This window comes from Phaseolus vulgaris, chromosome 7, assembly GCF_051622355.1.
Source record: "Phaseolus vulgaris cultivar YP4 chromosome 7, ASM5162235v1, whole genome shotgun sequence".
NCBI classification, from domain to species: domain Eukaryota; kingdom Viridiplantae; phylum Streptophyta; class Magnoliopsida; order Fabales; family Fabaceae; genus Phaseolus; species Phaseolus vulgaris.
Genome location: NC_143504.1, coordinates 11,679,085 through 11,751,173, shown reverse-complemented (window position 1 = coordinate 11,751,173; position 72,089 = coordinate 11,679,085). Strand labels below are relative to the sequence as shown.

At 36.1% G+C, this 72,089-nt stretch overlaps 3 protein-coding genes across 3 annotated transcripts; 2 read left to right on the top strand and 1 right to left on the bottom strand.

Annotated features, from left to right (window-relative positions):
* Window positions 1–26,534: 26,534 nt before the first annotated feature.
* LOC150025782 (protein IDA-like) lies at window positions 26,535–27,245 on the top strand. The gene has a single exon (XM_090305000.1). It carries the CDS (start codon window positions 26,721–26,723, stop codon window positions 27,000–27,002), a length of 282 nt encoding a protein of 93 aa, XP_090161126.1. The 5' UTR covers window positions 26,535–26,720; the 3' UTR covers window positions 27,003–27,245.
* A 24,713-nt stretch (window positions 27,246–51,958) lies between these two features.
* LOC150025781 (secreted RxLR effector protein 161-like) lies at window positions 51,959–52,750 on the bottom strand. Its single transcript, XM_090304732.1, has 2 exons — window positions 52,072–52,750; window positions 51,959–51,972 (listed from the first exon to the last, which is right to left on the bottom strand). Exons 1-2 carry the CDS (start codon window positions 52,748–52,750, stop codon window positions 51,959–51,961), a joined length of 693 nt encoding a protein of 230 aa, XP_090160858.1.
* Window positions 52,751–60,914: 8,164 nt separating this feature from the next.
* LOC137828994 (phosphoenolpyruvate carboxylase 4) lies at window positions 60,915–70,500 on the top strand. The gene is made up of 20 exons (XM_068635792.1): window positions 60,915–61,501; window positions 61,950–62,113; window positions 62,216–62,330; window positions 62,658–62,735; window positions 62,850–62,918; window positions 63,780–63,858; window positions 63,969–64,045; window positions 64,122–64,217; window positions 64,800–64,935; window positions 65,412–65,516; window positions 65,737–65,804; window positions 65,881–66,126; window positions 66,426–66,551; window positions 66,623–66,724; window positions 66,795–66,941; window positions 67,919–68,017; window positions 68,345–68,433; window positions 68,618–68,744; window positions 68,833–69,039; window positions 69,499–70,500. Exons 1-20 carry the CDS (start codon window positions 61,100–61,102, stop codon window positions 70,321–70,323), a joined length of 3,357 nt encoding a protein of 1,118 aa, XP_068491893.1. The 5' UTR covers window positions 60,915–61,099; the 3' UTR covers window positions 70,324–70,500.
* The last annotated feature ends 1,589 nt before the right edge of the window (window positions 70,501–72,089 follow it).

Below are 72,089 nucleotides of genomic sequence, written 5' to 3'. Positions count from 1 at the left end.
TTCTTTACAGTGCTCTTTCACCTTCAAGTAAGTTTTTAATTTTTTTTTCTAAATATATTTACAGTTTTTTTTATTATGTGTGGTTACTGTTTTACTTTTTAAAAATATATTGACATTTATTTTCTATATATTTACTGTTATTATTTTTAATAAATATATTTATATTTTTTTATGTGTTTATTGTTTAGTTTATTTTCTTGTTTACCGTTTTTTATTAATATAGTTATTTTTCATTATTATGTAGTTATGGTTTTTTATTTTTATGAATGTATTTATTTTTCTTTATTATTATGTGTTTATTGATTTTACAGTTTTTATTATTATGTTTACTGTGTAGTTTTTTATTTTATGATTTTACTGTTTTTATTTTTTTATATTCTTGGGTGTTTAATTTTTTAAAATTTTTTATTATTACGTTTTTTTTATGTGTTTATTATTTATAATTTTAATAATTTTTTTACAGATTTTTTTTAGCTATTTACTGTTTTGTTTATTTTTTATGTATTTATCATTTTTAATTTTTACAAATGTATTTAATTTTTTTATGTGTTTATTTTTTTTAAATTTTAAAAATTTATTTATATTTTCTTCTTCTTATTTTTTTTACTGTTTTTATATTTTTTATTATTTTGTGTTCACTCTTTAGTTTTTTATTTTTATTGTCTTTAATTTTAAAATATATATATATATATATATATATTATTGTGTCTTTATTGTTTTTATTTATTTTTATTAAAAAGATACTGTTTAATTTTTTTTATATGTTGACGGTTTTTAATCTTAATAATTGTATTTGCATTTTTTTAGATTTTTACTATGTTGTTTATTTTTTTACGTATGTACTGTTTTCAATTTTTATAAATATATTTAGACTTTTATTTGTTTTTTTATTATGTGTTTACTCTATTTAATTTTTTTAAATGGATCTACACTTTCTTTTGTTTTATTTTATGTATTTACTATTTCTTTTTTATAAATATATATATATATATTTTGTTATTATGTGTTTATTGTTTTTAATTTTTTAAAAACAAGAAATTGTTTAGTTTTTTTTTATGTGTTTACTGTTTTTAATTTTAGTAATTGTATTTAAATTTTTTTTCTTAGGTTTTTAGTGTTTTGTTTACTTTTTTATGTGATAGTTGTTTCTAATTTTTATTTACGTTTTTTTTAATTTTTAATTATGTGTTTAGTGTTTTTAATTTTTATAAATGTATTTTCATTTTTTTATTATGTGTTTATAATTTTTTTATTTTTATAAATGTATTTATATTTTTTTATATTATGTGTTTACTGCTTTTATATTTTTTATTATTTGTTTAATGTTTTTATGTTTTTTATTATTATATCTTTACTGTTTAATTTTTTATTTTATGTATTTACTGTTTTTAATTTTTACAATTATATTTATATGTTTTTGTTATTATTCGTTTGTTGTGTTTACTGTTTTTATATTTTTTATTATTATATGTTTACTTTTTTACATTTTTTATTATTATGTATTTACTCCTTTTTATTATTAGTAGTGATATTAGTTATATATATTATTAGTAGTGGTATTAGTTATGTATAGATTTAATTATAAGGATTAAAATACATCTTATTCCTATTGGTACCTAATCATAATCTTAATCTTAACCCTATTACAGTAACTCTAACTTAAAGTGGTTAGAGTTATTATTCGTAACATAAACTATTTCACGTGTATCCATAAACTATTTTATGGTTGTCAATGACAAGGTCAAGATTCCACGGATAACGAGAACAATTGGAAACCACTTTGGGACGACGAAGACATGCATGAATTTGAGGATACAATTGCAATTTATAATGATCTTACTCGTGCGAACATGAATCTAATTTAAAAAATACAAGAACAATTGAAAAGAAATACTCAACTTGCATCAGTGATGATCCTTCTCATCATTGCTTTTGGTTTGGAATTGTTGCGTATGTTAAGTGATACAACGAACTCTATTATTGAGTTTGAACCAAGAAAAGAGCGTGGCAGACAAGAATTGATGGAGTATTTGGTGCACACCGAACGTTCTCGTGACATTATTCGCATGGGACCAAAAGCATTGATTCAATTATGTGAACGGATTAGGGTAACCGAAGTTGTTAATGATGCATATCGTTCAACAGCTGAAGAACAAGTTGCTAAATTTCTTCATATTATTGGACATAACAACAAGAATCGAAGTGAATCGTGAATTGTTGCAACAAGATATACAAGTTTCAGCTTCTCAAGTTCGTGACGATGATCATAGACTAGGTCCACACATTAGGGACACTATAGCAAATGAAATGTGGCAGGATTATGTAAACAATTGATTATGTAATAAATGTTTTTTTTATATTACGCTTACTCTATTTGGTCCTAACTTTCATAATGCTTGTTTAAATGGATCACAACAAAAGTGTTCAGCTAAATTCATCCACTGGGTTCACACAGAAATCAAACGACATAATGAATATTACGGTGAACACGTACAAAATGATCTTCGTAAGAGTTCGTATCAATACTCGCCTTCGGATATTTGGTCCATGAAAATTGATCTAAATATTCAGGATGAAGCAGTCATGGACCAATGCTATGACTTTCTCTGTGAAAATCCAGCTATTGTGATGCGAGTATTTGGTATGCCAAAAGAGCGAAGAATGGCAAAATTGTTTAACATCATGACTCGGCGTCAATAAATTATGTTTAATTATATTGTTATGTTCTTCAATTTGTAATTTAATTGCATCTAGTTTTAATTTAAGACAAACATTGTACTTCTTATTTGACTTCTAATATTATTATTGTTGAACTGTTTTTCATTTGAAATTTATGTGTGAGGATATTTCTAATATACTATTATTTTGTCATTGTTTCGTAACATTTTCATCATAGGTTTTAATTTCTTTATCGATGGCATCTTCATCCACAAAGAGGCAAAAAATACCTAAGGGTAAAAGTAAAAGCGGACGAAATGATGAAAAAGTTCCTATGATCCCATTATAAAGGAGGGAGGGTGTTTTAGATTATTCCCGATATTTCCAAACGAAACGTCAGATGGTTGCATTTGAGGAAAATTTTCATGGAAGACCAGTCATACCTCCAAAAGTCTTAGATTTGCCATTTTTTTGCCACATTTGGTTTTCAGTTTCAAGAATATTTGAACTTCCAAGGATTGCAAAACTTTCTTAGTATAAGACTACCATATTATGAGGATATGGTTAGGGTTTTTTTATTCAAATCTCCATCTAACAACATAGGGTTACCTTGCTACTCAGATTGACACCCACAAGATTATAATTAGACATATAGATTGGATGAACGTGGCGAATCTGAAATATGATGGTCTCTTGTTAACCCCTGGTACCATCCCTGAGGACATACGTTTTGATCGTCAACAAGCCCTATTAACCATGACAAAAGAAGAGGTGCACAACCAAAATATAAGAAACGTAGGTAGTTTGATTATGAATGATAGACTACTTCATTACACATGGGTGCACATGTTGTGTCCTCGGGGGAGCAACTTCTCGCAGTTGGTTCATGATGATGTTTTCATGTTATGGTGCCTAAAAAGTAATGTAATGATTAATTGGCCTCATTATATCATGCAACATATGATAAAATGTAGTGACAATGATATGCCTTTTCCATATGGTTGTTTAATCACACACCTCATGTTGTTATATGGCATGAACTTGATGGGAGAGTCATCAATCACGTTAGGGTGGAATAACTTCTTTGGGAAAAAAACCATGAAGAAAATGAATATCTTTGAGGTCAATGGTGTGTGGCAACTTGGAAGGCCTGACGATGATCATGAACAAGAACACGAAGACATTCCACTGCCTCAAGAACATGTTGCAGGCGGTCATCCTCAACCCGAAATCCCCCATGATTCGGTGATGTTAATACAAATTTGGGGGGCAATTCAAAATATGCAGGAAAATATCAACACTGTCCACACACGTTTGGATCGAATTGAAGATACACTTCACCAGCTTAAACTCAATGAAGAACATTAATTTTATTTTTATTGTGTTATTATTATTTTTTATGTTGAACTTATTTTGATTGTTAGTTAAATTTAATGCGTTATTGGAAATTATTATGTTTGTAATTTTTTTAAATTCCCATGACACAACATCATTTAGGATTCTAATTTAATGACTTCATTTATTTATTGTAATTACCGACTATTTCATGTTAATCTAATGTTTATTAATGATAAATGAAAGTTGTTATTTTCTTTATTAGATACAAATTGATAGAAAAAATTATACATAAAAAATAAAATATAATTTTTTTCATGTTGTAGTTAATATTTCATAATATTTATGAAAATATGTGAATTTTATCATGTATATAATTATTCAAAATATTAATAGTATTATTTATTTTAGTACTATTATAATTATTAATATAATTATATACATACAATATACAAATTTAAATATTACATAAATTTATTTAATAATTTCAAATATATTTAATTATACTATTAATAACAACATATAATTATAAATAATAAAAATAATAAATAAAATGATAATATCAACTAATATATATATAATTATATAAAAATAACAAATGTATATAACAATAAATATTACTTTCATAAATTTTAATATATTTAATAAATTTATTTCAATTTAACGCAAAATTATTTTTTATTACAAAATAAGAGTAATTATAAATATTATATATTAGAAAATAATAATTAACTCAAACTTACAGAAAAAATATACCATAACTCATTATTAAAATATTTTTTAATGACAAGGATAAATTTGTAAATTTATATTTTACACAATAATTTTCAAATTATCTCCTAACTATCACATCACTCACAAATTTCAATAAACCATCCTCACAAATTCACTTTATCATCTCTCAATTCAAACAACCTCTCACATCCCCTCTAATCCTCTCTAATTCACTCTCTCTCCTCCCCACAAATCCCCACCTCAACCCAAACAAAGCACAAGAGACTTTAAAGACAAACAATAAAAGTTGAAAGAAAGAAAGTTAAACCAAAAAGGTAGTAAGATGATGACAAAACTTAAACAAGACAAACAAGAAAAACATTTTTGAAGACTCAAAGAAACTTATTTAAACTTTTAACTATGAAGTTATAATTTTCTTAGAAAGTGTAAAAGTAAGAAGGATAAAATTCCACAAATGTGAAAAAAAATTGCCACATAAAAAGAATCCTCTTACCACTTTAAACTTGAAAAATGAATTGCATTCAAATTGTTTTTGTCTTTGTTTTTTCTTTATGGATTTAAAATGTCCATATTCTTGACATGCATATTTTTAATTCACTTTCAATTTTCACAAATAGGTTGGGATTCAATTCATCTGATCACTTGAATTCTTTGTTTGTAACTAAATCAACTACCACTTAAACAAATTCTAATTGCGTTTAACTCTTCATAGTTAAAAGCAAAATAAGCATAATGGATTTAAAAAGTCCTAAAACACTAAGAACATAAGACTCAAGCAAAAGAGGTGAGGTAAAAAAATTGACTCAAAATAATTCAAAAGCATAATTTAAATTGTTTAATGAATAAAAAGGCGAAATTGTAAATGATAATAATTTAAAGGCGGAATTGAAAGGTGCTTAAAGATAAAAGCAATAATTGAATTGTGCTGAAATTTAAAGGAAGAAATCAACTCTGAAAAGATAAACACAATTTAAAACCATGCTCTAAATACCACATGATGTGAGTTGATTTTAAAATTGCACATTTTATAGTTTACTCTTTTGTTGATGATTTTTTAGATTAACAATTATGGTGAGAAACCCAAAGAAGATTCTCACTGGACACGAACTTGCCAAGTGGTTAAGTAAGTGTGAATGTTCACTTCTAGAGGACAAAAAGAAAACACAATTATATGGCGATTTAGATGATGATGGGCAAAAATGAAGAACATAAAAGATGAAAGGAAGCAAGCTAAAAATCGAATAGTAAAGAGCAATACAAGAACATGAAAGGAACAGAAAATGGTGCAAAGGAGAAATTAAAAGATGAAAAGGAAAGAGATGCCATTTTCCAGGTTCGTGTCAAAACTTGCAGAACAGGCCAAACTCATTGTACAACTATTACGAAAGGCTTCCAAATTTCGATGGACGGACAAATGCGAAGGAATATTCCTTCACAGCTTTTTTGGCATCTTCCCTGGTCATTCAAACGCCAAACACCAAGGAACCTATAATTGTTTATCTTGTTGTCTCATAGGATGTAATCAACACAATATTAGTTCAAGAGGTTGAAAAAGAAGAACAACCAATCTACTTCATTAGTCAAGTACTTCACGGTGTCGAGGTCCAGTACCAAATGATTGACAAGGTTGCCTTAGCCTTGGTAATAACCGCACGACGAATGTTATGCCTTTTCATAATCATCGCATTATAGTAAGAACTGACTATCCCATAATGAAGATATTAGCAAAACCAGACCTGGCTGGACAGATGATAGGATGAGTTGTGGAGTTATCAAAATTTCATATTCAATACCAACCTAGGGTGGCGATTAAATCACAAGCTTTAGTCGATTTTATAGCTGAGCTAAGTCCTAAGCCGACTGAGAATGAGGATTCTCAATGGACTCTACATGTTGATGGTTCCTCCAATAGTAGATCATGTGGTGCGGGAGTGGTGCTTGAAGGACCGGGTGATATCCTCCTTGAGCAAGCATTGGAATTTTAATTTAAGACGTCAAATAATCAGACCGAGTATGAAGTCATCATAGCCGATCTTAATCTTGCTCTTGATCTGGACGTGACAAAACTCGTATGTAAAAGTGACTCTCAACTAGTGGTCAGGCACCTTAAAGAGGAATTCGAAGTTAAAGAGATGTTATTGCAACAATATTATCACTTTGTTCAAGGTCTAATTACAAAGTTTACTGAGGTAACTATCTAGCATATCTGTCGGGAACACAATATCCAAGCTGAACGCTAAGAAGAAAGAACTTCATCGGTCGGTCATCTATGTGACCTTGAGCAATCCCAGTGTTAGCTCGGGATAGTGTATGACTATTGATGAATAACCAAATTGGATGAAATCCATCAAACAATTTTTAATAGATGGGAATTGCGAGGCACATTCGAAAAAAGTAATGAAGCAGCAGAGCTCCCGGTTTCTACTGATTGATCAAGATCTTTATCGGCGAGGTTACACTCAACTACTCTTAAAATGCATCACACCCGAGCAAGCCACTTATGTCATGCAAGAGATACACGAAGGGGTATGTGGTACTCATTCGGAAGCTCAGACAATGAGAGGTAAAGTACTGCGGGTTGGCTACTATTGGTCGACCGTATAGGGTGATTGTACGAAATTTGTGCAAAAATGTATTAAGTGTCAGGAATATGGTAGTTTATCTCACCGAAAGCTTGAGAATGTTTACTACATTCTCTCCCCGTGGGCATTTTTGAAGTGGGGGATGAATATCATTGGACCCTTTACTCCAGGTAAATGACAATGTAAATTTCTATTGGTAGGTGATCCTGCCTGTTGACCAGAAGTAGGAGCTTGCCTCGTCACAGGATCGACTTGCGCACCGCTTCCAACGTCCGTCCCTCTCCGAGATCCACTTCAAGAACCTGCAAAAGAACAGAGCGGCGCCGCTGCGGCCGATCGCACTCCAACGCCCAAGTCAGTAGCCAAACCACCAAATACTAAGAGAACAAGAACCGTGCAAATTCTCTCTCACAGTGTGCTCTAGAACTCGCAAGCGTAAAGAGTATAATCTGAACGTGCGTACCTCAGAAAGTTCATTGAGAACTCTTATATACCTGGTTACTTTCTCTCTCCTGGCAGTTACAGACTTAGACACGTGGCTCGCATCCAACTGTACACGTGCCATCATCTGGAGCCTCCTTGACTTGGGCGCTGCTCCTGACTCTCTCTTTGGCTAAGTTATTTATGCATGGTGCTGCCCAGTACATAGCTAACTTGGGAGTGCGATCTCTACTGGAACTGACGAGTTAGGGTGCCTTCATACACCTTCCCTGTGGTCTCGCCGGCCGCCTTCATAATCTGCACCACCTTCATCTCTGGCGATGTGCTTGCTCTGGCGATCTCCAATCACTAGGTCGCTTGAGTCTACATCTGGCGACTTCATCTTTAACCCGGTGATCGCCGATTCTGGTATGCTGGAGATCGGAACACGCCAACTTAATAACTGGCGACTTCACGAGCCCCCCGACTTCCTTCCCTTCTGCCAACCTGGCGCCTTGTCAACACGCCTATACTGTAGCTTGATGCCACGTCATCACTTCCGACTACCAGGGCGGTACACAAGCCCCCCAGTCTTAAGCGAAGACTTGTCCAGCGAAAAGACTAGAGGAGTCACGTCAACACCGGTCTACGTGGCACTGACGCAGAATTCCAAGCGGTTGTACCTGCTGCTTCTCTGACGCTCCACCAAACCCCTCACCCATCGTTCGACACGTGGCTTCATCAACGGTTACCTTCAGCTACCGTTTGCGCTTCCCAAACCCATTTCGAAAAAACTCTTAAACCCATTTTCACTCCACACTGTTCCATCACTTTCCCTCGTATTCACAAACGCTTTAACCTTCTTCTGCAAAAAACTCTCAGCGCTCTCCAACATTCTGAATCACCATCATCCTTCATCGTCTTCCTGATCATCAAAAGGTACCTACTTTCCTTCTTCTGCTGGTTTTTCTTGCATTTTAACCGATTCACATCATCCTGTAACTGTCTGGTGCATACGCTGTGGGTTGCTTTTTCCATTTCTCCCTCTACGTAACTTAGGGCTTCGTCAATCATCGCAACAAACCTACGTTCGTTCGTTTTTCACCTTCCCTCCATGATCGAGTCAGCCTCTGTGACCCCTGACCATTTTTTCCTTTTCTTCTTCCTTTGCAGCTGCAACAATGACTCGCACAAAGATCACCCCGAATCCTCCTCCTTCATCACGAAACCCTTCTTCACAAGCACACGACCCACCACGAGTCCGTGGCGCTTCATCTTCCCAGGCTGAGAGGCCTGCGTCTTCCCGCCCCAACCTGGCCCAGGCGACTCCACCTATCGTCGGAGGAGCCCCCGTTTCCCAGCCAGACATCGAAAAACTCTACCCATGGGCCAACTCGACCCTGTTGAGGGAAACGTCTTCCGTGAACACTGCTGGAGCAGTCTTGCGATTGACTAAGGGGGATGAGCCTCATCAATCATTTCACAAGGAGCACGATGAAAAGATGATAGTGCTACCTTGCCCCCCCGATCTGCCCGTGTGCGCCGACGATAAGGTAAGCGTTGACGGGCCCTTCTGCTTCGTCTACACAACCTTATTCAAGAAGGTGAAGCTCAAGTTCCCTTTCACCCGTTTCGAAAGGGAGCTCCTTACCGAGCTCAACATCGCCGCCGCCCAGCTCCATCCCAACAGCTGGGCGTTTGTGCGAGCGTTCCAAGTGATGTGCGACCATCTGGGGTTGCCCGCATCCGTAGACGTGTTTCTATTCCTCTTTGAGGCCAAGCACCCAGGAGACCGCCTGTGGGTTAGCTTGAATGCGATTGCTGGGAGGTCAATCTTCTCCATCTTCCAGCAATCCTATAAGGACTGGAAAGGGAAGTTCGTCCAAGTGCGCCCTAACGACAAAGACGACTCCCTACTCGACGGCTTCCCCTTGTACTGGGTGGACAAGGGGAAAAAAGAGTCCAAGAGCTGCTTCAGAAAACCCAGAAGTCCTGATAGCATGGGAGCGTTGGACAGAGATCTCTGCCTTTTCTGGAAAAGGGTGGCGGATGCCAACATCACCTTCCTTACCACCACCCTGATCTGCTTCGAATTCTACGAGGACCAACTCGAAATTCGAATAGGTTAGAACATTTAAACTGTTGTTTTAATACTGCTTCTGTTTAACTGTTTCTGGGCGTCTTGTGCGTTATGCACAAAACTTTGGTTTGTTTTTCTGCACCGATCATCTGCTTCGCTGCACACCGCCTTATGCACTTATTTTCTTTCTGAGTTAACCCATGCATTTTCGTTCTATGCAGATAACATGCTGGGCAAGGGTATGCTCGCTGAGTTGAGGGCGCTCGTCCGAACCCACGGGTTGGCGACGGGCTCCCAAACAGTGCCAAATTCTATGGTGGAGATCGCCGCCACTCAGGGCCGATCGCCACCTAAGGGCCCAGCACCCTCCGACGTCCAACCCGCCGCCCAGCGGAAGAAACTTGTCCTCAAGAGGGCTAAGAGGAAAGCTCCCCAGATAGTCCAAGAGGATGAGGAAGAAGATGATGAGGTCACCGAAGATGGCCTCGTTACAAAGAGGAAGAGGGTGGCACCTTCTTCACCACCTGCCCCGCCCCCTCTTCCAACCTCAACACCGCCATCAACACCTGCTCCGCCTCCAACAATGCCATCTCCACCAGCTCCCGCCTCCCCAGTCCAAGCCATTCCATTGGCAACTGCGCCACCTGCGGTCGAGGCCGCCGAAGACAACTTCTTGGAGGACCCCCCAAGCGCCTCCACGCCACATGCATCAGCTAGAGGGGGTCCTCCCTCTAACGCCTCAGCTGCAGATGCCGCTCCAACCGGGGATGAGGTTGCCCATACCTCTCCGATTCTGATCACCGAATCCCCGACGTCGCCACCACGCGCAGAAGCACCCACTGAAGAACCAACCAAAGAGGGTGGCGACGGAAACCAACAACAGGCCCCACCAGCGCCTCTCCAAGCAGCGAACCTCCCTCTCGAGGTCACGAGGATGTGGGAGCCTTTGTCCGCTAAGCTGAAGACGATAGCGGAAGACATTCCCGCCATCATAACTAGGGCGGTGCAGAGCTCCACCAGGAAGCTCCAGGACGACCTCTTCAACCTCAAAACAGAGAACAACACCATGAAGGTTGAGGTGGAGAAGTTGTCCTTCAACTTGACGCTCGCGGAGATTGAACACTCCCGAGTAGAAGACGCAATGAGCACTGAGCTCAGATTGGCGCGCAAGGAGGCCACTGATCTCCGCCATAAGGTGTAGCAACTGGCTCAAGAAAATATTGAACTGGAGAACAAGATTGTGCCTTATCGCGTCAGGGTGGCTGACCTGGAGGCTCTCATAAAAACTGACGCCGCCAAGGTGAAGAAATTGGAGCAAAGGTCAGCCGACCGAGAGACCCTCCTTGGAAAGGTGGAAAAGGCGAGGGATGACGCCATGACTGAGCTTGCTGAAGCCAACAAGAAAAATGGGGAGCTGGCCGCCGAATTGGGACAAGCGCAAGCAGAATCCAAGAAAGTTGCTGAAGACCTTCTCCAGGCTCAAGAAACCAATGAACAACTCAAGAAACAAGTTGAAGAGCTGGAGCAGCAGAATAAGGAGCTGAAAGAGCAAACTGAAGATCTCAAGAAGCGGATTGAGGAACTTCAGAAACAGATTGAAGAACTCAAGCTGAATTCTGCTCAAATTCTAGCTGCTGGATTCGAAGCTGCGCGGGAACAATTTGCCTGCTTGTTCCCCGACTTGGACCTCAACATGGTGTCTCTTGATAACGAGGTAGTGGATGGAAAGGTGGTTCCTGCTGAAGATTAATCGATTCTCTCCATCTACTACCTTCGTGCCTTTCCCTTGCATATACTTCTGTAATAAACTCACATTTTCTTGGACATGTATTTATCAAGTTGGCGCGTATTTTTTTTGAACTGATACTTTGCTTAATGAAGTTACTTTCGCATTTCTTCTTGTAACCCCTTTGTTTACCTTTAACTTTCCTTGCATGATTTACTTTCAACGAAATAACTTAGTAATCTCGTAGGCACGATCTTGTACTTGGCTGTTTCGAACCATCTGAACTTCGAATAATAATCACATTTATCAACTCGTAACTTAAGGCAATAAACCTTAGCGTAAAATGATACCTTAAGCAATGGACTTTAACTCAACCCCTGGCTTTATAACACCGCTACACCCGATCTGCTTCATCAAAGCGGGTTTTTGACTTCTCTCCATTGCTTGATCGTTTCCTGGTCGCCAGAGACTCTTGGCAACACCAGCTTCTTCCTGCCTTCACACCTTGGCCATTGCTCTTTCATCTGGGGGTAGAGGCGCCTTTCGGATCCTTCTCCACCTCCTTGTGCTTCAGAGCAAGAGACCGGGTGGCTAGGCGTTCTCTTCGAACCTGCCTTAGCCACCCTCAGAACTTCTTCCACCCTATACATCATACCTGAACTCGTTCGAGACGAGAAGGATTTTATCTTGCCTGAACTCGCTCATAGGCGAGAAGGTCTTTAACTCGCCTGAACTCGCTCATAGGCGAGAAGGTCTTTAAATCGTGCCTCTACATTGCCCCAGGGGTTACATCTCCTCCCCCCCTAGAAACACTGAGGACTTTTACTGGTGCCTCTACTTTGCCCCAGGGGTTACATCTTCTCGCCCCCAGAAACACTGAGGACTTTCACTCTTTCTCGCCTGCACTCGCTCGACGGCGAGGAGGTCTTTTACTTGCCTCTACATTGCCCCAGGGGTTACATCTTCTCGCCCCCAGAAACACTGAGGACTTTTACTCTTTCTCGCCTGCACTCGCTCGACGGCGAGGAGGTCTTTTACTGGTGCCTCCGATCGCCGAAAGATGATGAGGACTTAAAAACTTTAACTGATGCCTCCTATCGCCGAAAAACGATGAGGACTTAAAAACTTTAACTGATGCCTCCAATCGCCGAAAAACGATGAGGACTTAAAAACTTTAACTGATGCCTCCAATCGCCGAAAAACGATGAGGACTTAAAAACTTTTTAGAAAGCATGCAATATATCTTTAACTCGCCTCGAGTCACGTACAAGTGACAAGGTCTTTCTTCAAAACCTTTTTGGAAAACAGCAAGCATGCAATCTAAAAACGCCTTATACTTCGTAAACTCTTCCTTTATTGGGTGGCCTCATTAAAAACCCTCCTTAGGGAAAAAAAGAGTGCCCCCTTCAAACTGTTTTATCAGAGACATTGTAATGTAACTTTTGTGCTTGTCTTTACTTACAAAGCTCTTAACTATAGTACAACTTCAGGTGCGTGGCGTTCCAAGTGCGAGGAATCGCCCCTCCTTCCAGCGTCTCTAAGCGGTAGGCGCCGTTCCCGAGCGCCTCGGTTATTCTGAACGGTCCCGTCCACTTAGGCGACAGCTTATTCTCCATCTCGTACTGGTGGGCTTTTCTCATCACCAGGTCGCCTTCTCTAAATTGCCTTGGCATCACCTTCGAGTTGTACCTTCGTTCAATCCTTCTCTTCACCGCCTCAGCTTTCAGTCTCGCCTCTTCCCTGACCTCATCCAGTAGGTCCAGGTTCAGCCTTCTCTCTTCATTCGAGTCTTCCTCTACAAAGTTCTGGAACCTCGGCAAGCTCTTCTGGATCTCTACTAGAATCATCGCATCACACCCATAGACCAAACTGAACGGGGTCTCATGGGTTCCTGACTGCTCGGTGGTGTGGTATGCCCAGACTATACGGGGTACCTCCTCAGCCCAACTTCCCTTGGCTTTCTCGAGCCTCCTCTTCAATCCTCTCAGCAACACCCGATTGGCTGACTCCACCTGGCCATTCGTCTGAGGGTGCTCGACGGATGCAAACACTTGTTGAATTCCCACCCCTTCGCAAAGCTTCTTCAACAGGTGACTTGCAAACTGAGTCCCATTGTCCGACACCAGGCGCTTGGGCACACCAAACCGGCACACAATGTTCTTCCACACGAAACCTTCGATTTTGTGTGCGGTGATCTGGGCCACTGGTTCTGCTTCGATCCACTTGGTGAAATACTCGATTGCCACCACCAAGTACTTCATCTGCCTGATCGCCATCGGGAAAGGTCCCAGGATGTCGATTCCCCACGTATGAAACGGCAAGGGCTGTAAATCGACTTCAACTCCTCGGGAGGCGCCTTGTGCCAATCGGCGTGCTGTTGGCACTGTTTGCAACACTGCGCATACTTCTTGCAGTCTTCTCTCATCGATTGCCAGTAGTAGCCTGCACGGAGAGTCCTTGCGGCTAGAGCTCGACCCCCAACGTGGCTTCCGCATATACCTTCGTGGAGCTCTGCCATGATTCTCGTGCACCTCTCGCCATGTATACATTCCAGGAGCGGGTGAGTGAACCCAAACCTGTACATATCGCCATCAATCAGGGTGTACTTGCTAGAATTCTTCTTTACCTTCCTAGCCTCAGTCGGATCCAGTGGGAGAAGGCCATCTGCCAGGCACCGCTTGTACTGGGTTATCCAAGTGTCTGGCTCATGGGTAGCGCAGACCTGCATCACGTTCACCTTCTCTCCCCGACATGCTCTGATTCTCGGCGATCTCAGAGTTTCTTGTGTCAGGGACTTATGGCTTCTCGCTGCTTTCTCCATTGATTTGCTTATCTGAAGGACCAGGTGATCTGCCACAAATGCTCTCGGCGTCTTCAGAGTTTCTTGAATCACCGTCCTCTGCCTACCCCCCTTGCCTGAACTGGCAAGCTTAGCTAGCAAGTCAGCTCGGGCATTCTGCTCTCTGGGCACATGCACTACCTCGAAGGAGGCAAAAGAACTCTTCAACTCCTGCACATATTCCAGATAGGCCGCCATTTGCGGATCTTTAGCCTGGAACTCACCTGTTACTTGCCCTGTGACTAGCAGCGAGTCACTCTTAGCCATCAGCACCCTAGCTCCCATCTCCTTGGCCAGCAAAATTCCGGCGATCAGCGCCTCATACTCTGCTTGATTGTTACTGGCTTTGAAGGCAAACCTCAAAGATTGCTCGATCAGCACGCCATTGGGCCCTTCTAAAATGACCCCAGCACCGCTACCCTGCTGGTTCGACGATCCATCCACCGAGAGTACCCAACGGAATTCGTCCCCCTCAACTCGTGTCGCCTCAGACGAGAGCTTGACCACGAAATCTGCAAAGATTTGCCCATTGATCGGGCCTCGGGGCTCATACTTGATGTTAAACTCTGACAGCTCCACTGCCCATTTCACCATCCTTCCCGCAACATCGGGTTTCTTCAAAACTTTCTGGATGGGCAGGTGAGTCATCACCAGTATGGTGAAGCTATGGAAATAGTGGCGCAACCTCCTCGCCGAAAACACCACAGCCAGCGCAACCTTCTCCAGGGCCTGATATCTCGTTTCGGGGCCCTGCAACACCTTGCTAACAAAATAAATAGGCTTCTGAGCCTGATCTTGATCCTGGGCGAGCACCGCACTCACCGCCCTCTCAGTCACAGCAAAATACAACCTAAGAGGGGTTCCCACCAGCGGTTTGCACAGGACCGGCGGGCTCGCCAGATATTCCTTCAGTTTGACGAAGGCTTCCTCGCACTCCTTCGTCCAGGCAAACTTGTTATTGCGTCTCAAGCATTGAAAATAGGGATGTCCCTTCTCCCCGCTAGCTGACACGAAGCGAGACAGGGCTGCCATCCGTCCTGTTAGCTGTTGAACCTCCTTCACCGTAGCTGGGCTCCTCATCGCCAGGATGGCGGCACACTTATCAGGGTTGGCCTCTATGCCTCTTTCAGTTAAGAGAAAACCCAAAAACTTTCCAGCCTCCACGCCGAAAATGCATTTCTCTGGATTAAGCTTTAACCTGAACTTGACGATCGTCGTGAACAATTCTTCCAAGTCCGCAACGTGCTTGCTTTTTTCCGGTGAGGTCACAACCATGTCATCGACGTACGCTTGCACGTTCCTTCCCAGCATCGGTGCAAGTACTCGATCCATCAACCTCTGGTACATGGCCCCCGCGTTCTTCAGTCCAAACGGCATCACCTTGTAGCAGTAGCACGATCTCTCCGTCATGAAGGCTATCTTCTCTTCATCCATGGGATGCATCTTAATCTGGTTATACCCCGAGAAGGCATCCAGGAAACTCAGCAACTTACACCCTGCGGCACTATCTACCAGGGCGTCTATGCTTGGTAAAGGATACGAATCCTTTGGACAAGCTTTGTTCAGGTCGGTGAAATCGATGCACATGCGCCATTTCCCGTTACTCTTCTTCACCAGCACGACATTCGCCAGCCACTCAGGGTACTGGACTTCCCTGATGTGACCTGCAGCAAGGAGTTTCTGTGTCTCATCTCTAATCGCCTGCCTCCTTTCTTCGTTGAACTTTCTTCTTCTTTGTCGCACTGGTCTCACCAAGCTGTCCATCGCCAGATGATGGCACAAGAAGTCGGGATCAATTCCGGGCATGTCCGAAGCGGACCATGCAAACGCGTCCAGATGCCGCTCAATCACCTTGGCGATCTGGTCCTGGAGCTCGACCTCCAGAGATCTTCCCAGCTTGAAGATTTTTCCCCCGATCTCTTTCTCGAGCCACTGCTCGACAGGTTTGGGCCTGGATTCCCTGGCGATCACCGCCCTGGCGATTCCCTGTTCTCTCGCTTCCTCAGGGCGATTCCGCGCCTCTTCCTCCTCCAGACCAGCGTTCCCCTTTCCCAGCTCAGCGTCCACCATCTCCACATCCCTCCCGGCGGTCTCTTCCGTTACCGTCGATCTGGGCTTCACGCCGGGAGGTGGGGTGGTTGTTACATAACTCACCGATCTCTTGTTTTTCAGGCTATTCTCATAGCACTTTTTTGCTTCTTTCTGATCAGACTTGATCGTGATCACCACCCCCTCCATAGACGGCAACTTCACCTTCATGTGCCGAGTCGACGGTATAGTGCCTATCCTGTTAAGCGTGGGCCTTCCCAACAGGATGTTGTATGCTGAAGGGGCGTTTACAATGAGGTACTTGATTTTCTCCGTCCTCGAACCAGCCTCGTCTGTAAACGTGGTTCTCAACTCAATGTACCCCCTGACCTCCACCTGGTCGCCAGCGAACCCATATAGGCACCCTCCATAGGGCCTTAGCTGGTCAAGGGGCAATTCCAGCTGCGTGAAAGTCGGCCAGAACATCACGTCTGCCGAGCTTCCCTGGTCCACCAGAACTCTGTGGACCTTCCTTCCCGCCGTAATCAACGAAATGACTATGGGATCGTTGTTATGGGGCACAACGTCCCGAAGATCCTGCTTGGTGAACGTAATGTCCACCTCCGGCGAGTGATATTCAAACATATCCACTGTCATCACCGACCGCGCGTACTTCTTCCTCTGCGATGCGGTGCATCCACCACCTGAGAAGCCTCCTGCGATGGTGTGGATTTCCCCGTGGATGGGCATCTCGTGTTGCTGGGCTTCTCCACCTGCTGGCTGGGAACTCGACGCTCCCCCCGTTCTTCTGTCCAGCAGATAGTCATTTAGGAACCCGCTCTTAACCAGATCATCGAGCTGATACCCTAAGGACAAACACGAGTCCAAAGTGTGGCCAAAGCCCTGGTGAAACTCACACCAGGCGTCTGGCTTTGGTCCCAGCACCTTGTCACCCACCTTCTCAGGCGCTTTCAACCTGGCAGATATATTGGGAATGGCGATCAGGTCCGCCAATCCCATAACAAACTTGTGCTTAGGCGGGCGATTGTATTCCCGGCGTGTTGGTTGCTGGCGTCCTTGGCCCCTCCCCTTGTTCCTCCTATCATAAGGATGGCGAGTCCTCTGGTCCTTCCTGGCCGCCGCCGCTGTTTCCAGCACCCTTTGCGGCTGGATCCTGGTCTGGGCGCGTGGCCTAGCGGGAGCCACGCTCCCTCTCTTCTCAGTGACCTCACTTTCGTCGGCGATGTGAGCCACCGCAAGTCGCCTGACCTCAGCAAACGTTGCAGGGTGAGCCCTGATCAAGGCCTCGCAGAATGGTCCTGGCAGCACGCCCTTCTTGAATGCATAGACCAGCATTTCTTCATCTTTGGCCGGCGATCTGACCATCTGCGCTCCAAAGCGATTCAGGTAGTCTTTGAGGGACTCTCCCTGGTACTGCCTTATATCAAACAAATCATAAGACACCCTGGGCGGTGCCTTGTTCACGATGTATTGCTCGACGAAAACCTTCGAGAACTGCTGAAAACTGGTTATGTGACCGTTAGGTAGGCTCACAAACCACTCCAATGCCGTTCCCTGGAGCGTGCTTACGAACATCTTGCAATACACGGCGTATGACCCTCCCGACAGCATCATCTGCGTAAGGAACGTGGTCAGATGGGCCTCTGGATCCTCCACGCCGGTAAAGACAGCCTTGACAGGGACCACGCTCGTAGGAATGGGCGTGTCAGTAATCGCCTGAGCGAAAGGCATAGGAAAAACACGAGGTGGCGACGACGGCGCGACCTCTTCAGCAATAGGACGCCCTTGCTGCTCCTGAAGAGCTTGACGCAGCTCCTCAGTCACCTTGGTAAGCTCATCATTCCTGGCCCGGGAGGCGGCCAGGTCCTCATGCATTCGCGCCTGCTCTATGCGCGAGGCTTCCACAGTTGCCTGCAACGAGCGCATAATGTCTACCATCTGCGCCATGGTCATGGCGGCGTCGCCTTCAGCAGCGACAGGCGCCACGGGGCTCGAACGATTGCTTCTCATTTTTCTCATGAACTTAACGAATCACAGAACGCAGCGAACAACACTTGCTTCAGCTACGATCGATTCAGCGATCAATCGGAAGAAATTGCGCGAAACTTCGCAAGGAAACTCAAGAACACCGCTACCTCCAAAGAAACCTGCAACTCCGCCAGAGACCACTGCTGTTCCCACGGATAACCAAACGAGCGAAAGAACTCAACTCCACCGAACAAATTACGCGTAAACAGCAGGAAAACCTTTCTTCACCGATCGAAAACCCAAACGAACGGTATAAAACGCGAATTTACCGAACAAATCTCAAGCAAAAAGCGAACGATGGTTGCACCAGCACACAACCACGCAGAAAACTTCGAAAACCTTCAAGAACTCACGCTGTGGATGGGAGCAAGTTTTACACGGCCCCACGGTGGGCGCCTGATGATCCTGCCTGTTGACCAGAACGTAGGAGCTTGCCTCGTCACAGGATCGACTTGCGCACCGCTTCCAACGTCCGTCCCTCTCCGACATCCACTTCAAGAACCTGCAAAAGAACAGAGCGGCGCCGCTGCGGCCTCCAACGCCCAAGTCAGTAGCCGAACCACCAAATACTAAGAGAACAAGAACCGTGCAAATTCTCTCTCACAATGTGCTCTAGAACTCGCAAGGGTAAAGAGTATAATCTGAACGTTCGTACCTCAGAAAGTTCATTGAGAACTCTTATATACCTGGTTACTTTCTCTCTCCTGGCAGTTACAGACTTGGACACGTGGCTCGCATCCAACTGTACACGTGCCATCATCTGGAGCCTCCTTGACTTGGGCGCTGCTCCTGACTCTCTCTTTGGCTAAGTTATTTATGCATGGTGCTGCCCAGTACATAGCTAACTTGGGAGTGCGACCTCTACTGGAACTGGCGAGTTAGGGTGCCTTCATACACCTTCCCTGTGGTCTCGCCGGCCGCCTTCATAATCTGCACCACCTTCATCTCTGGCGATGTGCTTGCTCTGGCGATCTCCAATCACTAGGTCGCCTGAGTCTACATCTGGCGACTTCATCTTTAACCCGGTGATCGCCGATTCTGGTATGCTGGAGATCGGAACACGCCAACTTAATAACTGGCGACTTCACGAGCCCCCCGACTTCCTTCCCTTCTGCCAACCTGGCGCCTTGTCAACACGCCTATACTGTAGCTTGATGCCACATCATCACTTCCGACTACCATTGGTCGACCGTATAGGGTGATTGTACGAAATTTGTGCAAAAATGTATTAAGTGTCAGGAATATGGTAGTTTATCTCACCGAAAGCTTGAGAATGTTTACTACATTCTCTCCCCGTGGGCATTTTTGAAGTGGGGGATGAATATCATTGGACCCTTTACTCCAGGTAAATGACAATGTAAATTTCTATTGGTAGGCATAAATTATTTTACTAAGTGGATAGAGGTCGAACCTTTGGTGACCATCACCGCACGAAATGTCCAAAATTTTGTTTGGAAAAACATTGTGTGTCGTTTTGGCATATCACATGTCATTATCATTGACAACGGTTGACAATTCACTGACTGAGGATTGACTGAGTTCTATGAAAAGCTTGATATCAAACATATCACAAGCTCGGTGGAGCACTCGCAGACCAACGGCCAAGCCGAGGCTGCCAAAAAAATTATTCTTAATGAATTGAAACAGAGACTCGGCCCAGCTAAAGGTAAGTGGACTGAGGAGCTTCTCGAAGTCTTATGGTCTTACCGATGTACGCCATAGTCGCTACGCAGGAAATCCCATATAGTTTGACTTATGGAACGAAAGCTATGATTCCGTTGAAGTAGGAGAACCCTCTTTATGACAACAAATGTTGGATTTGGATTTAAATAAAGAAAGTTTGTTGGTTGGCCTTGACCTTATCAACGAACTCAGAGACAAGAGTAGAATAAGGGAAGAAGCATGCAAAGTGCAAGCGGCAAGAAGGTATAATTTGAAAGTGAAGCCAAGAAACTTCCAAAAGGGAGACTTGGTTTGGCAAATGCGCAGTGATGCCCGGAAAGACGATGGTAAGTTGTTAAGTAATTGGGAAAGACTATTTCACATTGTAAACATAGTGGCCGATGATGCTTATTATTTAGAATTTTTATCAGGCTGAAATGTACCAAGAATGTGGAATGCCATACATCTCAAATTTTATTTTAGTTGATGAAAACTCAATAAAATAATCTACTCTTTCCTCGCTCGGTTGTTTTATCCTTAAGGAGGATTTTCGACCGAGAAGATTTTAATGAGGCACTTTAAAATTATTTTGTTATCACATGATTTTCTCGACCGAATGCTTATCGCCTTGACCGATCAGAACTAACAGGAGTTTTAATTCCCACCAAGTTCATTGAGGCTAACCTCTCAACCGACTTAGATAACCACCACCTAAAGTGGTCGGAATAGAATTAAGGAGTCACAACTACAATTGCATTTCTTGAGAGTTCGGCCTTGACTTGTACATTTTATTATTCTCGGCTAAGTTATCAAGAATAACTCAGGATAAGCTATCGCCGTACGCGATTAGTGCCGATCAAATTTAGTAATTATCGTTGAGCGCGATTCGAACAACAAAGTATCGCCTGAAGCGATCAGAATAAAATAAATATGGCTTAGAGAGATCGGACAAAAATACTTTTAACTAACATTTATCAGTTTACTAAGATTAAAACTAAGAATACAATGGAAGTCTCTATTTCATATTCGTTCAAATTATATTTTCTTTAATTAGAACGTAAAAGTGTTCACGTTTTATCACACTCCACCACTCAGTCGGTCAAATTTTATTATTAGCCAGTAAAAATATTCAAGTTTTATCACACTCCACTGCTCATTCGGTCAGATTTTATTCATAGTGATCAAGCGACGTTACTTGGATTATTAAAGTATCGAATTATCTTATTCTATGTACTCGGTTAGCCATTACTGAGTACTATTTAAACCACATTTACATAAGTACTCGGTCATCCAGTTGAATATTAAAATATATCAATGTGTTCAAAATAGAAGAGCAACTAAAATTAAAATGTCTCGATCGGTTGCTAAATAGATAAATAAATAAAAAAGTACATAGTTAAACATTGTTTTATGCCCACATCCCGGGGCCAGGATATTTTCATTGAAAGTGGTTCAAATAATTCTTCAAAGGATGGCTCCGACTCATTTTGGGGTGCGAAGACATTCTCTCCTTCACCGTTGGCGTCCTTCATCACCTCATCAACTCCTCTGTTGATCGTCACTAGCTTCCCTTCCACGACATCTTTTTCGATGTCATATCGAGAGTCTTCGATAGGGATACCGTGGAAGAAGGCCACTTGACGAAGGCCTTGATGGAAGTAGTCATCAGTTATGCGTAACATGAAGGATTGGCACTTCTTCACCTCGGTGGATAATGTTTTCTCCCTCTCTTCAGCCTCGACCTCTTCTTTTTCGCGCTTGACATTTTCCTTTTCGTGTTCGGCCCTTTCCACCTCCATCTTGACCGTTAGTGCCCTTTTAGCTTCCTGACCTTCAAGACTGACTTGGCGCATTTTTTCTTTCAGTGCTCCCATTGTCTCCAAAGTTGTTTTCAACGAGCTTGTCGACTCTTCCAGCTCTGTTTTTAACTTGGTCACCACCACAACTGTGGTCCTTTCCAGCTCTTCCCCAAGAGTGCGGCCCACCAGCAATGACTGACTTTGGAGCTCCATTAACTTTGTGATTAAACTTATGGGGACGACCGCCAGTACACTTTCATCTTCGGGTGATAATGAAATTTGCACACCTGACGCCACTTGCAGATGGAGGTTGAGCATGCACGACTGCCGTGAGGATGAGCATGCTTCTACATTTTGCTGTGACGTCTTGGCAGGCTGACCCCGCTTTCAAACCATAGGGGGAATGGTAACCTATGGAGGCACTATGTCAATTGGAATGACCAAGTTTCATTTCCCGACCGTCTCAAAGTTGCTTATTTTATATTCCCCGTCTAACATCGTAATTGGACCATGTAGTCCCCAAGGATCAGGTCCACTCGAGTCATGATAGCTGCAAAAAATAAACGAATTAAACACCATCAACAAAATGAATACAATAAGGTATATAAGAAGTCCACATACTAGTAAGATTTGTCCACCTCTTGGATGACCCATACAACGCTACCAACTCTTGAGTAGGTAACTTATTTGGGAGTTGGTCGAAAACAACAAGGACTTCTTTATCCTGAGGGGTCATCGACTTCGACAAGGTAACGATTTTCGAGGGATTAGGGGTCCAATGAAAAGGAAACTTGGTCCTCCCTTCAGAATCATAAAAATAATCTCGACCATCCAACTCCACAAAAATCTTGAAATATCTTTCTTTAAAATTTTTGTAAGAGGTGGTGTATGCTGCAAAACCAAATACTATAAATAAAGCCCTTTGTGGAGGAGTAAAGTACGTTTTTCCCATTTAACCAGAGCATACTCTTAAACCAGAACACTTACTTAAGCGTCAAAGTATTTTTTGCAGGTAACTCCCCGACTGACCGAACATCAACATTTTAAGAAGAAAACTTGAAGTAATCAGGAGATAACTGACACGTCAGCAATTTCAAGTACTATCCGGACCCCTCAGTTTATACAGGTACAAAAGGTATTAATAGTTTATATAAATTGATTTTTTTTATTAATATATACGATGAAATGGTAAATTCTTATTGAATATTCGGATGAAAATATTGTATACCAATAATAAATATAAATCGAAGCCTTTATTTAAATGCAAAATATAAATTTGAAATTTACAAACATATAACTGGACAACGGAGCAAATAAACTTCAACTACACAAAAAGTTGGTCATATATATATATATAATAAATGAATTATACTATTTTATAATTAGTGTCATTTTTATTAAATAATTAATATATTCTTTAATAAATTAAAATAACATAATTTATTTTAGTAAAAAGTAATTACAAAAATTCTTAGCTTAACAATAATTACCGTATATTTTAAAACTATTTATATAAAATTTATTATTTTGATATAATAAAAATAGACAGTAGATGTGTTTTTGGTTTATAGTTTTTGTTAGATGGAAATTGTGACGTTGTGATACCATCACAACTTTTGAAGCCAATTTCTAACAAAGACTTCTCTCTCATACAACAATAGAATATTCAACCAAACACCTTTCCATAATCTGCGCTTTTGCCCCATTGGTCTTTGTCGGTAACACTTTCTTCTTTTAATATTTTTGCCAATTTCTTTCCTTCCTTTCTTTAACCCTTTCCCACTTTCAATCCATCCTTCATTTCACAACTTCACGTCATCTACCATGCATTCCACCTTTACCTTTCAAACTACATTATTATATCTTATAGTTTCCATTTATATTTTTTAATTCTAAATATGGAATAAGAATTGTGTTCTGTGCATCAATTTTCATCTCAATATCATTTTTTCGTAATAAATTGGTTTTTTTAAATGTGCAGATTGAGTTTCACGGTAATACGTTTTTTAAGTTTCAAATAGATGATATTCTTTGTTATAAGCCATTGATAATGATTTTTTTTCTCAATTGACGAAAAGAATAAATATAAATAAAAATATTATGACTAATTCAACTCATATAAAAAAAATCCTTATATGCCGATATACAAGTTCATATATATTATAACTTTGATGTAGGATTATATCAACCATTCTAAACTTGTTGTAGAATTATATCAACTACTCATGAACTTTTTGTTTTTGGGTTTGGATTCTCTTATAGATGATGGCCTTTAAGCATCCTTTTGTAATCTTGTAGTTTTGGATGTAAGAGGTTTATGAATAACTTTTTGAAATGTAAGGTTTGGGTAGACTTGAATTTTTTGAACTAGAGACATCTAGTCTCTTTTGTGTAAATGAGTTGGAATGTTTCTCAAATATTCTATTTTATTTAATTTATTTATTTTTTATTAAAAAAAATAAGTGCATGTTGTCTTTGCCCTCCATATTGAGCAACTAATTCCCAACAAAAAATCAAAAATAAAAAATCAAAATTAACAACAAAACTATATTTTGTATTAAATGCAATAATTGGATTATCTTACTACTCCTTACAAAGATATTAGGTTGCACCATTAATAATTTATATTGATCTCATATGTGGTTATCAAAGGTATTTGTCACTTTTTTACATTTATATAATTATCACGATGTTCACCTCATGAGATCCTAACTAACCTGTACAAATAAAGTAGGAGGACTAACGGTATGTATTCCATTGCTAGAAATTACACCAATCCATAATTCTTTATACCACCACACCTTCCACATTGCACAACAATCAAGTTGCATAATGCAAATATATCTATTGAATATAAACAGAATCCAAAAGAAGAACATATATGCATATAAAAACATTTAACCATGTGATGAGTGTTTGTGGAACTACTAAACAATTTTTATATACAATTTTGGACACATACACCAATTGAAAAAAGAGAAAGACTTTTTTTATTTAAATTCGTAATCCATGCCCACATTTTCAATTGGGTTAGGCAAAAAATTTCATCCTCATCACAAATCGCATTTTTAAATATAATTTTATTTCTATCATCCTATATTTCTTTGATGACCGTCACCCAAGTAGTTTGTCATAAGAGATTTTGATTTGTGTTCAAATCTAGAAAGTGGAAATGCTCGGTGAGTGAGTGCGATTGATAATGATAATTCAATTGACGGTTTAATCTATAGTTTTGTTAACAACGTCGACCTTTAAGGCTGATATTAAAGACATAAACAACATTTTCTTATAAAAAAGTAATAATAATTCACGGTATGTGGTTTAAAAAAAAGACTCGTGAATGTGTAATTACTTAGAAATGAAAACCCAATGCACGCATTATTGTTGTGGCAGTAAACAAAGTTTAAAGTATTGTTAAATATTGAGGTTGCTTGCTATTAGTAACCATTGAATAATTTAGATAAGGCTTGAATTAGAATCTGGCTACGAAAAGTAAAATAAAAAAAGAAAAAAGGAAAAATTAATTAACTTTGGTATTAGTGTGGATAAGTTGAAGGTAGAAGAAGGATAAGTGGACCAAAAAAATGGTTGTTGTCTTACAAAATGTTGCACGCAAAAGATACCCACCAAAATAAATGGTTTTCTTTTTCAATGGAAGGAAAAAACCTCAAGCATATTCTCATTTTCCAAATAAACACCCCAATTAATGATGTCATAAGCACTAAAAAATTAGCATCTCATGGACAGCTAGCACTTAGTAAGAATTATTAAATGGCTTCCCTACAAAAATACCAATAATTAATGCTATTCAGTTTTCATTTAAGAGAAGTCTCTTCTTTGTTGCCAAAAATGCAATATTTGCCAAACATAATGTTGATGTTCACGCGCTTTATAAATTAATCTTACATCCCCATCACAATTGTGCCACGTCAAAAATGAAATATTACTAACTTCATTTCAAATTATTTGCAGTGTGGAGTTTTTAAGCACATATATGTACTTTTAATATAATTTTTATTAAAATATTCTCCCTTGTTAATAGATATATTATTACATTACTTCACTCGTTCATAAATTACTTCACTGGTCATTTATTTGAAGACATTAATGTTTTACAATGGCATGTTTACAATACGTGCTTAAATCCGAGACTTCCTGCGCGTGAAACATGATTTAAGATTCCTAACGGAAATTAGAAAGATGGAAGAATTCAAGATCTAGGATTTTCTGTCTGCATTTACATGCCGTATTAGAGTTCTAATTCTAATTCTGATTTTCTGTACGATTATAATTTGCCCAAACTTCATAAAATTGAGAGAAAAATTGACGGTGACAATTAATCGTTTTTTAATTGTTGGGGTTTCAAACATGTGCTCATGTTTTCAGTTTTTCACAATCACACGTTTTGGTATGTTTTCTTGGGAAATCGATCGTTGTTATTGACCAAGAAATAAGACATTTTCATACACTTTAAAGTAATAAACTTGGTGCCCCAAGTCCAAGCATAGCCGGCGCCAAATACTTGTACCAAAATATTCAATATTTTTTAACAAGCGTTGACCTCAAAATTCAATAGTTCTTTTTGCGTGCATCTCACTTTCCTTGTTCATACTTCCCACCCTTCATCACAAACCCACATTTTTCATTGCTCCCCATGCAAGCCACCATATATAAAACCACTACCTTAGTTTCTCCACAGTAAAAACTTTCTCTGCAATAAATTCTACACATTCCTTAAACCTCTCCCTGCATAACTACCTAAAATCCTGCTGAAGCAAAACGCCCTTATTCAAATCCTTCCATTTCCATGGCCACTTCTCATCATTCTAAAACCTTTCATCTTCCATGCAAAGCCTCTTTTCTGGCTATTCTCCTTGTTTACTTGCTTCTTGTTGGTTCTTGCACTGCAATAAGGACAGGGGCAGCTATGAGGCTGAATGAAAACTCAGAACTTCTCCGGCCAAAGCAACAACCGCGTTTTCCATACAGAGGCATTGTTTTCAACTTCTTCCCCAAAGGGGTGCCAATACCACCTTCAGGCCCTTCAAAAAGGCATAACTCAGTGCTGGATTCCACACCTCAGAACTGAGTTCAATAAGGATGTCCTTTTTGCACGAGTTTCTTCATTTTTTGTTTTCTTCTTTAGATTTTGGGTTTTGAATTGATAGGATAGATGCAACGTTTGCAATCAGATATATATCAAGCACAATGATATCATATCAGATCCTTAGAGGGTCTGGTTTTTATTTTTGGCTATGTGATTCTAAATTTTACTGTACATAAGAGATATGTGAAATAGTAATAATGTATTTACTCATTGTTCAGTATGAAAGGACTTTGTTATCTTTTTTATATATATTCATTTTGTCCACCTGTTGATTCCAAGTCTGTGATGACGATGAGAAATCAAACGAAATGGTTTCTCTTGAGTTGAACCCCAGCTGTTGTTTATTGTGGCAAATCAGAATTCAGAAACATGAGATGAGTTGAATTTGATTGAAGTAGGTACATAGTACATGCCCCCACCCACTTGTTTTGTGTGTACGTGTAACATTCAGATGAGGTAAAAGATGATAAATAAAAAAGCCAGGTTTTGGATCTTTTCCTAGAACTGTAGGAGAAAAGGCAATAATAGAAGGCTCAAAGTCTTCCAAGTTGCCCATTGGGAAAACTCAGGCCTAAGAGTGACTTGGCCCACTCACTTGCGAAACTTCCACTCAAATGAAAACTTTGTTTCTTCCTAACTCTGTTCCTTGCCTTAAATGACCTACGCCTTTATGGTGTTATTGAAGAAATTTGGCACCTAGTACCCATTGGCTTGGCACCATTGAATTAGTCCAACGTGACAAGCTATGGCAATGGCTGAGATCTTGATGTTGGGTCCATATTAGGTAAACTCCACTTTCTTCAAGGGCTGCATCTTGTATATTCTTTCATTATAGCTTGGAATTGTGTACGAATTTCAATGACTGCAAATCCCTCAAGGCAAGGGAATTATTAGAATAAAGTTCATAATTCGACGGCTGTACAAAAGCCAGAAATAAATTAATATGTGCAACTGTTTTTCTCCTTAAAACCAATTGAATTTCAATTTTGTCAGTTAATGTGATGTTTGTCACCTTGACCATAAGCTAAAAGGAATTTGGGACCCCTACCTGCATATTCATTAAACAAGAATAAATTGAATTAGGAAAATGATGTATGGATATCACTATATAGTTGACAGCTGGAGAAAGATAGAAAAATTGAGGAGAAAAATGTAAATATGATGTGCAGTTAAATATTATTTTTTATAAATTGAAAAATTAAATATGTTTTATTAAGTAGTTGAAATCATGAACATGTAATAGTTCAGAAAAAATAATCATAAGTATTTGTAATGTGAAAATGTGTGTATATATTTAACTACTGATTGGGTTAAATAGTCTGTGAAATTCTGCTTCTGAAACTTCTCAATACAGTCAGAATTTCGAAGTAGTGTGTTCAGTGTATGTTCTCCATAAATATGACAAAAGATTTTAAGACTGTTTTACATTAAAAACTTTCCCTAAACCCAACCATAATGGGAACAAGATAGTGGAGGTCAATAAAACGATGAACTGATGAAAAAGTTGGGGGTGCTTCTTCATTTATTTTCATCCTTTTGCCGAATAGGTAAAAGAAATTAAAAACTAAAAAGAACACATAGTTGAAGATATCACTTTCAGGTTTCATAATATATATCAAATACAATTGAAAGAATGGTGTAGCAAATCTTTAGTTTGAAGATATGTTTGCAAAGCTTGCGCTGACTTTAAGTGCATATGCAACATGCACAGTGCAAAAGAAGGACACCCGTCAACACATGAGAATAGAATAAGGTTACACGTTTTCAACACAGGATACTCTCAACACCATTTGTACGTTCATCTTGGGGGCTTGGTGCATACCAACATGCCATATACCTAGAATTCCGGATATAGGTTAACCCTTTCAGCAATTTTTGGCGAATTTCAGGCCTATATCATCTCCTATTCAAATGCTGAAATTCAAAGTAACTGAGGCAAATCTCAAACTTCTTGTTCATTTGGTTGAAAAACGAACATGCTCTACTACCCTGTTAAAAGTGGACTAAAAGGTCAATTTTGTTCTTTTCGTTTTAAAAAGGCAAAAGGGTGACTTTACTGGTTTCTAATAGTTTGTTGTGACACTTTGAGGAGTAAAACTTTCTGTTACTAATTCGAAGAAATCCACAAGTTGAGTTCGTAACTCTTCTTCTTTATGAAGTTGGGAAAGTAATGGTGTATTTAGAATTCAGTTCACTTGAACATAATTGGAGGTTCTTCTAGGTTTTTGCATTAATTAATCATAATCATGGTTAATGATGAAGAAGCAAGCATGTGGTTGTGGTTTAGTGATCACTTGCCAATGAATCGCGTGGATGTAAGGACATAGAACATGCAAACTACCTAATTAGAGTTTGATGTTTACTGATAGTATATTATATAGTGTGTTTCTCTCCATCTTCACTTGGTTGGGGGAATCCATGAAAATTGAATACTTTTATGTTTGAGAAAAACATTTTAGCTGGATATGAAAATGACAGTAAATGTATTCAATTAAGTAGATTGAACATGCATCAAGGTAATTGTATATTTTAACATTATCATTAGCTAAGAGATGCAAAGAAACTATAACTTTCAATCACACTCCAAGTTGAAATTAATATGGAATTCAGTTACAAAATTATTTATTTTCCTTTCAGTTATATATCGAGTCAAAATATTGAGCTGTTTAATTGAAACGAAGGTATATGAATGAAATTTTTAATTCAAGAAAAGAAAACCAAACATTCCCATCAATAAAACAATTTTTGAATCAGGATATTTTGGCTTGTTAAAGTTTGTCACACTTATTTTAGATGTCTTTAATTTTTTTTCCAAAATTTAAATGTCTCTCATTAAAAACTTATTCTTAACTTATTTAAATATCTCTCATTATAAAGCTTAATCTTCACTTGCTTTAAAAAAAGTTTGAGTTTATTTTATTTAACTGGTATATAATTTAATTGTTTTTCTCATGATTTTTCTAAATTTACCAATTTAATATTTGATAAATATTTTGGTTCTAGATGATAATTAAGATATATGTGCTTCTAATGCAGTATATGAGATTCAAACATTCTAGACAAATCAATTTTCATAATTCAGTAAAGAATGTCTTAACTATTAAAAAAAAACTATAACATTAATTTTAATATTCTAAACAATTCAAATAAATATACAAAAAATAACAGAAATCAGTAAAATCATATAATCGATTTTGATAAACAAATTACACATAAGTTAATCAATGTCAAGTTTATAAAAGTTAAATTTGAGTTATTTAAAAATAATCGAACTTAATTTCAAATTTAAGTTTATTCATTCAGCCCAACAAACAAATTTAATAAAAAAAAATGTAAGGATCAAACTTAAAATAATTCATACATGTTATACTAATACTTAATTACAGTTTTTAGCATTCTAATTCCTAAAGTCATTATTTTGAGATAACTTTTTTAAAGTATTATCTAACTTGAGAGATTAGACTTTCTTGCCTCACTACTCCTGTGTAACATTAAAAAAAAGTAGTTTTTTCTTTTACTAGAGTTTTGTGATTGGATTAGTGATATAGTTGGTATAATGTGATAACTCAATGATTTTAAATCCTTGTTTCACCAAGTTTATATTTAAAAAATATAATATATATTTAATAAGATTGTCAAAATGAGTTCAATCCAACTCATCATAAATTTGAATTAAGTTAGGGTTATAGTTTTTTTTTTAAAAAAATATGAGGTAAATTGAACACAACTTATTTAATCCACAGGTTAAATAGATGCAAGTCAAGATAGATTCACTCAATTCACTAACATTAGTGATATTTTTAATTTTTTTAATCATAATTATTTCTTACTTTTTTAATTATGTAGGTTGACAACTTTTTAATATTAGAATATTGTTCAATAATATTTAAATATTTTTTATACTTAATTTATTTTTTTCTCATTTATATAAGTAATACTTTATATTTTTTACTTATTATCTCTTACCACATTACTTACTAATTGTAGTTAACTTTTTCTTACTAATTGTAGTTAACTATTTGTGAACATCCTCATTATATTATTATTTATTATAAAAGAGTAAGGTAATCCATTTCTTTTTACCATAGGAAACTAGTTTAAAGAACAAAATATATTTAAATAAATCAACATCAATTCATACTGAGTCAAGTTGGATTACAAATTGTTTGGTTAAAAAAAATAAAGTTGTGTTGTCTTCTTTTTAGTTTAATTTGTGATATGTCTACTACTTGTATAAAAGTTCACTCACTTTGACATTTCTAAGTTAATATAATACGATAAATTTAATTAAAATTAAAAAATTTATGATAATAAAATATTAATATATGAAATAACAAATAAAATATAAAATAAAAAAACTCATTATTCAAATTTGGAAACATTATTATTATACAGTAACTCAAATAAATTTTTAATAATAGCACAAATTCATAAACAAAACTTGAATAAAACAACTTTATATATATTAAAAATAAAAATTAGACCAGATCAGTAATATCTCGAATTTTCATTGATTTGATAAAAAAAAAACTAGTAAAATCTATCGAGATTAAATGCATTTTTAATTTGGACGTAAACGAATTCAATTTATTTACTAGGTTTCAATCGAACCAGCGCTCCAAATTGTATAACTTTGCCAAATACTAATGAAAATATTTCCAATTTTAGAGAATGGTGTTGGTTATTTATATTTTATTATTATTAATTCTGATTTTATTATCCTTAAACTATTTTATCGTTATATTGTATTAATGGTCATTTTATAGGCCGGTTAGTATTCATATTTTATAGTTTTCAGTAATTGTAATTTTATTATATATATGATTGAGTAAATTAATAAGATCAGTTTTGTAATTACGTTCTATTAGTTGCTACAACCTTTTGTCTTCTCTTATTTCCTTCAATTAGTTCCTACAACTGGTATCAAGAGCTAGTCTGTTATCATGAACTCTACCCAATTATCAGTCCCTATCTTTGATGGAAAAAATTACAATAGGTGGTGTGTGCAAATGAGAGTTTTGTTTGATTATTATGAGTTATGGGATGTCGTTGAGAGTGGAGTGTCTACATTAGCTGCTAATGCAACTGAGGCGCAACGAGTAGCGCATCGTGATCACAAGAAGAAGGACAATAATGAATGACGAGACGTTTGAGCAGATAGAAGGAGCAACAACTGCAGTGAGGCTTGGACAATTTTGTCAACCAATTATAAAGGTGATGATAAGATCAAAAGGGTGCGTCTTCAAACCCTAAGACGCCAATATGAATTGTTGCAGATGGAAATCACATAGACTATTGATGTCTATATAAATAAAGTTCTTGCCTTGACAAATAAGATGAAGACAATGGTGAAACACATTCGGAGCAGACAAAGGTGGAAAAGATTTTGAGATCTTTAACTCCCAGATTTGAACATGTTGTTGCCGTAATTAAAGAGGCCAATGACATTTAAAAAAGATAGTAATGTTATTGTCTGGTTCTCTACGAGCGCATGGGCAACGGATGAATGACAATAAGATTGAAAAACCAATTGAACAGGCTTTAGGAGCACAAGCCTCAATTGGTAACTCCTATCATAAACATGGTAGCTATTTCAGCAAAGGCCGTGGTGGCCAGAATAATGGAGGCGCTTGGCGCGGGGAACGTGGTCGTAGAGGAGGAGGAGGAATTTATAATAAATCAAATGTTCGAGTGCTATAATTGCCATAAACGTGACCATTATGCAAATGAGTGCAGATCAAAAGGTGATAATCATGCTTTCAATTGTGCTCAAGAAGATAGTAATCACGAACAAGATGAAGAGGATCATGAAGTATTAATGACAACCACATCAAATGAAACTCCAAACAACCAGGTATTTGGATACAGGTTGCACGAATCATATGTGTGGTTAGAAGGAGTTGTTTGTAGATTTGGATGACTCATTTCGCACAAAAGTAAAATTCGATGATGGCAGGTTCGTTCCTGTGATTGGAAAAGGGCGAATTCTTATTACATTGAAGAATGGTGATCACAGGTACATCTATGATGTTTTCTATGTATCTGACATGAAAAGTAACCTACTGAGTGTGGGACAACTGGCCGAAAAGGTTTACGTGATGCACATAGTTGAAAATAAATTCTCAATTTTTGATAAAAAAGGTAATTTGATTCTTAAAACCTTTTTATCAAAAAACTGCATGTTTCCAGTAGATATTCATATGGGTAATTTCAAGTGCTTGAATGCAATAGTAAATAATGAATCGTGGTTATGGCATTTACGCTTTGGACACTTAAATTTTCAGAGTTTGGAAAATCTTTCTAAAAGAAATTTAGTGAATGATTTACCCCATATTCATCACCCTGATAAATTGTGTGAGGCTTGCATTTTTGGAAAGAATCACAGGATATCATTTGTTAAGGAGCCTTGGCGTACAAAATTTCCTTTGGAGCTTGTTCATACAGATGTTTGTGGCCCGATGAACATATCATCTGTTGGAGGTAATAAGTATTTTTTAACTTTTATTGATGATTTTTCAAGGAAAACCTGGATTTATGTATTGAAAAACAAGGATGAGTTATTCAACTGCTTTAAAATATTTAAAGCATTTGTTGAAAATGAGAGTGGTAAACAAATTAAGATGGTGCGTAGTGATGGAGGAGGTGAATACAAGTCTAATGAGTTCAAGAAGCAATGTGAAGAACTTGGGTTGCAACATAACATAACTTGTCCCTACACACCTCAACATAATGGAGTTGCCGAGAGAAAAAATAGAACAATCATGGACATGGCGAGGAGCATGCTTAAAGCGAAAGGTATGCCAAATTATTTTTGGGCTGAGGTCGTTACATGTGCGGTATATTTGATAAACAGATCACCCACTCGGAGTGTTCCTAACACAACTCTGATTGAAGCATGGAGCGAAATCAAACCCAATGTGCAACACTTGAAAGTATTTGGGTCCATTAATTATGCCCATGTCCCTAAGACAACAAGGTCGAAGTTGGATGATAAGGCAGTGAAGACCATTTTCATTGGTTATAAAAATGGAGGATACAAACTGTACAATCCAATGACAAAGAAGGTGATTATTAGTCGTGATGTTACATTTTCCGAAGATGAGGAATGGCAATGGAATGCAACAACTGAAATGGATTCGAAAAAACGATATATTTACGTTTTGAACGATGATGTGGAAGATGGAGTCACTCTTGAAGCACCTACAGTTCAACCTGAAGTTGTAGTTCAACCTGAAGCTGTAATTCAACCTGAAGTTACAACTGCAATTGCAACTATGATGGAGCGACCAAGAAGGCAGCAACGACAACCTGTACACCTTCAAGATTGCGAAGTAAATCTTGATGATGAAGTTGATGACAATGGAGATTTGGTTCACTTTGTTTTTCTTGCAGAATCAGAACCTGTGAGACTTGCCAATGCCATTCAACACCCCAAATGGAAAAAGGCTATGAATGAAGAATTGATGGCGATTGAGAAAAACAATATCATGACTCAAATTGGAAAGGTTGTTCCAAATCAGAATTAAGGGAGGATGTTGGTTATTCATATTTTATTATTATTAATTCTGATTTTATTACCCTTAAATTATTTTACCGTAATATTGCATTAATGATCATTTTACAGGCATGTTAGTATTCCTATCTTATAGCTTCCAGTAATTGTAATTTTATTATATATATGATTGAGTAAATCAAAATTAATAAGATCAGTTTTGTAATTTTGTGCAATTACGTTCAATCAGTTGCTACAACCTTTTGCCTTCTTTTATTTCCTTCATTTAGTTCCTACAAATGGTGCACAATTTTCAATTTTCACATAATTCTAACAACGCCAATATTGATAGAACACATGCAGTGAAAAGAGACCCATAAAAATATGTTTGATATGATTTTTGGTCCCAATATAACTCATCAAAATGAATTTTGTCCCTCAACTTTTGCTTTATGAAATATGATTTCAATTTTGTTTAAAAGGATTTAATGTAAACACTTTTGTTAATGCCATTAGTGTCACTAAGAAATGCGGAGACTTGGTGTGTATATATATATATATATATGTATATATATATATATGTATATATGTATATATATATGTATATATGTATATATATATATATATATATATATATACATATATACATATATATATATATATACATATATATATGTCCTTTTGAATTGACGTGGGTGATGGGTAAAACGCACGCGGAAGCAACACACATAATCACGAATCAACTGCAAAAAATAAACAACACATGATTTAACGTGGTTCGGTCGCCAACTGCAACCTACATCCACACGAACAACTATTAGGTTTTCATTTCTGTCCTGTTGCACACCAATTACAAGTACAATGATCTCTTTAAATAGAGATTATAAAATGGACACAATGATTAAGCTCACTCACTAAACATGTGTTTAGTCAGCCCAACCCAATTGGTCCTGACTTCATACCCAACAATCTCCCACTTGAAGCCACAAAACAATGTTCACCCGCGCTTCAACTGTGTACAATGATTAAGTCCACTCATTAAACATGGTGTCTAGTCAGCCCAACCCAATTGGTCTTGACTTCATACCCAACAATCTCCCACTTGAAATCACGGAACAATGTTCACTTGCGCTTCAACTGTGTACATGTACTTCTATAATCTATCGACGAAACTCAATGTTCCACCTCTAGTTGCCACCAGCCTTCGTAATCATTTTGAAGACTTCGTTAAAACTCCCCTGAGTTTAAACACGTCAGTCACTGACCCGTTCTCTGTTCCTACCGACTCCCACTTATAGGAATTGCCGGATCCTGGAACAACCTTAGAACAAACACTCTCCATATTCAACAAGAAATTTTCTGGAGAAGTTTCAACTGCTGGAATACTGGTTCTCCTAACCCACTGTCGTCTAGGAATCTCAGCTGAAGCACGACCCGTGCTCCCACTGCCATAAGTACCTCTGACTGGTCTACCTGAACCTTTCCATGCTCGTTCATCCTGAATCTGACTTGTGGCTATGGGTTTCTCTTTTATAAAGACAACCCTCTTCTGCCCACGAGATTCTGTGAACCAGACTTTGTTTATCTTATGAACTGGGATGGTCACTCCCTCAGACGCGGTAATCCGACCATATACAACGAACCTCTCTTTCTTCCGTAGACCATGACAAGATTTCCCTTGACGACCTTTTACTGTTGATTTCCGAACTTCACTTCATGTCCCTGTTCGTCCAACTGCCTAACAGAAATCAAACTTGGAACAACTGTGACATCCTTTAAAGTCCATAAACCAACTGGTGTCTTCAACACTATGTCACCCATGCCCGTAACATCAAGAGTGTTGTCCGCTAGTCTTACCTTTCCAAAGTCCCCAATAACTAGATTCTGCAATGCTTCAGAATCCATGACCCAGGAATCCACATTGCTATCCGCACAACAGACTAAAAGGTCCTCGTCCGCGAAGTCTTCTGCAATGTTGACTTATTTATGATTTGGGCATTGATTCCTGAAATGCCCCACCTCTTTGCAGTTCCAACATGTTACACTTGAGCAATCCCGAGTCTTTGACTGATTCCTTCTTTTGTTCTTGCTCCCACTATCTCTGATATTTTTCTTACCTCTGATGACATATAGCGATTCACTAGATAATTCCCCATAACTTCTTCTTCTGACTTCCTCGCCAAGAAGGAGATCACGAATCTTCTCAAAAGTAAATCCATCGGATCCTGCTGAACTAATAACTACTGCAACCGTTCCGGACCAACTGTCAGGCAAAGATAATAGTAGTAGTAAAGCTTGAACTTCATCATCAAACTTAATGCCCACTTACATAAATCTGGCTAAGATCGAATTCGTTTTATTAATGTGCTCAGTAACTGAACTAGCAAATCCTCAATTTGCATTTTCCACCAACTGAAATTTGTACCATCGAATTTTCAATTCGGAACCTCCCGTCTTCTGCCATCTCAAATGACTAAACGAGATACTTGGTACAACTAATTTCAGATCTAGGCAATCTTTTTTTTTTGCACCACCCAAAATCACTCACCAACAGACCTGGTCACAGTCCCCACTGCACTGGCGCTCCGCACCACCACCATCGCTGGTCACCGCCGTCGTGAAGCAGATCTGGAAGCCTCCTCCTTACACCGCCGTGAAACCCTAAGCCTTGGGACGCTGCTTCAGCCCCTGCGAAACCCTAGCTTTGGGATGTTGTTGTCGCCTCTGTGAAACCCTAGTTTTGGGATGCTACTGCAGCCCCTGCGAAACCTTAGCGTTGGAACGCCGTTGCAGCTGCAATTTTCACGTCTCGTTGATTAATTTTTGCTAATCCGATCTCTAGTGTGTAAACGAACCAAAGCTCTGATACCACTTGATGGGAAAAACGCACACGAAAGCAACACACATAATCACGAATCAACTGCATAAAATAAACAACATAGGATTTAACATGATTCGGTTGCCAACTGCAACCTACATCCACACGGGAAACTATTAGGTTTTCATTTCTGTCCTGTTGCACACCAATTACAAGTACAATGATCTCTTTAAATAGAGATTATAAAAGGGACACAATGATTAAGCCCACTCACTAAACATGTGTCTAGTCAGCCCAACCCAATTGGTCTTGGCTTCACACCCAACAATCTCCCACTTGAAGCTATGGAACAATGTTCATTTGCGCTTCAACTGTGTACAATGATTAAGTCCACTCACTAAACATGGTGTCTAGTCAGCCCAACCCAATTGGTCTTGACTTCATACCCAACAGTGGGAAATGTGTAGATTATAGGCATTTTTAAAGATGGAATATTGTTTTCTTCACCATTGAAGAAGAATGAATTTAAGATTCAAGGGAAGGAGATTAAGTAGGCAGGAATATAATGCATTGACTAAAAAATTATCTAAGTCTATTGCATTTTCTAATAAACCAACACAAAAAGGAAAGATAATAAAAATAGATTCACCAAGAATGAGAACACATTACAAATCATTCCCAAATAAAAGTTGTTATCACTCTTACTTTATCTTAAATTTATTTTCATGAAGATCATAATTTTTTTCGTCTTTTAGAAAAGTAGAGATATAAGTTCATTTATTTAAAGACTACTTTCCTATTTGAGATATTTTAAAAGTACTACTTTTAAGGTAATAATTTTATTTTTTCTAAAAAATTAGAAATCAGTTATACACTCACTTAAGATTCTCTTTTTTATAAATATCATAACAGTTAACTTATGACTATATTAATGGGAAATTCAACACAATAAAAATAATATCTCAATAAGAGCAATAAACAATGGATAATAATTTCTCCAACTTGCAAGAATCTGTGAGGAGCAATAACAAATAATGTTAGCAACAAAAATACACTTCAGGAAGACACATAAATTTTATCGTGAAAACCTTCTCAATGTGAGAAGTAAAAACCACAGGCACAAGTGTCAAAGTCCACTACGATCAAAGTTATGGTTACAAGAGAGTCTTAAATCACAACACAAATTGTGTTCAATAACCAGTCAAATAACAATACTACAAAGATGAAACAAAGAACAAGAAACCTAAAAAATTCACAAAACTGCAGCTACCGTACACGGCCTATATGTCATTGTTACGGTGACTTTCGAACGGTCCAATTGAAGCACCACGAGATATGAACCTAGTCACAAAATTTTAGTCCGATCAAACGGTGGAAGAAACAGCAGCAATCCCGAAAATTTTCATCATCAATAGAAACGTTGAGAATGTTGTTGCAGTGTGAGATGAATTTCTCTCTGCTCAAACAACTTTTGCAAGATCCGAACGTTCAGATTGAATTCACACGAAGTATGAACGTGATGACAAAATTTTAACCTGATCCAACGGTGAACAAAGCGTTAGTGGTGGCTGGAAGTTGCTGAGCAGAACTTTCTCTCTTTACTATTTTCTCTCTCTCTCTCTCTTTTCTCTCTATGACTTTTCTGCTGACGACTGTCACTGTGTTAGAAAAAACCCTAAAGGTTAATATTGGATTGGGCCTCCACATAGGAAGTGAGCCCAACCCAACAAATCTCCCCCTCACAACTATGTTGAGATGATCGACAAACCGACAATTTCAAAACAAGTTTCAAACTTTGCTTCTCAATAATGTCTTAGTTATCATATCAGCATAATTATCATCTGTATGAACTTTTGCGAACTCCAGTAACCTAGCTTCCAAAGCATCACATATCCAATGATACCTCACATCAATATGCTTGGACCTAGAATGGAAAGTTGAATTCTTACCAAGATGAATGACACCCTGACTACCACAAAATAACAAGTATCTGTCTTGAACAAAACTAAGCTCTTGCAGGAATTTCTTCACTCAAAGCAACTCCTTGCATGATTCTGTAATGGCAATGAACTTTCCCTCAGTAGTGGACAACGCAACACACTTATGCAATTTAGATTGCCATGCCACAACTCCCCCTGCAAATTTAATCACATAGCCTAAGGTAAACCTTCTAGAATCTATGTCTCCACCCATATCAGAATCAGTATCGCCTACAAGGGTAGGCTTATCACCTCCAAAACAAATCTTCAAACAAGTAGTACCACGAAGATACCTTAAAATCTATTCACAACATTCCAATGCTCTCTACTTGGATTAGACAAAAATCTACTAACAGTACCAACAACATGTGCAATATCTGGTCTTGTACACACCATTGCATACATCAAACTACCTGATGAACATATATTTATTCACACTCACTAGCCTTATTCATAGATTATTGGACTATAATAATAAATAAATCCATTGTTTTAATTAATATTCTTATAATTGGGTTTATTTGGACCTTAATTATTATTATTGTTAATTTTGTGTTTTTAGAGTAAATTATCTGGAGGAAGCATCTACCTTTGTAAATGGGCCAAATATGCAAAAGTCCAAGTTGCTTCTTGAACCAAAACAGGAAACAAATTCTGAAGAGATTGAAAGAGAAAATAAAATCTACAATATCTCAGAAACAGAATTGGAAGCAAATCTTCTACAAAATATAAGATTCTGGGAAGATGAAAACTTGGAAACGGTTAACAAAATATAAACTACAATATTTTCCCAAGATCCTTTGAGCAGAAAAGCCTATAAAAGGACACAAGCATCAAGGAGAAAAGGGAGAGCTTCATTGGGTTTTCTTAGTTTATTTTCTTCTTAGTAATTCTTTTGTTTTGCCTCCTCATGGAAAACTAAACCTTTTTGGTTGATTCTTTTGTAATTCCTCATTGAGTTCTGAGGTTTTGTTCAATAAAAGTTTCATTTTTCAATTCTTTATAGCAGTTGTTTTTATTGTCTAATCTTCTGGAAAACTAGTTTTTGTGAGAGGTTGTACTTGAACGCATGATTGAGAGTCTTCCTTGTCTTAAACTTTGGTTTCTCAGTTAGTTCGCATCGTTCTAATTAATTTCTTGGGCGCGTGATTCAAGAGAGATGAGGTAAGCATTCCCATGGAGTATATGCATGGAACAAAGTGAGTATTGATTAAACCAGTAGACGCATGTTTTACTGGTGAGTTTCAGTTGAATTAGATTGGCGCATGTTCAATCTGGTTTAACTCTGTTGGAGGATTGAGAAAAGATTAATCTTTAGAGAACATGTGAAGAATTCAATGGTGGAAGAACTTGGGGATCAACTTCTTTTTATTTTCTATTTCAATCTCTTTTATATTTTCTGCATAACTATCTTAACCCTTTTTATTATTATTGTTATTACTAACTTTTCATTACTTGTAGATAGATTTTGAATTCGGTTAACTGAATCACTATTGGATTCGTTGGGAGACGACTTGGTGTCATTTGGCCACAATTATACTATCATCTCTCTAGTGTTAGACAAGTCTACGCTAAAATCATATCAATTTGACAGCAAAACGACAACTATCACCCACAACAAATGCATAAGGAACCCATTGCATATCTAATTTCTCAGTTTCATTAGAAGGACTTTGTTTTGCACTCAATTTAAAACGAGTGGCAAGAGGAGTGCTTACTGCCTTAGCATTTTCCATCTGGAACCTCTGTAGCACTCTTTTAACATGGTGCTCTTGTGACAACCAAAACTTATTCTCTTGCCTATCATGCATGATTCTGGTCTTGTACACACCACTGCATACATCAAACTACCCACAACAGATGCATAAGGAACCCGTTCATATCTGATTTCTCAGTTTTATTAGAAGGACTTTGTTTTGCACTCAATTTAAAATGAGTAGCAAGATGAGTAATTGCCACCTTAGCATTTTCCATCTGGAACCTCTGTAGCACTCTTTTAACATAGTGCTCCTATGACAACCAAAGCTTAATCTTTTGCCTATCACACATGATTCTTATACCAAGAATTTTCTTAGCAGTTCCCATGTTTTTCATAGCAAATGACTCACTCAATTGCTTCTTCAACCTGTTGATCATGAAAATATCTTTCCCAACAATAAACATGTTGTCAACATACAATAATAGGATAATGAAATCATTATTAGCAAACCTTTTAACGAAGACAGAATGATCAGAAGTAGTCTTTTTGTAGCCATGCTCACACATAACAGACTCAAACTTCTTATACCATTGACATGGAGCCTGCTTCAAGCCATATAGACTTTTGCTCAGCCTTCACACATGATCTTCATTTCCTTCAACAAGAAAACCATCAGGTTGCTTCATGTAAATCTCTTCCTCTAAATCACCATGAAGGAAAGCAGTTTTAACATCCATTTGCTCTACCTCTAAATCAAGAGTAGCAGCCAAACTTAGCACAATTCTAATGGATGACATCTTCACCACAGGAGAAAAAATCACATTGAAATCAATGCATTTTCTCTGTCTAAAACCTTTCACCACCAATTTGGCTTTATACCTTGGAGATGTAGAATTGCTTTCTTGCTTTACCCTATAAATCCACATGTTTTCCAGAGTCTTCTTGCCTTTTGGCAATTTCACCAAGTCAAAAGTGTGATTATCATACAAAGACCTCATTTCATCTTGCATTACATCCAACCACTTTTTCTTTTCTTCACTCTCTACGGCCTCAAGAAAACACTCAGGTTCTCCTTCATCTGTCAAGGTAACATAGTCATCAGAAGGATACTTAGTACATGGTTCCCTCTGCTTATTAGACCTCCGAATTTGAACTTGAGGTGGTTCAGGAGCATCACCAAGATCTTCATTTTTTGACATCCCATGTTCCTCTTCAACGTCATCAATAGGAACATCAAAATCATCTCCAAGTTGTTGATAATCATTCTGAACATTATTCTCAATAATATCCAGATCACGTAGAGGCATTCGAACTGGATCAACATTAGACAATCTATTATCTATCTTAGATGTCGTCTTCTCTATCTTATCAATATCTTCAATGGTTTGATCTTCCATGACCTTCACATCACGACTTCTAATTGACTTTCTCTCAACAGGATCAAAGAACTTATAGCCAAATTCATCTTAACCATAACCAATAAAGATGCACTTCCTTGTCTTCGTATCCAACTTGGATCTCTCATCCTTTGGAACATGCACACATGCTTTACAATCGAAGACTCGCAAATATCATACCTGACATTCTTGCCAAACCAAATCTTGTCTGGAACCTCACCATTCAAAGCAACTGCAAGACTTAACTTAATAACATGCACCGCAGTGTACAATGCCTCATCCCAAAAATGCTTAGGCAACTTTGCTTCAGAAAGCATACACCTAACTCTTTAGATCAATGTTTTGTTCATCCTTTCTGCTAAACCATTCAACTGAGGAGTTTTAGGAGGAGTCTTTTCATGTTTAATACCGTATTGCTTGCAATAAACATTGAACGATCCACAATACTCACCATCATTGTCAGTACGAATGCATTTCAGCTTCTTGCATGACTATCTCTTAACCAAAACATGAAATTCTTTGAATTTCTCTATAAATTGGTTTTTTATCTTCAAAGCATAAACCCAAAGCTTTCTGGAACAATCATCAATAAAGGTAACAAAATAAAGTGCACCAGTAAATGACTTTACCTTCAATGGGCCACAAACATCAGAATGCACCAATTCAAGCAACTCTGACTTCTTTGAGGGAGGATGTTTCTTGAAGGATACTTTGGTCTGCTTACCAGCCATGCAATGAGAACATTTCTCCAACTCTGCACTCTTCAATCCCAGAAGCACATCCATTTTAGCTAAACAATTCAGCCCTTTCTCACTGATATGACTAAGCCTTCGGTGCCACAAAGAAGCATCCATATCCATGACGTTCACACTTTCTTTAGCAACCAATGCTTTGGTCCAATACAGTTTACTAATTCTCTCCCCTTTGGCCACAATTAGTTTACCTCTGGAGAGTTTCCACTTTCCTGAACCAAAGTGATTTTCATAACCACTATCATCAAGCATTTGCACAGAGATCAAATTAAAGCGGATATCTGGAGCATGTTTGACTCCTCTAAGCAACAACTGCATTCCCATATTGGTTTGCAAGCAAACATCACCAATACCAATTACCTTAGACACACCATCATTACCCATCTTCAACACTCCAAAATCACTAGAAGTGTAAGATGTGAAGAACTCTTTTCTTGGTGTAACATGCAATGTAACACGACTGTCAATTATCCACATGCTCTCATATGTTAGAAGATTAACTGAATCATGGTCACGGAGAATAATAAGATCATCATCACAAATAGCAGTAGTAACACCATCATCATTGTCATGATGTTTCTCCTTCTGCTTCCCTTTCTTATCCTTGTTCTCCTTTTTCCAAAGAAAACAATTTCTCTAAATGTGTCATGTTTTGTGACAATAATGACACTCCACATTTTTGTATCTAGACTTGGACTTACTTTTGTTGTTCTGTTTACTCCTTTCGGTTCCTTTTTATGACTTCTCCCCCTATTTTCAGTAACAAGTACCTCAGAATGAGATGAAGTACCACAAGTCTTCCTTCTCATCTCCTCATTAAGAACACTACTCTTAACATTTTTCAAGGAGACAACACCATCAGAAGATGAGTTTGTAATTGAAATCTGAAATGTTTCCCAAGAATCTGGTAGAGTATTCAGTAGCCATAATCCCAACACTTCATCAAATTTGATGCCCATTTGGGACAATTGATCCCGGAGCCCTTGAAAATCATTTAAGTGATCTGAAATAGAAATCCCCCTCCTTGTACCTCAAATTCATCAAGGAATTCAACAAATATAATTTATTGTTTCTTGTACTAGAAGCATACAAAGTCTCAATCTTCTTCCATAATGATTTTGCTTTTTCCTCATTAGCAATGTGATTATAAACATTGTCTTTAACATACTGACGAATAAAACCACAAACCTGTTGATGCTCAAACTTCCATTCCTCACCAGTCTTGTCTTCTGGCTTTTCAGTAGATAACACAGGAAGATGCAATTTCTTCACAAATAACAGATCCTTCATTTCTCCCTTCCATAAGTGATAGTTAGTGTCATTCAAACAGACCATCTTATTTGTATTTGCCTCCATCATTCAAGCAATCAAATAGCTCCAACCATGGAGCTCTAATACCACTATGATGGGAAATTCAACACAATAAAAATAATATCTCAACAAGAGCAATAAGCAACGGATAATAATTTCCCCCAACTTGCAAGAATCTGTGAGGAACAATAACAAATAATGGCAGCAACAAAAACACACTTCAGGAAGACACAAAATTTTAACGTGGAAAACCTTCTTAATCTCATAAGTAAAAACCACGGGTACAAGTCAGTTAATCAAACTCCACTATGATCAAAGTTATGGTTACAAGAGAGTCTCAAATCACAGCACAAATTGTGCTCAATAAACCAAATAACAATACAACAATGAAACAAATAACAAGAAACCTGAAAAAAAATCTCTTGACGACTGTCACTCTGTTCGAAAAAATCTTAAAGGTTAATATTGGACTGGATCTCCACATAGAAAATGAGTCCAACCCAACATACATCTCAAGAAATGAAGAATTATTTATTCTACTTATAAATTAGACCTTTAGACCTTTGAAGTAAAAATCAAAGAGGGATGTATAATGTTCTTAACAAAGGGAGAAAGAAACAATATCCATCAGAGTTTTTAGCCTTTACAAATTGAGAGGATGACCTACACAACTAAAAAAATAATAATAATTTCACTCCATCATTTATGTCATATTGTATTTCAAATGAAATTTTATGTGTTCAATCCTTTATATTAAATCATTTATATTTATTGAATGCAGTCAAAGACAATCTAAGATAAGATAACATAATGAATTATCTTAAATAAAATTGAAATCACATTGAAAAAATAAAATTAATTTTTAACCACTTATATAAGACCTTTAGTGATATTAAAACAAAATATAAATAATTAATAATAATTATTATATAAACTTTTAATTTCATAAATGGTGTGCGTCCTTTTACTTTTCATAATAAACTGTCATATCTTTCATTGTTAGCAATAAAGTTTCACTTTATCCACTTCCTAATTTTTCTTACAATGTTTTTATTATTTTGTTTTACCATTTTTAATCAGATAAGTTTTTATTCTGCATTAGCTAAATCTCCAAAATATTAACATAATTAATCGAATAATCACATAAGAGTTTCAGTCAATCTTTTTTTCTTATCAAGAACTTTTAAGTTAAACCAAATCAATTAAAAATCTATAACACGTCACAAGTCTTAACTAATATTCTCTTCATATTATAGTTTCTGATTGAACTTCCTCAGATAATTCTTATTATTTTATCCACCAACAACTATGTTTCAAGTTTTTATTTTTTATAATTGTAAGAGTTGACACAAATCTTAACAGCTTCACCACATTAGTTTGCTACGGCAAGTTCATTGAAATTTTGCCACCTCAATTATTGAACTTCAGGATAGAATAGGGTATCGTCGATTTGAAGGAAAACCATGCCACAAATAGATTAAAAATTTGATTTATGTGTCATAAAAAAATACCTAATATTTTAATGGAGTGATATTCTACCACAAAATAGATTTAATAAAATATTGTATGAATCAATTTCTAAAATTAATATAAATTTTAAATATACTAAAATAAATGCAGTAAAATCATTGTTATTATCATGACTATATTTTTATATTTACTATTATCGCTGTTACTGTTATAATTATATGGTTAAAATTAGTATGTCCATGTTTTCAATCTTAACAAAAATATGGGAGTTAATTAGTATTAGAAATGAATCTGACCTAACTCACTTTAAAACTAAAACTAATTCAAAAGTATAGATAACCTAATATTAAGATTGGATAAACTTTGATATTATAATAGAAATGAACCACTCTTAAAAGCTACCTTAAAAAATAATGATTTGTCAAGGCCTTAGAGAAGAATATTCTAAGTATTTTTCCTTCAAATGTTAAATGAAATACTGTAATGATTAGTTAATGGGCTGGCAAAAGACTGCTTTGGATGTTTGTATGGACTTGGACTCAAATATGGGCCTAGACTAGCTTTAGCTTATTATAATTGGGCTTTTATTATTACGCCCCCATGGTTTCAAGCTGCAACCCCATACGGGTGGTGAAATGATAAAATCGGCCCTAGTCAGATTTACAAAATAAAACTACTTTTTATTTTCACTTCATCTTCTTCCTCTCGCTGTGCATCCCAATAGGCTGCACCTCCTTTAGTTTGTGTATGAGAGTCTCTGTTGGAACAATTTTCCACTGCCAAGAATAATTTCTGACACCGTTGTCCCATCATGCTGCTTGAAGAAACTAGTTTTGTTATTGTTGCTACATGTTTATTCTAGATTTGGTGATATGGGAAGTTTCCATATTACACAATTTAAATTTTGTTTACATTTTAGAATGGAAGTGTATTCTAGAATGTATTATCATAATCCAAAATTCACTTATAAATTTGAAAATACATTTTGAATTCAACAATTGAAATATATTATATATTTCAGATTATGCAATGTGAAATGCGAAATGTATTTCTAGATTAAAAAATAGAGTTTGGTTTTTTCATTCTAAAATATATTAATACATTATAGATTACGTAATCCATAATATATTTCTGATCAAAAATACATTTTGAATTATTAATTATAGAATGTATTTATTTTTTCAAAAAATAAGTTTTATTAATAACTAAATTATTTGGAAAGACAATTATGGCTAAGACAATAGTTGACACATCTTAAGGAGATGCTAGACAAAGATTAAAAATGTTAATCTACAAAAGATATCATGAAAAATTTGTGAATGACAATGGTGATGATGCGATGTATGAAGTTGCAAAAGGACATGATGAGCATGAATGATTCCTTGGTGGACTTTCCGGTACCTCTGTACAAACGAGTTTTGTTGGTCACATTGCCTTAAGATTATGGGAGGATGAGGTAAGAAATAAAAACTTTACTTAATAATTTCATATTTGGTCATGTGATATTATTTATAATTAGAAACACTAATATAACTTTTTTAGGATCAATGAGAATTGAAGTTGTTCTCCTATGCCTACAAGTTAAGTAAACTTGGAATCCCTCCCAGATTAAGAATGTGGTGTTTAACATCGGATTGTTGTTGTATTGCAACATTAACTATGATACCATTGGTAAGGAGTTTATTTTAGCCTTTGTGGAAATGTGACACCTGGACACTAACACTTTCCACCTTCCTATTGGTGAGATGTGATAGAAGCCTTGTGGATGAATCTTCTTCAAGTGATGGAAGAAGGTTGTGGAAGCCTTGGAGGAATGAAGTGAAATTCCAAATTGAAGTAGTAAGGGATATGTTTCCTAAGAGAGGTTAGGCCAACTCTAGGAGGAAGAAGGCTAGGTTGGTCGAATTTAGAGAGGGCTACCTGATGACTTTTTTTTACGACAAGTGTACCGTGTCAGAAGTAATAATTTGTCCCTAAGGATGAATATCGAATCCAAAATGAACTATTGAGTTATAAAGAATAAGATTCACTAAAAAGAAAACAAAATAATAACATTTATTGGAAGTTTGTTATGAGTGATTGCAAGAATTATAAAGAAAGTAAAGTAAAGAGTCTCTTGGTTCAATTGTGAAAATTGGGATTGGGGTTCATTATTCTTACTCCTTTGTATTTCATAAACATAATAATATTCTATTCTTAAATTGATGTTGATGTCCATATAAAATTAATTTGTATCGATTTCTCGCATATAAAATTATTAAGAGCGTCTCCTAAATATCAATTGCTTGCATGTTTATAAAAGTTCTTTATCATTACGATTAGATGTTGATAGCAATTAACATTTCAAATATATTCCTAGCATTCAAATATGTTAAGCATTATCATTTAGATTAGAAATCAAGAAGTACTTTTCAATCAAATCTAAGGATCAAAATCATGGTAAACAAGCCTTATGAATAAAATGACAATACTAATCATCAATCAAGAATAAAATATTATATTTAAATATCACCTAAAAAGAGTTTGAACAAAATACCCCAATCCCAAAGGGTATAATTAGTCACTCATGTTGGCCATTACAAGCATGGCAAACAAGAAAAAAAGATCTAGGATGTTTCTCCTTGACGGCTGTCTCCTCTAGGGTTTTCTATCACCTTTTATTCTCCCAATTGATGTTTAGGGTTGTGCTTCATGCGTCATATTTAACCTAGTTGGGCTTAGGCTAAGTGACTTCTCGCTTGGGCTTGCTTGGGCGAGTTGAGCGAAAACAGACCCAACGTCTCTAGATTGATCTTGCATGGGCGTGACTGAGCTTGCTTGGGCGAGATCCTCTGGTAACTTCTGGCTTAGGTGAGTTTTGGAGAGTGTTTGAAGCATTCCAACTTTCTATTTTTATCTTGTATATTTTCCTTTTGCCCTTTTATCTCCATTTTACCCTAGAATCCTGAAATTAACATAAATTTGGGAATAAATCGTTATTAATCATATTATAATCACAAAATATGTAAAAAGGTTTAAATTGCTAAGTTAGGGGTTATATTATAGTTATTTTATCAATAAATATCCATAAGTGTTTGTATTTTAATATGAAATATTATTAAAATATGACACTTATCACTAACCTAGGGAGACTTCAAGGATAATTAGAGTGCCATAATGGGCAACATTTCACTACTCATTCCAAAGTATCCATTATATCACGGGTTCTATTTATAAGAACCATGGTTGACCATTTGGAGAAGAAAAGAATAGGGAAATTCAAATTTGAATCCCTTGAAAAGTGGCCCATATAATGGATCAAATGTCATTTTTCCACTCATGTTTTCCACTTTTGAGCATGCTCAAAATGCTTCTTGCATGCACCTTCTCCTTTTTAGAACCATCCTAGGTTTCTTAAGCCTTAAAAGCCCAATTGAAATCCTAGTTAGGTTATTGTAACCCTAATCTAATCTTAGTCTACTCAGGGTCCAAATACAAGCACCACTATAAGGTACATCATGTAGCCTATTAATTTCTTTTATGTACAAATGAACTATTTTTTTAAGAAAAATATAATGTTAATAGGTAGAAAGTGAGCATATTTTGTTAATTTGTCCACAATTACTCAAATTGCATGATGACCAAACGTAGTCCTTGTTAAACCTGTCAAAAAATCTATGGATATGCTTTCCCGTTTCCATTATCAAACATCTAAGGATCGTAGTTCCCCATAAGGCATTCTCTGTTCTACATTTATTTTATGACATATTAAACAACATGCAACAAATTCTACCACCGTCTTCTTCATTCCGAACCACCAAAATATTTTCTTCAAGTCTTAATACATCTTCGTAGCATTTGGATGAGTACTTAAGTTACTCTTATGAACTTCCTCCATTATATTCTTCTACAAGTGATGACTACTTTACGAAAAGTGCACCGCATTGTTAGAAGTAATAATTTATCCCTAAGGACGGATATCGAACCTAGAATGAACAGTTGAATAACCAAGTATAAGATCCACTAAATAGAAAACAAAATAATAAAGTTTGTTGGGAGTTTGTTATGATTGCAATGATTAAAAAGAAAAGAAGTCAAATAGTTTGTTGCTTCAATTGGAAAAATTGGGATTGAGATTCATCCTTCTTACTCTTTTGTATTTTGTTAACAAGGTAATATTCTATCATTTGATTGATATTGATGCCCGTATAAAAATTGTTTATATCGATTCCTCAAATATAAAATTATTAAGAGAGTATCCTAAATATCGATTCGTTGTATATTTATAAAAACTTCTTATCATTACAATTAGACATTGATAGCAATTAACATTTCAAATCTATTCCTAGCATTCAAATATGTTAAGAATTATCATTTGGGTAACTTAGAAGTACTTTCCAGTCAAATCTAAGGATCTATATCATAGAAACAAGCATTACAAATAAAATGACAATACCAATCATCAATCAAGAACAAAATATTATATTTAAATATCACTTCAGTACATAAGAGTTTTAACATATTACTTCCAATCCCAAAGGATATAATTGGTCACTAATGTTGGCTATTACAAGCATGGAGAGCAGGAAAAGAAGATCCAAGATGTTTCTCCTTGATGACTACCTCTTCTAAGGTTTCTAACATCTTCTATTCTCCCAATTGGATTCCAATCCACTTAATGATTATTTTTAGGGTTGTTCCTCAAGCCTCATATTTAACCTAGTTAGGTTTGGACTAAGTGACTTATTGCCTAGGCGTTATTGGACTCGCCTAAGTGAGTTGCACGAAAAAAAAGACCCAACGTCATTGGAGTGATCTTGCTTGGGCGAGATTGGGCTCGCTTAGGCAAGATTCTCTAGAGTGTGTGGCTTAAGCGTGTTAGAATTAGATGCCTTAAACAAAAGGGGGGGGGGGGGGTGAATTGTTTTTAAAAGATTTTCACAAATATTGAAGGTAGAGTGAAAAGGTATGAAGAATCAATCAAGTTAAAAATTTGTTCAACCAATAGAAAATTGTTTTAAGTTTGATTCCAGAAAATCAACCAGTTGTTTTCACGAAACAACTAGTTATTTATACCAATAAATTTGAAAAACAATGTTAAAAGAGTTTAATGAGTGTAGGAATAGAAAACATCACGCAAGATGTTTATAATGGTTCACTCTTAACCAAGAGCTACATCCAGTCCTCAGCTAACCACTGAGAATTCACTATGTAATCAAACCTAATTACAAACCACACACCAAAAGTGATGATCTTGAACCCTTCAAGAACACACACCACTTTTGGCAAACCACACAGTTTCCAGAAACACCTTCTGAAACTGCACCACACCAGAACGCAAAAAATTACAATGTTCAAGGAAGAAGGGAACATAATACACCTGGGTAAATCAAAGCTTAAAGTTCAGAAGTACAAGACCCAATTCTATTCCTCACTTGAGATGATCCAAAAGCTCTTTGAAATCTTGAAAAAAAAATTGGTTAATCTTTCTTTCTTAGTTAATGCCAAGGAGCATATAACAACCTTTTTATACTCCAATCAAATGGTCAAAGCAGTTAAATAAAGAATCAAAAAGTTGGTGGAATCATTTAAAACAGATTAAAACCAATTAACAAAATTTTGTTAAGGTTTTCAGAAAAACAACTAGTTGAATTATCGAAACAACTAGTTGAATTCTCGAAACAACCGATTGAATCAGTTTGACTTCAAATTCAAAACAAAGTAAAGCTTTTCAAACTCATTTTAAAATCCACTAAGTGTCAAACAATCGGTTGAATCGACATTTCAACAGGTTGAAATTTTACACTCTTTAGAAAACTCATACTTTCAAAAAGATTAAGATTCAATTAACCTTGGATCATCTTAAAGAGTGGATTAACAATTCAAAGACTAGTAGAGACACATAGAAAACCAGCAGCAAAGTCTTCAAGCATTCCTCTTGGATTTGGAGACAACAAAACACATTGTTCAACAATCTCCCCCTATTTGATGAAGACAAATCTATGGTTTGCTTGTGTTGTAGTATTTGAATTTGATAGACCCTACAAAACAGAATCTGTGCATATACAAAGCATACATAGTAGCAGGATAAACCAGACTTAAAAGGACACACACAAATTTGCACAACATAGGCAGAAAAGAGAATCAAGAATACCCAACTCATTTCTTAAGAAGAAAAACCTTTCCCTAGGTAGTGGCTTAGTGAAGATATATGCAAGTTGCTTATCAATTTCAATAAACTGAATTTCACAATCCTCATTGCTCACATGATCCCTTATAAAGTGGTGGCGAATCTCAATGTGCTTAGTCCTTGAATATTTAATCTGATTTTTAGTGAGGTTGATAGCACTTGTGTTATCACAAAGCAAAGGCACCTTGTTGACCATCAAGCGAAAGTTTTCTAGTTGTTGTTTGATCCAAAGAATTTGTACCCAACAACTACCAGCAGCTATATACTCAGTTTCTGTAGTTGAGAGAGCCACACAAGCTTGCTTCTTGCTATGCCAAGATATGATTGCTCCAAGAAGATGGCATGTGTCACTTGTGCTATTTCTATCCAACTTGCACTCTGCAAAATCAAAATCAGAATATCGAACCAAATTTATAGAAGAGTGAGAGGGATACCATAAACCAACACTGGTTGTGCCTTTGAGGTATTTTAGAAATCGTTTGACAGCTTTGAAGTGGGATTCTTTTGAATTTGATTGAAATCTAGCACATAGGAAAACTGCAAACATGATGTCAGGCCTGCTAGTAGTGAGATAAAGCAAGAAACCAATCAATTCTCTGAATTTTGTTTGATCCACTACTATTCCAGCCAAGTCAGCATCCATGTAGCAATTTGTTGACATTGGTGTGGATGCCTCTTTGCAGTTTTTCATCTCAAAATTCTTGAGAATCTCCTTGCAGTACTTAGTTTGGCTTAGGAAGATGTCATCTTTTAATTGCTTGACCTACAACCTTAAGAAGAAGGATAACTCTCCCATCATAGACATTTCAAACTCCCCTTGCATAGCTACAACAAATTCCTCACATAAGCAATCATTAGTAGCACTAAATATGATATCATCAACATAAATTTGAACCAAGATGATGGTAGATTTTGACTTTTTAATAAAAAGAGTCTTATAAATTTTGCCTCTCTCATAGCCATGAGATAAGAGAAAATTGTTAAGCCTCTCATACCACTGTCTTAGGGCTTGCTTAAGCCCATACAAGGCCTTTTTCATCTTGTACACATGATTATGATGTTTTCCACTGAAAGATTTATAAAAAAATCTCCATTTTCTTGAGAAGATCATCCTGGTGCAGAATTTCAACAGGTTATTTCGCAGAATCAACCAGTTGTTTTTATGGATAGGATTCCAGCTTCTACAGAATGGTGGTCTGGTCATCTTCTTCTGCATAACTCTTCATAGATTCTTGTTCTGTATGGTTAGTTTCACCAAAGACAACATGAATAGACTCTTCCATAGTCATAAGTCTTTTGTTATTCTTTATAAGCATGACTAGTTAAGGAATAACCAAGAAAGATATCATTATCCGCTTTTTATCAAACTTGAGTTTGGGTAAACCTACCACAAGATCTCTTGAAATCAATTTATTTAGATGATCATGTGGATGTGTGTTATCCTTCTATGTCATAACCATGATTCCTCGTGTTTGGTTAGAAGGTAACCAATAGATGTAGAATGTGAGATATCAAGTAAATAAACGTTGTTGATTCTTTTACCAAGCAACAAAACTTCTTATGATTTGGGCAAGCTTATCTCACATGTGTTGGGCTTGAAGGTTATTTGATAACCTTTGTCACACAACTAGCTTATGCTTAGGAGGTTATGCTTTAGACCTTCCACAAATAGCACATCATTGATCAAGAAGGTGTTCTTGTCTCCAATGGTTCATCTTTCGAGAATTTTCCCTTTGTTGTTGTCCCCATAAGTCACATGACCTTCTTGCTTAAGGAAAATATTGAAAAACTTGCTTTTATCCCCTGTCATGTGCTTAGAACAGCCACTGTCCAGGTACCTCAAGTGCTTATTTGCCAAAGAACCCTGCAAGAAACAAGATCAAGGAGCAAGATTTGGTCCCCTTACGAATTTGGGTCCAATGATGTTAGTAGGAACCTTAGGAACCCATTTCAAATTACCTTTGGGAATAGAAAACCTTCTTACTCTGCATAATCTAACAGTGTGACTCATTTTTATGCAGTAAAAGAACTTTTCAACCAGTTGTTTCGACAAAACAATAGGTTGTTTTTCAAAGAAACTTGAAAAAGGTTTTGAAACCGGTTTGTTCTTGCTTTTTGGATTAAACCCAACTCAGCCTTTCCAAAAACATAGTTTTGAGAAACAAGAACAATTTCAAGATTGGATTGGCCTTTGGAAAACTTGTCCACAATTTTTAAAAGATAATGAACTTTCTTTTGCAGAGATTCACAATTTTCACAAAAGCTAGAATCAACACACTTGCAAGAAGAGTTTTGATAAATTATTTCCAAAGTTTCAAAATCAGTTTTTGAATGGCTCAACTATTCTTCCAAGGTCTTGACTCTATTTTCCAACAAGTTGTTTAACCCTTTCGACTGGTTATTCAAAAGGGCCAGCGTAGTAGCTTCCTTATGAGTTTCTTTGAAGGCATCAAGAAGTTGGCTATAATTTTCAAAATTAATAGAAGTTCTTGAAGTTACACTGCTTGATATAGATTCTTCCTTCGCCATCAAACACAGATTGACTTCTTCATCTTCCTTAGATGATGAACTTGAGGATGAATCATCATTGTATGCTCTTCTTGATTTTCCTTTCTTCTCATGCTTCTTGTAACCCCTTTTTCTCTTTGCTCACATTGCTTGGACATCCAAACTTGATGTGACCCTGTTTACCACATCCAAAACAAGTATAGTTTGTATAATTAAATTGATTAACATTCTTGCTATTGTACCTGTTTGATGGCTGATTTTTATCTTTGTTGTTCTTCTTCAAGAACTTGTCAAATTTCCCTGTGAGCAAGTTGAGAGTTTCACCATCATTGCATTCACTTGAGTCATGACAATCCTTATGACCAGTAGCTATATGCTTTTCTTCATTTTCTTGGTCATTAAGTCGGTTCATCTCAAGCTCATGTTCCCTTAGCTTACCAAACAAGGATGTTGTGGTCAATGTTGTCAAATTCTTGGATTCAAAAATTATAGTGACCTTTGGTTGCCAAGATCTATCCAAGCATTTGAGGATCTTGATGTTCAGTTCCTCCCTTTCAAAGATCTTGCCAAGGCTGATGAGATGATTCACTATGTGGGTGAATCTTTTCTGCACATCCGAGATTGTTTCCCCTTGAGCATTTTAAACATTTCATACTCTTGAATCAGAGCATGCTTCCTTGCTCTCTTCACATTAGTGGTGCCTACATGGGTAACCTCAAGGATGTCCATCATCTATTTTCCAGAAGTACATTGTAAGAATTTGAAAAACTCATCTGAATTTAAAGCAGAAGTGATGATGTTTTTAAGGCCTTTCAGTCCACTATGACCAAGGTTTTTCAATGAAAACATCATCCTTTTCAAATTTAGGAACAAAAGGCCTATTTACAATAACATCCCAGATTCCTCTATCATTCGATTCAACAAAGATTTCCATTCTAACCTTCCAAAATTGATAGTTCAGTCCACAAAACAAAGGTGACCTGTTTATTGAAGCATCCTCCCTAAAGGGTAGTTTTTCAGCTATTTTAAAAAGGTTTTAGAATTGAAAACTTGAATGACTTTCAAGAATTCAGCTCCTAATGCCAATTGTTAGAATTAGAGGCCTTAAACAAGATGGGGGGAGGGAGGGGAGGGTGAATTGTTTTTGAAAGATTTTTGCAAGTATTGAAGGTAGAGTGAAAAGTTATGAAGAATCAATCAAATTAAAAATTTGTTCAACCAATAGAAAACTGTTTTAAGTTTGATTCCAGAAAATCAACCAGTAATCAAACCTAGATTACAAACCACACACCAAAAGTGATGATCTTGAACCCTTCAAGAACACACACCACTTTTGGCAAACCACAAAGTTTCCAGAAACACCTTCTGAAACGACACCACACCAAAACACACAAAAATACAATGTTCAAGGAAGAAGGGAACATAGTACACCTAGGTAAATCAAAGCTTAAAGTTCATAAGTACAAGACCCAAAACTATTCCACACTTGAGATGATCCAAAACCTCTTAGAATCATTTAAAATAGATTAAAACCACTTAACAAAATTCTGTTAAGATTTTCAAAAAAACAACGAGTTGAATTCTCGAAACAACAGGTTGAATCAGTTTGACAGCAAAGTCAAAACAAAGTCAAGCTTTTCAAACTCATTTTAAAAGCCACTAAGTGTCAAACAATCGGTTGAATCGACATTTCAACAGGTTGAAATTTCACACTCTTTAGAAAACTCATATTTTCAAAAAGATTAAGATTCAATTAACCTTGGATCATCTTAAAGAGTGGATTAACAATTCAAAGGCTACTAGACACACACAGAAAACCAACAACAAAGTCTTCAAGCATTCCTCTTGGATTTGGGGACATCAAAGCACCTTGTTCAACAAAGGGAGTTTGGGCGAGCTTGGGTGAGTGTTAGTGCGTTCCAACTTTCCTTTTTAGATTTGTATATTTTCATTTTGCCCTTTCATCTCCATATTCCCTAGAATCTTGAAATTAACACAAATTTGGGAATAAATTGTTCTTATTCAAATTAAAATCACAAAATATGTAAAAATGTTTAAATTCATAAATTAGGGGTTATTTTATCAATTAATATCCATAAATGCTTGTATTTTAATATGAAATATTATTGAAATCTGGCACTTATCAACAAGTATGCAAATTCTATCTCTAAATTTGATAATTCTATTAGAACCCTTGTGGAATTCAAATTCCTTTCCTTTTATCCCGACTGTCAACTTTTCTTGCAAAAATTAATCGCTTTTTTGAGCTCCCTTTTTTTCTTCCAATAATCCACATGAGATTTTTAACATTCATAAGCATAAACTATAAATCTTAGTTATACACCTAAGTTAAAGTATCTAATTAATTCCTTCACAATCATCGTAGATGCATGTATAGATTTTTAACATGTAGCATTTATCACTATATTTGTTTTCCCAAGGTGATACTGCAATTTAAAGTCATAACCTTAAGAAATTCCATCAATCTACTATGTTTCTTGTTTTGTTCACTTTTTTTATTTTATTGAAAAGGTACTTTAAACTTTTATGATCATTGAAAACTTCAAACCTTACCACATATAAGTAATGTCTTCATATTTTCAATACAAGCACCACTACACCTAATTCTAAATCATGTGTAGGACAATTAACTTCTTGTTGTTTGAGTTGTCGTGAATCATAAACTACCACTTTTCCTTCATACATTAGTACACATCCTAATCCTTGTCCAAAGACATCACAATATACCTCAAAATTTTTGGTATGGGAAGGAAGAACTAAAACAGGTACAAATGTTAATTTTTTTCTTCAACTCTTGAAAACCAAACTCACATGTTTCATTCCATTTAAAAGGTTGACCCTTACATGTTATCTTAGTGAAATGCAATGATAATTTAGAAAATCTTTCAATGATCGTATCTTGTCCTAAATGTTGTCTTTTGAATATCTTTCGCCTTAACTCAAATTTGATGATTACCTGACCTTATGTCAATTTTGGAATATACCACAAGAACTCTCAGTTGATCCATCAAATCATTGATCATTAGAAGATGATATGTATTCTTAATGGTGATTTTATTAAGTTGATGGTAATCAATATACAACCTCATAGTGCCATCCTTTTTCTTAACTAACAACATTGGAGCTACCTAAAGAGAAACACTAGTTCTCATGAATTGTTTGTCCAATAGTTTCTCTATTTATTTTTCTAATCTACTATTTATAGATGTGACATCCTATAGGGCTATAAACACATGTCATGATCCTAGTACCAAGTTTATCATAAATTCTATTGCTCTTTGTGGAGGTAATTCAGGAACATCTTTAGAGAAAAAAAATCAAGGTACTAACAAACAAGAGGAAACTTACTAATGTATGAAAATTTATTGACTTTTGAATAAGTTATGCTTTGTTTGTTTGGATTGGGGAGTGGAAAATTAAAGGTGTGAGGATTGAGAAAAAAGTGCGAATAAAGTTTGGTGTATTTCGATTGAAGTACGTTAAAGTGGGTATGAGAAAAATTTATTGAAAAATGTGATTGATGTGATGGTTGTGAGAGTATTTTAAATTATTTTTAAAGGTATAATGTTTGAATAATGAAATATGAAGTATTTTTTGTGTAGATTTGATTTAATTAAAATTTTATAAATTATTCCCAGTACAGTTGAATAATTATTTTAAAAAAATATATAACTTCCTCATCATTTTCACAAATTTATTCTTATATTTTAAAAAATAATTAGTTTAATTTTTATTTTGTATAATTAGAAATAATATTATTATATAAATTTATTTATTTTATATAAATAACTATTTTATTATTATTAATTATATTATTAAATATTTGATCTAAATAAAATAAAATAAAATAAAAATATTATTTAATTATTATTAATTTATATTTATTATCATCATTTTAAAAATTAATTTTAATTAATATAATTATTTTATAAATTAATTTTAAATATTATTGTTATTTTAATATTTATATTATTAATATTAATAAATTTTTTTATTGTTATAAATATATTATAATATTATTAGTTCTTTTATGATTATATTATAATTATTTATATTGTTATAATTAATTATATTAATAATTATTATAAATTTATATATGTAATCGATTTTATATAATATATAACCATATATAAATTTTATAATATAATATATATGTTATATATATTAATTTAATCGATTATGTATATAAATTTTATAATATAACTAACTTTTTTATTTTTATTAATATATATAACTTTGATTTTATTATAAATATATTTTATACTTTTATAAATAATATTTTTTATAATTTTAGTTATATTTTTTATGTTTTATTATATGTGTAATGGATAGTTTAAAAAAATGGTACAAAGGTGTAGTGTTTGATCAATTCATAGAAAAACTCGTAAATAAAAGTGAAGATACATAGATCGTTCTATACACTTTTATGTGACTTTTGCTCATCTCCCTTTTACTTTTCTACAAAGGTAATAAACAAGTTCGAGCCTCCATCCACCCGTTTTTTCACTTCCCATCTCTTTTTATTTACTAATTCAAATAGGAGGTGCACCCTCACTTCCATTTGAAAGGACAGTACACCACACCTGATCCAAACATGCGGTTAAGTTCATGCATATTTGAGAATCTTTTGAAACTTCATTGTGATTAACAATAAAATCTTTTAGTTCTTTCTAGTAAAAAACTTCATAAATATTTGATTTGCAAATTAAAATCTTATCATGAAAATTTTGAGGTGGATGATTTGAAAATAATCAATCTATTTCTAAAGTAATATCCAAATACATTATCCTTATAGAAATATAGAAACATGACAATCTGTCCATATAAGTGAAGAATGACTATATATAATTTAACTAAATAAATTAGGGAACAAAGTCTACAAGTATATAAAGAAGGATAGGAATGATGAGAGTCTCAACTATAAATATAAGGTAGAATAGAATGTTTTATTTAAAATGTGAATATGAAAAAGACATCTAAATATGGTGTCCAAGTGTGCAACAGAACAGAACCAATCCATGAAGAGGTGGGTGGGTGTGAGAGAAATAATTGGGTTGGTGGTTGAAATTTCGAGGTTTAGGGATGAATCAGAAAAAAAAATCGCATTTGGCATGTAAAAAGGCACCTCATCAAAAGATACCTGTGACTGTGTCAGTGAAAGAAAGTGTGAAGCTTTTATAAAGGAAGATTTCGAGCCAGAGACGTAACTGTGATGTAAAACCATCTCTTTCATATAACATCACTTTCTCAACTTAAGGGCCTTCAAAAGCTGGAGGTAAAGTAGATGAAAAATTAACAATACGACAAAAATAGATAAAAATAAATAAAATATAAGTTAAAATAACAAACTGAAAATGGATAGAAAGAAAGAGATAATAAAAAATACATGAGAAATAATTTAGTGAATTCTATTACTTTAAAATGATTTTTACTTTACTTTTTTCTCTTCTAAATATTTAATTTATCTCCATCCTTTTTATTTATTTCTCGTGGGGAAAAATAAATATATTAGCACTTTCTATAAATACTGTTAATTTAAACTTATAAATTTTTTTAAAATATAATTAACTAATAATGTCATAACGTATATTCAATCATACCAAATTAATAATAATAAATATTTTAAAGTAATAAAGTTAGATATACATTACATCAGTAATAATGATAATAAAAATAAATTAAAAAAATTATATTTTATGAAAATTAATAATAATAATAATAATAATAATAATAATAATAATAATAATAATAATAATAATAATCAAAGTTGACATTTTAATAAGAGGAATAGTGCTTAAGTTATTTTAAACGAAATTATCTCGTATTAAAAATAGTTATGAAAAATACGATGCTTTAAAAGTTTTTGGTATTTTTTTTATTAAAATTGAATTTGTATTTCTTATTAAGAAAGATGAACTGAGTACATTTAGGCTTTACATTAGTAGTACAGGATTAAATGAAGAGAATAGAAGTAGAAGGAAGAATTGATGTATTGTGTGATTTATATATAGAATATGAAAAGTGTATAATTAATGGAACACAGATCAGATTCATAATTAACTTCTATATTATAAAACAACTTTTACAAAACATTCAGTATACTAGCATTTTGATTTCATTATATTCTATTATGTTAATGTGATTGATTAATTTTATCTGATCTGCTATTATTAATTCAACCATGGCATTAGCCAAAATCATCTATAGTTAAAAAGACTTGTAAAAAAGAGAGAAGAAACGTAATTTCTTTTAAAAGTAGACTTTCTGATGAAATAGCTGGTTTTGGAATATGTTAAACTTAAGATTTGTCCCATTGGAGATAAAAAAAAGTGATTTTGAATATGCAATGATGGTAGAAGAAGGGTGGTGATTAAATTAAATGGTGGGTTTAGTGAGAGAAGATAAAATAAGAGCAATAATGGGGACAGTGATTAGAGGGTAGGATGTGATGAAATGAGATGAAATGAGAGAAGAGACAGTTACAGACATAGATGCCATACAAGTGTACAAGGTTACAATAGTTGGAGTGTGTTCCATTCCATTCACACTTCAACAGCAACCGCTTGGTTCCCGCTGTGCCTGCTTGCCACATGTTCTTTTGTTTCCTTCAACTTTTACACTGACCCCACTTTCTCTTCTCTACTATCTTTTAATAACACTCCTCAGTCCTTCTCCTTCTTCCATTTCCTATCTTCCTTCTTTCCTCACAATGACTGACATCACTGACGATGTTGCTGAGGAAATCTCCTTCCAGAGCTTCGACGATGACTGCAGGTTGCTGGGGAATCTCCTCAATGACATTCTTCAGCGCGAAGTTGGCACCAACTTAGTTGACAAACTCGAAAGGATTCGAGTCCTTGCTCAGGTCAAACCAACCTTTCACCCTTTTCCATTTTCTTTCTCTCATGGGGATCTTTTTCTTTTGCTTCCTATTACCTGTTTTTGTTTTGTTTTTAATTGTTATGTTCTGTCAGTTTTGCAGTCTCTGCCAGACAGAAATTAAAATTGAAGTTTCGTATGTTGCTTAAAAATTAGGAAATTTAACATGCATGGTGGTTTGTGATAGACTAACATAATATACTGTTTACTCTTTTACTTTTTTTTACTGTTTCTGGGATATTCTTATATATGCATTGGTGCTTCATGAACCATGATGCATGGGGATGGGGGTTCATGTGGTAAGAGATGACCCAGCTGATTTGCGATCTCTTGTTTGTTGTGGATTGTGATGGTGCATGTGGTGTGAGTTCTTGTGATGAGAATCTTGGACGTGAAAATGGGGTGGCACTGATTTCAATTTATCTTTTTGGCAGAGTGGTTGTAATATGAGGCAGGCTGGTATTTTGAACATGGCAGAGCTGCTTGAGAAGCAGTTGGCTTCAGAGTTGTCAAAGATGACACTAGAAGAAGCTTTCACCCTTGCCCGTGCCTTCAGCCACTATCTTACTTTGATGGGCATAGCTGAGACCCATCACAGGTAATTCGATCACAGCTTATTAGTTTTTTTACTCTCATTACTTGATGATTAGTCTGTTCTTGCTAGGCAGGGTAGTCCTTTACAGAATTTGTGCTTTTGTAGGGTTCGTAAAGGAGGGAATATGGCACAAATTGCAAAATCTTGTGATGATATATTTAACCAGCTGGTGCAGGGTGGAGTTCCCCCAGAAAAACTTTATGACACAGTCTGCAAGCAGGTTTGTTTTGTTCTTTACATGTCATGTGCATAGATTGATAAGCAAAGATGAAACTCAAATTAAGTGGCCTTCCGTGAGTAGTATAAAGCTTTTAGCCTAACATCTATGAGAACTTTTTCATCCTAACTTCTGCGATGCTTCCTTGAATTTTTTTGGAAACTATTGAATGCACCACGCAGACTAAGATTAGTAATTTTGAACCTTTCAATATAATTATTTTTTTGTTATTGATTTGGAAGGCAAGGTTTACGTTGATGGTCTTTAAATCGGTAATCTAGTTCCAGCTTCTCTTGCTTCTAAAATTCAATTTGATTTCTGTTGCTACAGGAGGTTGAAATTGTTCTCACGGCTCATCCCACTCAGATTAACCGTCGAACCTTACAATTCAAACACGTTAGAATTGCTGTGAGTTTTATGACCTTGTTTGGCCATAGAAAATATTTCCAAAAGCATGAAAATTTCAATCTATATTGTCATATAAGCATCAGTCTCTAACTACTTTCCCCCTCTTCCATGTAGCATCTTTTGGATTATAATGATCGACCTGATCTTAGCACTGAAGATCGAGAAATGGTGATTGAAGATCTGGTAATTTTTCTGAACTATATTTTCACACTAGAAAGCCGCTTTACTGTGTTTAAATGGCAGAGGTAAGTTTAGATGTGCTGGTCAAGGGTGGAAAAGGTGTGGTCAGAGGTTGATGTGCTGCTAGCTAAACCATCTAGGAGGTATAGCAGAATCACATTGAAGGCATGCAGAATAAGCCGTGTATAAGGTGGTATCTAGGTGGAATAAATTCATGCTTTGTAATGTTCTGGTTTGGAGTAATCTAAGCAGAATCAGGGCTTTAGTTGCTGGAGCAAAATCTGTGATAAGATTTTGAGTGGTTGTTGGGAGCTTGGTATGAATGAGTATATGAATCCTAGAACTCATTTCTTGGTCAAGGAAAGAAGAAGCAAGTGTGTATCTCTGTCAGATGTGAACTTGCAGGGGCACGTCAGAGAAGTAGATGCTGGAGGGGGTCGTTTTTTGAAGATGTTCTCAAAGGAAGGTGCTGTGGTGGTGCAGAATGCTAATGGTTTTGTATGGAGTTTTTAGGATGCTGGAAACCAGTTGGTATTAGCTGGTTTAGGTTTGCTGGTCTCTAATTTGAACCAGTTTTTGGGGTAGTAGGGAAGAGGTGGCTCCTTAAAAAGATCTATAGTTATGGAACTAAGTGGTATGTCACTTAGGTTGCCTGTAATTGATGGATGCTTAATTTGGAGTGTCATCTGTATATGGGTTGGGACACCCCTAAAGTATTCTCTTTAATTTCATTAATTCATTGCTGATAAAAAAAATGCTGTGTTTAAATGACAGATAATCTCCTTTAATTACGAAATGGTGTGTGCAATTTTTTGTTTCTGGAAATATTTTTACTATTCTGATAGAGCACAATTGGTTTGTTAGGTGAGAGAGATAACTTCAATATGGCAGACAGATGAACTAAGGCGCCAAAAGCCCACTCCAGTTGATGAAGCTAGAGCTGGTAAGCTGCTTCATTATTCTATTTGTCAGCACTTGCATGATTTGGTTCACAGTAAAAGAAGGTAATTATACTTGGCACATAAGAACTGTTTGTTCAATAAATTCCCCCAGGTTTCAACATTGTGGACCAGTCACTATGGAAAGCTGTCCCTCATTACTTACGACGTGTCAGCAGTGCTCTAAAGAAGGTCTTTCATCTTTAATTCATGGTCTTGGCTTTGAGTTCTCTTTAAGATTTTCAATACAATCTATTCTCCCTCGCAGCATACAGGAAAGCCACTTCCCTTGACCTGCACTCCCATAAAGTTTGGATCTTGGATGGGAGGTGATAGAGATGGAAACCCAAATGTGACAGCAAAGGTGAACATTTTCAACATCCATTAAAGTTCATGCTGTCCATACTTTACAAAGTGATTTCCCTTTATAAATAAGTGGAAGGTCTTTTCAACGAGGGAGAACTTTTCAAGTAATGCAGTAATCATTTTTTTGTAATAATTTTTTTAATTTAAAATTTAAACATTTCTTGTGTGCTTTTTGTAAAGGAAAATTTAAATGCTTTCTGAACATTTGTGACAATTTTATTATTTTAAAGTTTAAACATGCCATTGTGCTTTTGTTAAGGGAAATTTTAATGCTTGTTGAACTTGGAGAAGTGTCAAGGGGAATAAAAGTTGGCTACCTATTATTATGTTAAATACTTCCTGAAATATTTCTTTTTATAATTTTCTTGGGGTGGTGGTTGGATGTTCTCACTGGTTCAATTATAGACATCTGTTGTGTGTATGTAATTTACACAATATCATCAACTCACCAGAATTTTTTGTCCAATCTTGGGTTGGATTTTCAGTGCCAGAGAACATTTATCTTACCAATTTGCTTTAACCCTGTAAATCTTGACAGATATAATAGTTTCTCTCAAGTGTTTTTCTTTTTGTTACTCAGGTCACAAAAGATGTTTCACTTCTATCTAGATGGATGGCAATTGATCTCTATATCCGGGAAGTGGACAGCCTCAGATTTGAGCTATCCATGAACCAGTGCAGTGATAGGTTGTCAAGACTGGCACATGACATTCTAGGTGATTTGCCTGTTGAGTTTTATATTTGGGGGCCATCCTCCAAATGCCAATGGATAGTCATCATTGTTTTATATTATAAGACCACAAAGCACTGATTGTCAAAAGTACATAAATTCCTGGTGCAAATCACATTTGAATGCTTTAAAATCATTCAAATTCAATTTTTTTCCTCTTTTTTTAAGCCTAACTTTTTAATTCATGCCTTCTAAAATGTTAACACTAATTTGGACTTAAGAATGGAGGGGTCAGTTTGCATCAAATCCATAGTTAAGTCTCATCTATTTAAAATTGACTCCAACAGACTTGGTGTGTGGTGAATGGTGATGCTTGAGAGCTTTGTGTGATTTCCTGGAAGTTTTCTCTGATTTTTCTGCTTCTTAGCTTTAATAATATAAGATTACCATCAAATGAACTGCTAGTTTGATACTATTATATAATCTGTATCTAAGAGTTGATGGTCACCTCTTCCTCTGCAGAAGCTAAACATGAGAATCCCCGTGAGAATTGGAACCAATCTGTGAATAGAAGTCCCGCACTCCCAACACAACTTCCAGCAAGAGCTCATTTACCTTCTATTGCTGGTACACATAATGGAATTGATATTTTCTATCTAGTTCTTTGAGCATATCCTATGTTATGTCATTGGTGTCCATATTTTTGTTTCCTAGAACCACCCACATATTTTCATTTCATTGCATGAAAACTAAAAATCCTAAATTACTTCTATTTTGTCATACATGAGGAATGGGGCATCTTTAATATTCCAATTCATATCCTGTTTGGACATATTCTTTTGTGTAGAAAATGGTGAATCTCGGCATCCTAGACTAGACATTCCAGGACCTGATTACATACAATCTAATCACAAGGTAGTTCAATTCCGTGATTATGATACTTCTGATACTGCCATAGCATATTAAATAACATATTTTTTCTAACTGATAGGATGGCGGGGCTGCCTTGAGTTCAAATACATCGAAAAATGCCAATCCCAATATTCAATTATCAGGAACAAGTTCAGCAAATTCCAGTGCTTCTTCAGCTGGAATTTCATCTTCTTTTGGTCAAAAGAAATTGTATGCGGAACCCCAGACAGGAAAGTCCACTTTTCAGAAGCTTTTAGAGCCAATGCTTCCTCAACTTCCTGGAATCGCTCCTTATAGAATCGTCCTGGGGAATGTTAAGGATAAGGTATTGCTTCAATTTTTTCCTAGTGATTGGTACTTGAAAAATGACTGTATCTATGCTGGTTTTAATTATGTATTGTTTGTATGTGAAGAATAAATTATACATTATTGGCTTTATATTCTGCACGTGCTTGATAAGTTCCTGACATTTGTACATCTTCTGCAATGACTTAAAATGATTGCCAACAGATGTTGGTTTAAAAAAATTGAACAGAATGTGAGGATATGTAGACAATTTCTAAAAAGATTGCTTTGAATTTTTTTTTTGAGTTGTCATCCAATGAATGCAAATGTCTTCTTCAGCTTGAGAGAAGTCGTAGACGATTAGAACTACTTCTTGAGGATGTCGCATGTGACTATGATCCTTTGGAGTACTATGAAACATCTGATCAGCTTTTGGAACCTCTGCTTCTCTGTTACGAATCTCTGGTATTCTTTCTCTTTCCTTCTTGTGCCTGAAGGGTTGTGCACAATTAGTATGTAACTCTCCATTTCTTCAGCAATCATGTGGATCCGGGGTGCTAGCTGATGGCCGGCTTGCTGATCTGATTCGTAGAGTTGCTACCTTTGGAATGGTGTTAATGAAGCTCGACTTGCGTCAGGTCTGATTTAAATTGTATGTTTACTATTTCTTAGATAGCCAGTTCTGACCTGAGAATTTAATTATGACAGGAATCTGGGAGACATGCAGAAGCACTTGATGCAATAACAGAGTATTTAGATATGGGTACTTACAGTGAATGGGATGAAGAAAAGAAGTTGGACTTTTTAATAAAAGAACTGAAAGGGAAGAGGCCTCTAGTTCCAGTTAGTATAGAGGTTAGTGAGATGGTTATAGTTTTTAGTATACTAAGCACCTATTTGGCAAGCTGTCTTGTGGGACAGGAAAGCTTCTTTTTGTATTTTAGAAAAAAAGAGTTGATTTCGTAGTTGAAGGGTGAAAATTGAAGTTATTCTCTCCTCACGTTTCTATTTGATTAGCTGAATGTCGATTAGTTCCAAAACCACCCATTGTGATCTTTCATAGGTGAAAATTGGATTAATAGCCTTAGTTTGTTTAACGAACTACAGTTACTGACACACCCAATTGTTCATCATCGAACTTCCTATTGCAGTTGAAAAAAAAACGTAAACACCTATATTGGTCATTGATACAATGAAAGTGTCTTCAAATTTGGCCTTCAATGATTAATACACTAAAATAGTTCATCAATGTCAAATTTTGACATCAAACCCATTGGATGAAATAATTGACATTAGAAGACCATCTTGATGGTTACTATCGAAGAACCAAACTGACGACTGATGACACTATCTTTGAGGACCAAAATGTTCACTCAATAGAAAAAAAAAATACCTTGATCTGCTACATGCTCATTCCTTTTTTTCTTTTTTTAATGTAGACTTTAAGTTCATGTATACTTTTTCATATTCTTCTAATCATGGCACAAACATCTAATTTCCATGTCCCATTATAATTCAAAAAAAAGATCTAATGTTATTTCTGAAAATGCAACCAAGATACAAAAGAACATTTGATCACGAAGCAGTTCCAATACAAATATACTTTTTTTTTCTTTTTTTAAAAAGAATACTACAAATTATAGCTTGTTTCTTTCAAACTCTTTTCAATTCTGTCATGATATTGTCACCAGTGACCACCCGATCAAAGTTAACTATTCTTTTTGCATTCTTATTCATCTAAAGTGCAGAGAGTTGAACTGCATGTAATAATTTAATTCTTTCTGTCCATGTTCATAGTTATTTGTGATTGATATCTTGATTTCTTCTTTTAGGTTCCTTCTGATGTTAAAGAAGTCTTGGATACATTCCGAATTGCTGCTGAACTAGGGAGTGATTCACTAGGAGCTTATGTGATCTCTATGGCCTCAAACGTATGATATTTGCTACTACTAATTGTGCATACAGTTTACACAATATCAATGGCAGATTCCAGTCTCACCTGGCCTGAATGGTGTACTAACTTGCATGCTCTAATAACCATCAAGTCATTTTTTTTTTAAATTTTATTCTTGACACTTGATTTTGCATGTATAAGTTATTTTCCCTATATTCTGTCAAGCTGCTATTGATAACTTTTTTTCATGTAATATTTTTTGCATTTCAACTCTACAGCTGTGAAGAACATAGTGTTGTTTAAAAACTTGAAAAATTGAAATTGGTATTCACACTGATAATAATGGTTTATACTTGATTGTCAGGCAAGTGACGTCCTTGCAGTAGAACTTTTACAGAAGGATGCACGGCTTGCTGCTATTGGTGAGTTGGGAAAAGCATGTCCTGGTGGAACGTAAGTATGGAACCTTAGGTGGAACTTATATATCTTTTTAGTGGCACTATTTTCTTACTAGGCAAAATTTAAGGGTACTGGTGAAAAGAAACTTTGTGATGCTTTATGGTGAGATTGTGGTAATTTGTTGGATAATTTAGCAATGTAGGTAGAGTGTTTGATTTTATTGACATGTTTACAATAGGTTGCGAGTAGTACCTCTGTTTGAAACTGTGAAAGACCTGAGAGAAGCTGGTTCAGTTATCCGAAAACTTTTATCAATAGACTGGTACCATGAACACATCATTAAGAACCATAATGGACATCAAGAGGTACCCTTTTAATCCGAGATTCATCTCAGTTTTTGTTATGGCTGTAACGTGAAATTCACCTGAGAGAATTATAAATTTGTATATCCAGGTTATGGTTGGATATTCTGATTCAGGCAAAGATGCTGGTCGCTTTACCGCTGCCTGGGAACTTTTCAAAGCTCAGGAGGATGTTGTAGCAGCATGCAATGATTATGGTATAAAGGTTACACTATTCCACGGCCGTGGAGGCAGTATTGGTCGTGGTGGAGGGCCAACATATTTGGCTATTCAGTCCCAGCCCCCTGGGTCTGTGATGGTAGGTTATGCATCATTGCACTCGGTCTTTGAAAACCTGAATTTCAGTCTCATTTCCCTTCCAAAATATTATTTTTTCCTGTACCATTAGTAGTTTTGAAAAGTTTGCCTTTTGAAATTTAAATTAGTAGTATGAAGCAATAGTTGTAAAAGTTTTGCCACCAACATTTTGGTTGGTTAATTGATTCAGAGACTTTATTCCTCTTTAAGGAAGTGGTGTAACATCTGAATTAGACACTTCATCGATTCGTGTAGTACGAGTATTGTTCACCTGTAATTATTTGATACTTGTTGGATACGTGTAGTACGAGTATTGTTCACCTGTAATTGTTTGATACTTGTTGGACACAGGGACACAAACCATATAAGAGGGATTCTGAGCTTCATAGCTACTAGTATTAGCTATTAAGGAATAATTGCTTGTTTGAAAGAACAATATTTTTTCGATGGTGCATTGCAGGGAACGCTTCGGTCTACTGAGCAGGGAGAGATGGTGGAGGCCAAGTTTGGGTTGCCACAAATAGCTGTTAGACAACTTGAGATATATACAACAGCCGTGCTACTTGCAACCCTTCGTCCTCCTATTCCACCCCGAGAAGAAAAATGGCGTAATGTGATGGAAGAGATCTCAAACATCAGTTGCCAGTGTTACCGCAATGTAGTGTATGAAAATCCAGAATTCCTGGCCTACTTCCATGAAGCCACACCAGAGGCAGAACTTGGGTTCCTTAACATAGGTAGCCGCCCTGCAAGAAGGAAGAGCTCAAGAGGAATCGGACACCTTCGTGCAATTCCCTGGCTGTTTGCATGGACACAAACGAGATTTGTTCTTCCAGCTTGGCTTGGAGTTGGAGCAGGTTTAGAAGGAGCTTGCGAGAAAGGTCTCACTGAGGATCTAAAAGCCATGTACAAAGAATGGCCATTCTTCCAAAGTACCATAGACCTCATTGAGATGGTTTTGGGGAAAGCAGACATTCCTATAGCCAAGCACTATGATGAAGTCCTTGTGTCACAGGAGAGGCAAGAGCTTGGTCGCGAACTAAGAAGTGAGCTCATGACAGCTGAAAAGTTTGTACTAGTGATTAGTGGGCACGAGAAACTTCAGCAGAACAATAGGAGCTTGAGGAGGCTGATTGAGAATAGACTTCCCTTTCTCAATCCCTTGAACATGCTGCAGGTGGAGATACTGAAGAGGTTAAGACGTGATGATGACAACCGTAAAATCAGAGATGCTTTGCTTATCACCATAAATGGGATTGCTGCAGGGATGAAGAATACAGGTTGACCTTGCTTCTCAAGGACTACATATTCTACAACCTTTCCTCACTTCACTATCTTCACCCTTGTTTCATATACCTTTGCTAAGGAAAGATTAAGTTAGCCATAATGGCTTATGCTTTGTTCTGTACCCACAACATATCCTCTAGTATAATGATGTGATGCATAATAAGTTTTTCCAGCATTTTGGTTGCCACTTCTTAGTCATGAATTTCCTCTACCTCTTGCTTTATTGGAGAGGACAGATGAGAATTTGTTAGGACAATCAAATGGAAAGTGTGCCAACAACATTTACTAACAAACTCATACAAATATGGTAGTTACTTCAAATATGTACATGTTGCCTATAAATAAGAGGGGGATGTATCTTCCTGCACCTCCAAGCTTCTTGTCACACCTCATATGGAAAAACTCTGGATTATAAAATCTAGAAGGTATTTCTCCTTATTCTAGAATCCAGAATGAGTTTCTTTAAATATATATATATATATATATTATGAATTATATAATCCATAAGATATTCCGGAAAGTATTTAAATATTAATGATTTTGTAATTCAGAAAGTACTTTTTTAAAGAATTTATTTTTTATTATACAATCTATAATTTATTTTTTAAGGACAAAATGATCTTTTTGTCTGAACTATGGATGTCCGGCGAAGAAAACAACCATAAGAGAGGAAGGGAGTGAAAAAATTGAGGTCTTTGGACTGTAGATACCCATGACTACTCCTTCCAGCACCTCCATCACTTCTTCAACCATCCCATACTAAAACTAATTTTACCATTATATCCTTCAGTAAATAATATTAAAAAAAATAACCTAATATTTACTTTAACCTAACTTTCAACTTCTCACTTTTCACACTAAAACTCACTCTCACTCCCAGCAACAACAACGACGCACCTCTACCTCCAAAACTCTCTTCCAAACACTCTCCTCCAATCACTCTTTATCCACCACAAGGTTAGTACTTTTGTTTGTTTGAATTTGTTAGTGTTTTTAATTCGAATTTGGTGGAAGTGTTTTAATCTGTTAGTTTGATAAATTGGTTCTAGATTACGTAAATCGGTGAATGTTTAGTTGAGTTTTGAATTATATAATCCGGTAGGTTTATTTTGTTAAATAGGTTTTGGAGTAGGTAATCCAATAGTTTTATTGTTTAATTAGGTTATAGATTATGTAATTTGGAGTTGTTATTTTGTTAGTTCCAGATTGCATAATCCAGAAATGTTTTTTTTTTTCGGATTACATAATCTGGAAGTTGTTATTTTTGAGTTTCAGATTACATAATTTGGAAGTGATTACTTTTGTTAGTTTTGGATTATGTAATCCGAAAGTGAGAGTTTTGTTTCATTCTGGACCAGGCATATATATAGATTTACTAATCTAGAACCTTTAAATTTAGTGATTGTCTTCCAAATTAATACGGAACTTAGTTCTAGATCCAGAAAAACTTTATGAATTATTTAATACGAAACATAATATTCTATTATGCATTGAATAATTAGAATGTTATTTTGAATCTGGAACTAAGTTCAGTATTATGTAATTCCGAACATGATTGTTTCAAATTAACACTTGCGGATTCACTCAACAACAAAATATAAAAACATTGTCTTCTATTTTTATCTTTTTATTGAAGGTTAATTTTAAAATTTTAAAATTTATGGAGGTGGTTGAAGATGTGATGCGCAGTCGATACCCATTACTTAGTTACCTCTTTTTTAGTAGTTAGGATATAATTAAAGTGGAGTTACTTAATAAACACTT

Excerpts from the sequence above, each read along its gene's own strand:
- LOC150025782 (XM_090305000.1), top strand. The coding sequence starts at position 26,721 with ATGGCCACTTCTCATCATTCTAAAACCTTTCATCTTCCATGCAAAGCC.
- LOC150025781 (XM_090304732.1), bottom strand. The coding sequence starts at position 52,750 with ATGGATGCTGACTTGGCTGGAATAGTAGTGGATCAAACAAAATTCAGA.
- LOC137828994 (XM_068635792.1), top strand. The coding sequence starts at position 61,100 with ATGAGAGAAGAGACAGTTACAGACATAGATGCCATACAAGTGTACAAG. Across the intron at positions 62,919-63,779 it reads AAATGGTGATTGAAGATCTG|GTGAGAGAGATAACTTCAAT; the intron begins GTAATTTTTCTG and ends TTGGTTTGTTAG. Across the intron at positions 69,040-69,498 it reads AGCCCCCTGGGTCTGTGATG|GGAACGCTTCGGTCTACTGA; the intron begins GTAGGTTATGCA and ends GGTGCATTGCAG.